A 70,135-nucleotide genomic window follows, 5' to 3' on the forward strand; every position below is an offset into this window, starting at 1 on the left:
TTATCTTCTTCTCTTTCCCTACACACCCAGCATCCCACTGCTTTTTCTGTTCTTCAGACGTACCGAACTCAGTCCTGCTCTAGGGTCTCTGCATTAACTGCACCCTCTACCTGGATGATCTTCTCTGTAGAACTTTACCTGGCTGGTCTATTGGTATCACCAATGAGACAAGGCTTAAATGTTACTTTGGAGAAGTCTTCCCTAACCACCCAGTTTAAAGCAGCCAACCAGTTGCTCCCTCTGTGTAATGCCCATTACAATGTAATATGGATGGGTTGATTGACTGATTGATTGGCTGGCTCCCTACACCAGAAAGTAGGCTGTGGGAAAGCAGAGACTCTATCTGCTGGTTCCAGTTCATTCTCCTCCCCTTCAGCCTGTTCCTCCGAGGTGTGAGCCTTTCAAATCTACCGCCTTTCCCCTCTCCTCATTGCTGACATCTCCCATCCTCAAGACTCCCTTTCATTCACTGATGGCTTCAGCCCCTGCCTCAGTCTTCCTCTCCTTCCAGCTCTGCCATCCCTCTCAGTGATGCTTACCTAGGTGATCTAGCCACCAGCCTGGCCTCCTAGCTCTTGGAGCTCCTCATCTTCAGTGAACTTTTCTCTCACCCTGCCTGAGCCATCCACTCCCACAGTCACACTATGGACCTGGTCATTACCAGAAATTCTTCTTCCTTTAAATTATGAACATGTCTTACCAAGACCTCACCACAGGCTCCTATTCTTCAAGTACAGTGGCTCAGCACTGCCCCTCCCCAAAAAACAGGTGTTAATCAAGACTCCAAACCACTGGACCCATCATCTTATATTTGTGCATATGAGTCTTGTTCTCTTATTTACTTATCAACTTTAGATTCCATGGTTTATTATGGTTATTATTTTATAATCTCCCTAAACTACCGTGTCCCTCTACCTCCATCATACGTTCTGAGAAAATCCACTAGTCTGGTTAAACCCCAATGTATTATCACAAACCTCAGATTGACACAGAAAACAGCCCAGCAATTCTCAAGTAAGCTCATTTACTCTTCATAGTTTTTCCACCACCATGACCCCTCAGACTTTTCCTCTGATAACCTCGTCTCTCACTTCATAGGAAAACACAAGTCATCAAAGGAGAATCCCCCCACCAATTCCCATGACATCTGGCATCTTCCTCCTTCCTGTCCCAAACAATAAAATAGCTCAGCTTTGCTCAATGGCTGGTTCATCCGTGTGTGGTCTGGATCCCCTTTACTGTCGTCGTAGCAAGGACCTTGTTACTTTTGTTATCACCTCTCTCTCTTGTCATTAGTTTCTTCCTCTGTTGGTTCATTCCAGCAACATAAAAACGTACTTTATTTTGTTGTTGTTGAAACGTAAAAACATACTTTAATATCTCCCGACATAAAAGTGAGTAAAGCTCACCCTGTGACATCATGTCCTCATTGGTAACCATCCCATTTCTCTGTTCCCCTTTGCTACAAGGTGTATTAGCTCTGTCTTTTTTCTGTATTCTGATGCTTTTTTTATTCTGGAGCCTTGACAACCCTGGAGGGACTGCCTCTCCCGAGATTAGCCACTTTCCAGAGAGAGCAGATAACTTGCCCATAAGTGCACTTTTCAAATACAGGCCAACCAATCCAGTGCCTACACCGCAGCCACCTCCTTTATCAAACTCTCACACTCCAGGCCGTCATTCCTCACCCTAACCACCCCAGGGCCAGGTACCAAACAACCAGTGGCAGCCCCTATGCCCTGTTGAAATTACTCAAATCAGCCCATCCTAAGCCTGCCACCCTGCCTCGCCCATTCCTCCCCCTGGAGACCACAATAAAGGCTCCTACCCACAGTCTCCCCCAAGCCCCAGCTCCTGACCACCCTGGTGCTTCCCCATGTGGCCTGTTATGGCATGGGATGTCTCCCTTCCTGGCACTGTAACAAACTGTTTTTTTAATGGCAGTTGTCTCTTGATCTGCTGGCCTGTCCTATATTTTAAAACACCAGGCTTCCAAAAGTGTTGTCTGCAGTGTCTCTAACTGCTCACTTCCCATGCCTCACCTTACTCCAGCCTGGTGTCTATTCCATCATCCCACTGACGCTGCTCTTACCGAGGTTACCAATAACCTCCTCGTCCAGTGATGCCAAATAGGTGTTTTCTGACTAATCATTCATTCTTTCAGTAAGTTTTTAATAAGTCCCTCTTTTGTGATAGGCACTCGGGCCCCAACAGTGAACAGGACAGACAGGGCCTAACCCCCAAGGAGCTTACACACTACTGAGGCAGACACACGATGAGCAAGTGTATCAGAGTGTTAAGGGCACTTAACAGGCGACACTCCTGCTGCCTTCAGATTGGCAACCCAGACAGGACGAACAGGAGCTGTGTGCCTCTCCTTCTCAAGAGGGCCGGTTCCAGGTACACCCTCCCAAGGAGCAGCCTGGTCGGCCCTAGCACCATGCACCAGGCCTCTGCAGCCTGGGGAGGCTCCAGTGCAGAGTGGCTGCCTTGCAAGGAGAGACTGTAAAGGCTCCGGCACATCCTCTCCTCGCTGTGTGGGTTCAGAAAGGGTGTGCTTCCCCTCAGAGCCAAATGAAACAAGGGCTCCAGGACAACCCGTCCCAGCAGGAAAGCGCGTCATCTCGTCATCTCTCTCGTTGGAATGGCCAGTGGCTGAGCCGCAGAGCCTGTGACTCAACCTAGGGCCTAAGGGGGGCCCTGAGGGACTGCCCAGCGCCCCTGACCCCTGACTTTTGAGCCTGTATGCCACCCCGCACCCAGCCGTGTTTCTAAAGGAGGGAACCTGGCAAGACCAACTTCCTCAGAAAGGTTAAATGGTTTGCCCGCGTTCATCAGTTACTAAATGGGGAGCCGACATTGTAAATGCAGATGGTTTAGGGGCTGGGGCTGAGGCATCAAGGAGAAGGGCACGGTTTCTCAAGAGCAGAGTGATCCGGAGCTGAGATCTCAGGGTCCACTGTCCCCGGCTGGTGAAGAAACCAAAGCATCTTGAAATCCTTCCTTGACAACATGTTTGTAGACAAGGGTCTGAGGTCCCTGACCATAGAGGAAAAGGATTCAGTGGAAATAAGGGAAAGGGCCCCAAAAGGGGAGGCTGGGGACACAAAAGGAGCTTTGGCTGGTTTACAGATCTGACCCGGCCACACCCTGTACCATGCCATCCACAAGGTGACAAAGGGTCCCTTCCTGCACCAGGCCCAGCCCGGTCTGTCCCGCAACCTAAAAGCAAAGGGTCTGGATCCCTGAAATCAGCGTTCTTGAGGTTTATAAAGTCCATGAAGCTTCCTTGGCACATGGTCTCTCCCACCTTTTTTTGTCACTGTAATTTACCTGAATTCCCATTAATAGGTGTATTGACGTTGCTCAGTAGGGCTCCAGAGTCTCATTCCCCTACATGATCTCACTGGGGGACACAGATACCCTGGGACTGGTTTGTGTTAACTGAAAGTTAGCCTAAAGGAAAAAGTACTGGACCAGGACTCAAGACTGAGGCCTCTTCTTGCTTTCTAGGCAACTTCTTGCTGCCTTAAAGCCTTTGTGGAACAAAGAGGAGTATGGAAGGAGGAAAGGAAAGGAGGGAGGGAGGGAAGGAGGGAGGGAAGAACGGAGGGATGGTATAGGCAGTGGTGGGGGGGGAGAGGAAAGAAGGGACATTGGTTGGTTGGCTCTAATGGGTCTCACTGCCCACTCCTGTCTCTAAAAAAAGAGAGACCACCACCTGTTTTACTTAATCCATAAGGTCACCATAAGCACCAAATGAAATACATGTAAAAGAATGTTCTAAAGTGTGGAGCACTGGGTTAGCATGAAGTTAGGGACAATTTAAAAATAGATTAAAGGCCCTTAAGTAACACAGTTTAACACAGAGGAGGGCCTCCTGACCTAAACTATTTATTTCTCCTCACTACTTAATTTTTTTAAAACTTAGCTTTGCCACAGAGCTGACAGATCTAAACAAAAAGGTTCATTTCTGTCCATATTCTCAGCCATCCAGGGGTCTGCCCCGGCTCACAGCCTGGTGCAGAGGAGTTTGAAGCGTTGGCACTTTTGTGTGAAAATGGGAGACTACAAAACACTTTAAGTATCTACTTTCAAAAATTAAGACCAGAGTATATGAAATACCAAAAAGATTTTCATTAAGGCTCAAAAAGAAAAAGGACCGAGGAAACAGACACTAGGAGAATTGTGACAGTTCATTGAGGCAGAGAAAGCCAGATAAGACACTAGGAGGCGCTCTCCCGGCACAGCAGTCCTGGGGCGCACAGCTTTTAGGGCATTTATATGGAGACTTTTTACCACGGCAGGTGTTTTTAAATTTGTAGATGGACCTGTTTTTTTTGTTTTTTTTTTTTTTTTTTTTGGCTGGTGGGTTGGCTGTTTTTTTCTTCACTTGGAACCATGAGCATAAATAGAAGTATCATATTTTGGTATTTGCCCTCCACCTAAAGACCAGATGAAACTAAAAATAAGCATAGTAGGAGCTGATAGATTACCAGAGTATTGCCGAGACAGAACATAGGAAGAGAGGCTGTTAAGGAAGAGGAGGGGTGCCGGTGTGGTAGGGGAAGGTGAGCTGATCTCGCAGTCGGTCCCGCAGATCCACCCAGGGCCGACAGCCTCTCCGAGTCGGAGGAGGCGCTGCACCGCTGACTTGTACGTGAATGTTGCCGCAGGCCCGTTAGAGCTGGGACCCGCTCAGACAGGTGGAGTCAGGCCCCAAGACTGTCTTCATCACACAACTGAAGTGTCAGCTGTCTTCTCCCTGTTCTTAAAGATGTCAGGCATTGTGAAGTCTGCAAGTTAAAAACTCTATGAGTGGTCCGTTCAGCTTTTGCTCAGGGGCTGACTTCTGTCCTTGAGGGCCCCCCGCCAGCACTGATTCAAACTGCGCCCACGCCTCCTCCTCACTCCACCTGCCCCTCATCCTGCCCTAGTTTCTTCCCAAAGCTAGTATCACCTTATTCTACAACATGTGATTTTCTTACTGCGATAATTGCTTGCTGTCTGTCTCCCTACCACTAGAATGTAGGCCTAGAAGGGTAGAAGCCTTGCCTACTTGTTCATGATGGATCCCGAGTGAATTGTACAGTGACCCACACATGATCTACCCTCAGTGCACGTCTGCTCAGTGAATGAAGAGTATTTCCTTCACCTCCAGCCTCAAATCCTTTCACAATCACGTTGAGCCATGAGTTTAAAATCTGGGGTCGATTAAGGAGACCAAAAGCCAGAGGTGAGATTAGATGTCATCAGAAAGTACCTCCTAGGTATAAATAAAAGTTAGAAAACGAACTTTTTTAGCAAATGTTTATTTATATCAAAATACAAAACATTTCTGAAGCAGAGTAATGTTACATGAGAAGCAGTTAAATCCTAAACTTCTTTAATTTTAACTTGCAACACTCCCGGCATTCCTTCACTGGCTACACGTCTTGTCTCCCATTGTGCCCTTTCTTTTCCCTTTGCTTGTTTGCCCATGTCTGTGTTTGCTTGTTTTGCTCTTTAACTCACTATATGAACATGCAGTGTTACTGGCGATGCATTGGTTAGTATCCAGCAAGCCTGGAAATGCCAGCGAGGGGAGCCCGGCACAGTGACCTGAGCCGAGGCTAGCCACAGGTCCTCTCCTGAGTCTGGGGTGTCACTCAGCTTTCAACTGGCAAGAGCCTAAGGCCAAAGGTCACTGTCTGTGGTAGGCAGGGCAGGCTTTATTGCTTAGGCCACAGAGCAGGCGTGGCCAAGGGGCACCTCTGGCCGGGTCTTCCTTGTGGATTGGGAAGAAGGGGTTGGGCAGCCTGAAGGGGTGGCAGCTGGAACAGGCCCAGGACCAGGACGGGAGGTCAGGGGACCCTGCAGGAGGAACCCCTTCTCCAAGAAAGCAAGCTGGAGCTGGGAAGGAGAAAGGTTCCTGCCCGTCCTGTGATTTGGTGGTTGGAGGTGCCTGCCTCTTGGACGGACCCGTTAAAAATGCTTAGACTTTGGAGATTTTGAAGAAAAAGCACCTGGTTGAGAGTGTAGCTATTTCCATAAACCTCCATTCCCCGACAGAGAGGAAAGGGAAGGAGACAGGAAACGGGGGAGGACACCCTACCCCTCTCATTACAACCAGCCCACTCCCAGAGCCAGCCTGGGTCTCCCCTTCAGGCCCCCGGTTGGTGCATTCACTTTGGCATTGTGCACCTGTAGCACACCTACACACATATGCACACACACACCCCAGCCCCCCCACATGCACACACATACACACACACATACAAATGCCTGGTGTCTTTCCAGAGTCTACTCAGGAAGCAGAATGGTGTCCCATCTTCACCATCATCCTCCGCTCCAAGGGGTCTCCTTGGCCCACAGGTCCCCAAGACCTGGCCCCAGGCTTGGCACACACTGGCATTCCCAGGCTTTGAGAAGAGGGTGACAGAACAGGGCACTCACCAGAGACAGGTTGTACAGAGTGTAGAATATGTTCATATAAGGCTTTGGTACAGCACCGATTAAATGTTCTTATCGTTTGATTTCTAAGTTGTCTCTTAGAAGAAAAAAAAAGCTTACTGAAAAAATAGTGTTTTTATTTACTTTTGAGTTACATACCTGAAGTTCAAAAAGTAAGCCTCTAGTTGCCATTCAGATTCACACTCAAAGGTGTTCTGTGTGCATCTGTACAATTTGTTGGTTTGTCTTTAATGGTTAACCAAAGTCAGCCAACCAATACCATGAAGTCAGCTGCCCATGATAACTGACTTTTTCCACTGCATACATACAGAAAAGAGAGAGAGAGTGAGAACACAAAAGCCACCCCTATGTCTCCCACCCCAAACCCCTAGGGGAAAAATCAAATAGAGGACAAAATACAGCAAGATTTAAGGAACCAGTTGGACGAAGGAGGTTCAGCCCAGCTGGCCTCTTCAAGAACAGCACCATAAAGCACCCTAGCGCAGTTACGTTGTAGTACTAAACATTCAAGAAATGGAAACGAGGTTTGAAGGATCTTCACGAGAAGACCTGGCATGGATGGGGGCAACCCCCAAAGAAAGCTGAAGAAGGAAAAAGCGTTTGCTATGAGAGCAGGAACTCCCATGACCAAACCGAGAGTCATACCCAGATTCCTCAGAAAAGAACTAATGCAAGAGGCCCCAGGCAGACAGAGGCGCAGGGCTGTTGGGGTGTGGTGAGGTGGCCGCGGGACCCCTCCCCGCCCCCCTCCGTGTCTACAAGCCACTGGGTGAAATGAGGAAAAGAAATCCACACACGTTTCCAGGTGCGCAATGGAAGTATCATACCCAGGGTGATAGAGTCTCTCCTGGTGAAAGAGAAAAAGCTGGAGACAAGAGGAACCGGGCATCACTGACATGAAGCCAACAGAGTCCCTTCGGATCAGCGGCTGTGAAAAGGAGGAGCAACTGGTGAGCGCACACCCACCTGCGCCCCTACCTCTGGCCCCGCAGATGACGGTTCGGAAATGAAATCTGAACGAGGCATTAAGACCTCTGGAGACTGATGTATACGACTTGGCAAGGGGGGCTTTAAACTGCTATTCTTCCCTAAACCAGCCATTCTGTCTAAAGTCCCAGCAATCAAGACCCCTGCACACAGCGACCCCTCCCAGGCCCTGGGCATGGCGGCACAGAAGAGACCCCTACGTGCCAACACCGGGGCCAGACCCTCAGGGACAGGGAATGTGCCGTGTGGGTTCTCCTGTTCTCCCACCTTCTGCCTTGACGTTGCCCAAAGTGGGTCAGCATGAATACCTACAGCAAAGAGGAGCGGAAGGGCCAGAGGGCAATGGGCAAACCCCGCTTCCCCAAGCTACTACTCAATGACCGAGGAGAAAGGATACGGCCCACGCTGATCCCTGGGTGAGCAACGCCCAGTGCATCTGTCTACTGCAAACCCTGTTCCATAGAGCAGACAGAGGTGCAAAACTAAAACAACTCTGTAGATGCCCCCACCACCTACCAACAGGGAGAAGCACCAACATTCAGTATCCCTTCCACCACACGGGGACCGAGGAGTACGGCACGAGCACGTGGGCCGGCGCGCGGCTCCAGCCCCCAAAGACCTAACCAGAGCACCCATCCCACCCGCCTGTCTTAGCAACTGAGAGGTTCAAAGACAGAAAACTTTGCTTACTCCACATATAATCAAATCTCAATCCGTTTTGCCCCACCTGCTTTTGTGAAAGGCTGGTTCTTCAGAGAAACTGGAGATCTCGGCTGGGCTATCTATCCTTTCCCCGCCAATGTCTACCGTTTCACCATCTTTCTGAGGCTCAGGGCCAGGATCACAGACCAGGTAGAGATAAACATCACATCCCTTCCAAGCTCTGAAATCTCAAGGTAGGGCCATGTCCCTTGTCTTCACTTTTCTTCCCATAAATGAAGACTCCAATTGGAGGTAGAGGGATGGGATGGGAATGCACAGGTCAGTGACTCCTTGATGCTAAGGACCACATCTAGGCTTTCATATGGAAAGAAGCAAGAGTTTGAGAGTAACCCCAGACGCAGTGGGGTACTAACCCTCTGAGGGGCCTGTGATGCCGAGGTGATTTGTTTCGCTGGTTGCATGGTACCAGAAGTGGGACAGGGTCTGTGGAGAAAGAGAGGATCGCTCTAAGAGCTAAAAAAAAAAAAACAGTAATGGAAAGCCCTCTTGGTGTGGAGTTTTTGGCAGGTTGGAAAAGGGTGCAAGCCGGGAAGGGACATAGAATGTGCTGCTTTTCCTCTTGTTCAACCTCCCTGAAAAATCTTACAAGAAACATCTGGCCATATCCTCCTTTGGCCTCCTGAGAAGACTGCAGGAAAGATTAGTTACCTGCCAAGGATGGACACACAGCCAGTGGGACCCAGTATTGGAGCTCCCCTGGTATTGCATGGACAGAGCCCATTTTCCTTCAGTATCCTTGGGAAATGAGAATGTCTTGAGCAGGAATGCAAGGGACTAAGGACAGTGCCTGAGTGAATGCCAGGGCCCCTTAAGTCTACAGTATGGTGGGAGAAGGGTCAGGAGTCAAACTCAAGCTCCACCCCTACCTACTCTTCCCATTAATATCCCAAATGTAAAAAAATGCCCTTCCCATGGCTGAGGTATCTGAATTCCTCTAATGACCAGACTCCATAAGACAAAAGCCCTTGGCTAGCATGACACTCTAGTTGGGGAGGAGGGGTTAGTATTGCATTTTTTTAGTTGACCAGCAGGGTGTGGGCAGAGAGACTGCCTCCACAGGTCTCTCCTGGCTGTCTGCACCATTTGGCCCTGCACCAGCTTCAAACACATCACTCTGAGCTCTTGGCAAGTCGACAAAAAAGCTAGCACCCAGAGACGACTGCTGAGGCTGCAGGGTACGTGGTCCTTGCAGCATATTTGAGGTCTTGAGTTCTCAGCGAGGTATTCTTCAGGGCACACAAAGTTTCTTGCTCAAGTGCCACTGAGTGCCTACTCCCCAGAATCTCCAGTTCTGGGTCAGACTCTACTGATACATTGTTCAGTTCCGGAAGTCCCAGGCCAGGTGCCAGAAGGAGGGTCCAGCGGCCCCATCCTCCCCATTATGCCCCAGGTTCTCCTCCCACTTCTCCTCCTCCACTCAGTGTCCCAGGATTGGACCATTCTGTTTCCAATGCCACCTATTTTCCAATTAAAATAATAACTGGAAAAAGCATCTATGATGTATTTATACCAGACACTACACCCACACTGGTTCCAAGAACCTGCAGCAAGAATGACCAGGGTGTTCTTCTCCAAGACCAAGCCCATGCCAAAGGCCTCACAGAACTCTCCTGAGATGCCTGCAGGGGTGCTTGCGTCAAAGTGCTGCAAACACCTGCAGGGGTGCTGCGTCAAAGTGCTGCAAACCAGGATAGGTACTGCTGTCAGCCCCCAGGTAACCTCGATGAGGGTACCACCCCCAGCAATATGGGGATGGACTCAGAGCCTTCCCCTCTCCACACTCACTATATTATGCACCTGTGCCAAAGCTTTCAAGCCGCAGTGTCTCCTCCCAGTAACAAGAGACGCTGTGGATCCTGGCTCTCCAGGACTATCAGATCCAGTAGCTTCCCACAACCCTCGGCTCACTTGTCCTCTCTGCGGGAGCACTGTTTGTTTTTTTATTTTTTTAACTTTTACATACACATTTCCATCAGAAAGACCCAAGCAAGTCTGAACAGAGAGTGTCTCAAAAGACGAGGCATGGAGGATGGACGGTGAAGGGGGGGCACCAAGGCATGAGCTAGAATCCCAGGTCACCCCAGGTGGTCCTGCCCACACAACTCTAAGCACAAGTACAAAAATAAAGCCAACTATGACTGCATATAGATATATAGACAAGCTAGATAGACAGACTTTATATAGGCTTTCTGTCCATTTATATATGTGTGCCGAGGGCATGAATCCCCGATCCTCTCGCCCGGCTTTAGTCTCTTGCCCTCCCATTTCCCACTCCCCAGATGTCCCTACCTGAAGCCTCCCAATCATGACTGTTGCATTCTATCCCTTCACCCGCCCCCCCTTACATAAGCTCCCCTCTCTCCTTAAAATAGAACAAATTATATATATTTATGTAATTTTATATACAATCTCCATAAAAAATACACTAGAGGTGGTATATTACTCATTTCACCCTCCTACCGAAGTAGGAGCTGCCTCGCAAAGAAAGAATCAACCAAAAAGAGGATGTCCTAGGCCTGAGGCTACTCAGGCCAATTAGTGTGTCCCTACAAATCTCTTCTACATATATACACACTCAAATACATACCACAAGCACACCACACATACACACCACACCACAAACATACCATACACACCACACAACACACCACATACTACATGCATAGGTACACACACACCACACCACACACACACACCACACCACACACACACACACACACACACACACACACACACCATGCAAACGTCACATACCACATGCATGCGTGCGGGGACTCTCTCTCTCTCTCTCTCTCTCTCTCTCTCTCGCTCTCTCTCTCGCTCGCTCTCTCTCTCTCTCTCTCTCTCTCTCTCTCTCACTTCCTGAGCCCAGGAAAGGAACATGGACAAGACAGCTGGCTGGGGCTAGAGACCAGGGAGATAGCCTGGTGACTGCAGAGAGACAGGTGAGACAATCCCACCTCTCTGCCCCAGCCTGGACACTGTCTGCTCACAACAGACCCGTCTTGGTTCGCAGTAGGCAATAGAAATATTCGTTGAGACTGACTGACAATTTCCCTTCCAAAGACTGCAAGATGGCCATCAGGAGGTCTACTCCCCACACCAGAAACAAGGTCTCTTAGATGCCATAAGCCAAAAAGGACCAAAAAGCCCCTAAGCCCTCATCAACCAATAGGAGGAAAGTCGGCATTTGCCCCTTCCTTCTACGTATGTTGCACATCATCAAAAGCATGCTCGCAGTGTTTGTAAGGCTGAAAATGCAAATTCCCCCTCCCCAGCCCAAACCTTCTCCCCTCTCAGATTCCCTTCCCCACCCAACCACTTCCCCATCATAAACCATGCATAAGGTCAGGATCCCTGGAGCCGTGAAGTGGGATAGGAAGGAAAAGGAAGTAACTGGTGTGTATATGGGGCGGAAGGGAGAGTGTGGCCTGGGTCCTACAGTAAAGACGGGGAATCCAGTGCCAGGGAGGGGAGGGATTGGTAGAGCATATTTCTTCAAGCTCCAAAAGAAGAGGCCCAGCAGCCATTCATGTCACCATCAAGTGGGATGGGAAAGACAGATGGCAAAGGACCAGGGACAGGAACTGAGGACTTGTACCACTTCTCCCTAACCCCCCAGTCCAGCTCTCCCAGCCAGTGATCTGAAGCTAATGACTGTTTCATCAGCCTTCTTCGGAAACCCTAACTACCACTGCTGACCCACCACGGAGGAGACTGTCCAAGTGATTTTATTAATGGCTGCTGTTCTACCAGAGTATTTAGCAGTCAAGATGCACCAGCTCTTCTAGAACGTATGGGCAGCCAGCAGTGATGTTTGCACTTATGCCTCACTTTTCCTCATCCTACACAGAAACCCTTGGGGTGTGGGAATGTCTTTGGATAAGAGTCAACCTACTGATTTATTCTTCTAGCTTAAAATGGGTCATAGAAACACTTCTACCCGCTCAGTAACCCAACAAACAAAATATTATACTTGCTCATGAAAAACTTATTTGAAAGCACAGACAGGGGGCCCAGAAATAAAGCACTGGACCAGTGTGGATTCACTGCCAGTCAGAGGGGGTGGTAATGGACACCCCTAACCAAACATCGAGTTGCTAAAGCGCTGAAGTCCAATCTGGGCATTGATCCTTGGTTTATCAACTTTTTAAATTCTGCCTCTTGATGTGAAAGGAGGCAGGTTTGGAGACATCAAAGAGGACAGAGGAATGGCTGGTCTGATTTCAGGGTGAACCCTTTCACCCTCCTACGTCCACCAGACTGGTAGCTTTCATCTCACAAAAGAAGAGAGGTGAGGACGAAAGCTGTAGGAACACAGCCACTGTGTAGCTCTGTGATCTGCAGCAGTCTTGCCCCCTCAGGAGGAAAGGTGTAACCCAGCCTCAGTCTCTCCTCTCCACCCCCAGCGACACTGTCTCAGGACCAGTTTCAGATCATGGAAGAGGCCAGCTGCCCTTCTCCTTATGAGAACAGACGCAAATCCCTAAGAACAGTTCTTCCTTCTCCACTAACACAGAGCTGCTCGTGGCACAGGGACCTCAAGACAAGTCTCCCAGCTTTGGGCCTGAGGAGTCCCCACAAACTGACATCACAGAGAATACATCCATGCTTGGTTTGGGCACTCAGCGTCATAGGCTGACTCTAGAGGGAGCAAGGATGTCCAGCCAAGAAGCAAGACCCCTTCGGGATCCAAGACTCACCCCCAGGCTTCTTTCAATGACTGCATCGCCCCCCGCAAAGGTCTTCACTGCCTCCACCCCACCCCAGAGCAGCCTCTCCTCTTTCTCTTCCTGGGGCCACGCCCAACCTGTACACGGCACCCTGAATAGTAACTAAGTTACCATGTGCCCAGAGAGAAAGGTAAACTTGATGTCCCTGGCTTTGGTCTTACTGTCACATCCATCCCCGCCTCCCACTCCGGGGCCGACCTGGCTGTCTACTCCCCTTCTGGCCTTACAGACACGCGGCAGAAAGCCGACCTCCTCTCCACACTCCAGCTTTCTAACGCCCTTCCCAAAACACTCCTGGGTCCTCTCCTCAAGGCAACAATGCAGACCCACGGGACTCCAAGCCTCCAGCCTCCCTTTATTTTGAAGATAGAAAGGTAGAACTGAGCCATGGATGCCCGCTTCCCAGAGGGGCTGGGGGATGAACTCAGGGGAGCCCCCAGGAACTCTACCTTCCTGCTGTTCCCCAACAATCCCTGTGATGCCCCCGCCGAAAGCTCTGTCACGCGCAAGCAAAGCAAGCCTCGGATTAACCATGAACTTTTCTTTCCCTATGTTTCTCTACATAGTAATAAAATGTACTTTATGTACAGTTCCTTCCCCCAGCCCACCCCAATCCACCAAAAGGCTTTTTCTAACAAAATTGGAAGAAACAGCTCCAGCTATGCACACCTTGGCCCCGAATTCTAATCCTGGCGAGTGACAAAGTCGCCCTGATGCTCTGTGAAGTCTGTTTCCTCCCTGAAGCTATCTTGTCAGCCTTTAAAAAAAAAAACAAACCCTAGTCAGGAAATTTCACCTGTTAATCCTACCAGGTTTCCTCTGCATGAAAAGGGCAAAGGAAAACAGGTGAAATCAGTTTAACCCCAAATATTTTAGATCTCAAATCAAAAATACAGTATTGAAAAATATTAATAATGACTCCAGTCCACCCCTGCTTGAGACACCCCCCTGCACACGACCATGGGACATGGGCTCCTCCTCAAAGGGGGCGCAGACCCTGCCCGCCCTGTGGGATGAAGCATCCTTCCCCTGGAGAAAGCGGAGTCTCAGAAGGCCTCTCAGACCCGTGTCTCTGAGGAAAGCTGAGGGAGACAGGCTGGGAGCTCACAGACAAAGTTGACCACCGCGTGCTGGGCGGGGCCCACACTCAACCCCAGCTGGTCAGCCAGCGAATCAAGAAACAGGAAACCCACTTTCCTTATTAAACAGCTTATGGCATCACTTTACCCTTTCCCCGGGCTCCGAGTCACCTAACCTGAAACAGCTGCAGTCTCCAGGCAAGATGCAGGACGAAGGGGCAGGTTACTTCTATGCAAGGCTACCAGATCATCCAGGGGGCAGTTTGGAAGACACCTGATCTCCCATGGACTGGAGCGTGAAAGTCAGAGGAAGCTTCAGAGTCGTCACTGCAGTTGTTCAAGGGCAGAGCGCAAAGGACATCTGGTCCTTAGAAATGGCTGCACCCCACCATGCAGACATTCACGAGCACACCCTCTCGCACATGCTCACACTCAGCACTTCAGTGTGTGCCTGTGACATCCCTGTCTCCATCTCGTGGACAGAGGGAACTGTATTCTGCCAGTTTCCATTGCAATCCTTACAGGAAGTACTGAACCAGCTCCCCAAGGTGCAGGAAGGCTGCCAGTCTCCATGCACACTGTCACAAGAAGGAAGCCCTCTTGGGAGGAGAAATGAGTCCGAAGCTGTTGAGAGATAGGTCGGCCTTATGTCCTTCCCCAGCTTTGGGGACACCCAGCCCAGCTGCCACCCAGTGGCCAGCAAAAAGCACAGCTCCAACCATTTGGTCTTATCTGCTGAGGTACAGGGCACAGCCAGAGAAAGGAAGGAAGAAGTCAGCACCTTTGTCACCACTGGGGGTGGCTCACGGGCGGGGCCCTGTATGCCACCGTAAGGCAGCAGAGCCTTCCCCCATCTCCTCTTCTGTTGTAACCTCGGGGTCTACAGTCCCAGCACGGGGCTCAGAAAGGGTGGCCTAGTTCACCCTGAAGACACACAGCCCTGACGTCCCACGTACAGTCCAGCAGGATCTGCTCTGCTCGAGAAACAGCCACCATGAGAGTGCGCACAAAGGCCACAACCGACCCCAGGGCCCAGAGGAGGTGCCCATGTGTCCCCTGTCGGGCACGGTGGCAGAGGTAGTGCTGCCTCAGGAAGGAAGCAGAGTCGCTACTTCGCTGGAGCTGCCGCCCGGAGGGTGGCTTGGACTTGGACTTGGTGCCCAGCGAAGTGCACTGGCCAGATGGCGCAGGTTCCACCCGGGGGCTGGGCAGTGGACACGGCGAGGCTACAAGTGCTGCCCCTCCCACTCCTTTCTCCACGATGTGTTGCGTTTGGAAAGAAACTGTGGTTTTTGTGACTCCTGAGGCAGAGCCTCAAGGGTGGAATTGGTCCCCACTCGCTGGGCAAGAGAAGGAAGCACGGGGCGGGTCTGCGTGGCGGCAGATTCACCCCTAGGATGGAAGCCCCCCGGGATGTGCAGCTGCCTGCTCTCGGGCCGCCTCGCCTGGGCCGCCTCGCTGAGAGCCACAGAAGTCTCCAGTGCTTTGACTGGGCCAACATCCAAGCAGGCATCTGGGGACAAGGGATGTCCCCAAACCCACCAAGACAGCAGCACCAAGAAGGAAGTACTTGGCGGAACCTGACAGCCCCCTCGATTCTCGGGTGGCCGGAAGAGCAGGCTCCTGCACGAGAGGAGGAGAAGGACGCCAGACGCACCCCAGCCACGCTGAGGCCTTCTGCCCTGTCAAGGGCAGCGCCGTTACCTTACTGGAAGAGAGAGATACATCTGTAGTCGCTGTAAGACGACCTCGCAGAAGCTTCTGGGTGCTAAGAGTCTGAGTTAGGACAAGAATTCGGCAGGGAAAGGATGGAGCCTGGCTCCTGCCTCCCACCCCTTCCAGCTTCACTCCCAGGCCTCAGCCAGTTCATAAACAGACCTGGGGGAATAGGGGCCTGAGCACCCCAGAACCCAGAATCTGAGGCCCCCCAGCTTTATCTGATCCCATCCTGTGGGAGCTCAGGTCTGCGGCGGGCTGCATGTGGGAAGCATGGAGAGGAGCGCGGGCGGGCTCCCCACACGTGGCAATTAATCAATCTGGGGAATTAGCTCCCACAAAAGGAAAGGAGGAATCCAATCAGGGCTTTGGAACAGCGCTCCAGAGGGTGCGGAGCCAGGCTGGGATATAAATAGAGCCACGGCGCCTGGTGCTCGGCACAGATGGCTCCAGAGTGGGAGGCCCTCGGCCACAGGGCTCCAAGCCCGGCTGGACCAACGGGCTGACGATGAGCTTGAGTCTGAGCACAGGGCCACCTCCCGGCCCCACTGCTAAGCAGCTTCTACTTCTGAGCCAAACCATGAAACGAAGAGAGATGCCTGTCTGGCCGTTCACCAGCCACCCTTCTTCACCCAGAACCAAGAAATAAAGGCTATGTTTAGTTCTGTGGTAACTCACTGCTGAACCCCCCAAAGCAGGCAGCAGGAACCATGGCAAGCCCCTACTTCCACTCTGAATGGGAGAAGGTCAAGACAAACGGGGAATTCAGCTGAGAAGGCATGAATCCCACTTCAGAAGGACTCATTCCCGAGATAGAGACACCAGGGCCCCCGCGAGCCCCTCACAAAGCCCACATGCCAGCTGCCCTCTCCCTCCTCCTTCCATTGACCACAGAAGTAAACAGCATTTGCTTCCACGTACATATATATACATAAAGAAACCCACAAACTACACACATACGCATTTGCATCTATATCTATATATATGTAGAATCTGGAAGATGGCAGGAAGTCCAGCCCTCTTTCAGGACTTGAGAAACTGAACAGAAGCAGACAGCAGTGAGAGCCATTGCTTCCTCTTTTGCACTCCAGAGATATTTGAGGAGGTGGGAAAAATCCATCCAGTGAAGAGGGGAAGGCGGGGGAGGAGGCATAGCTCTCCCTGTCCCCAGTTCACTTCCCGAGCTCTACACACAGCCACGGCGGCCAGTCTGCCCTCAGCCCTCTCTGCTGGACACGAGGCCAGCAGGCCAGGATGCAGAGGAGACACCCGCTCAGGCCAAAGGGAGAACAAGCAGAGCCAGGGTCTGAGCAGCCCTGGAAACTAACGACCAGGCCACCCCTCCACTGGCAGGAGAGGACAAAGCCCCGCACACCCATCGCCCGTGCCCACCCTTGCCCCTCGGCCAGCATCCTCGCCCAGGGGACGCTTAAGTTGTGGCATCACAGCAAAGTGGCGTGGCCAGGATCATCGTGCTCCACGCTGCTGAGAATTGCCGTCTGGTCTTCCGGAAGCTGGCGGTGGCACAAGTCTGAGAGTCGGGCAAAGGGGTCGGGCCGGGAATGTCTCTTCTTCCTCCGGAGGCAGACAGCTTCGTCGGGCCACAGGACCTGAGAGTTTGGAAGGTTCTGAGCCTGGGAGGCAGAACCATCTGAGGAGGAGCAGGTGCACACACACAGGAAAAGAGAAGACAGTGGTGAAAGGGAGAAGGCAGCCTCACACACCCAGCCGTCCTCTGCAGGGCACGGTGCCCGGCCTCTAGGGTCACACGCCGGAATCACCCAAGTGCAGAGTGTGCAGCAGAGGAACCACTAAGGGCCAGTGCCCGGGGCCACCCCAAGTGCTGTCCTAGTGAGAGCCAGGAAGCAGGACAGCTGTGGCTGTACTTCCTGCAGATTCACAGATCTAGTCAAGCAACATCTCTTTTTCATCTTGTATTTAATATTGAATATATTCAATACCTTTTATCTAATATTTCTATTTATCGATATTAAAGAAATATTCATACGTCTCTTTTAGTGCCTCCTGGGTACCAGGCATCATTCTAGGTACTGGGGTTGGGACTCAGCACACTTTCCCCCCCGCCACCGCCTCCCCCAGGCAGTGATGGACGTCACACAGATTTTATCCATACGCATTAGAGTCAGGTCTGGCCCACCCTGGACTGCCAGGGCCATCCCTCTGCCTTATGGTCCTTCTGGGGACACAGAGGTAAAGCCCTTGCATTCTAGAAGATTATACTTCAATGTGGCAATGGTGAGGAAGAGACAAACTATAAAGACTTAAAAACTACAGATATAAAACCGTCAGATACTGCAAGTGCTACCAAGGAAGATAAAATAGGATCACTAGATGGCAAATGAATGAGGCACTGTTTCTACTCTGAAGGAGTAACCCCGAGGCGAGTCTTGAATTATGAACCTTCCACAGACCTGGGGGAGAAGTGTTCCCACGGTGTGAAAGCCCCAGGCTGAGAGCAAACGTGACCTGCTGACCGAAGGAAGGACATCACGGTAACTCAGAGCGAGCAGAGTCGGTGAGGCAGGAAGGGTGGGCAGAAGTCTGTTCTGATTGCAGGGGGAAGGGAAGCTTCTGGAGGGTTTTAATCAGAAGCGTGTGTGTACCTGTGCATGCGTGTATGTGTGTGCACACTCCCGGGACTTTCTAAAAATCACTGTGGTCGCTGTGTGCTGAATACACTGCAGGAGCCAGGACGGAGGCAGGAGGGCCAGAGAGGAGGCCGCTGCTCTGGGCAAGGTGAGAGATGGGAATGACTCGTAATTTAGCTTTAGCATTTGAGACAGAAAAAAGTGGTCAGATTCAGGATGTGTTTTAAAAGTTAAGTCAACAGACCTTACCAGATGGACTGGATGTAAGACGTGAAAGGAAGAGGGTCAAGGATGAAGTACCCTGAGCAACTGGGCAGGTAGGAGTGCCTTTTATGAAACTGGGAAAGAACCGAGAAGCACATCTGGATAATCAGTAACTCTATTTTGAACACGGTAAAGGCTTACAGGACATCCAGCTGCATGTGGAGCAGGCACCTGGAAATATGAGACTTGAGCTCATGGACAAGATCTGGGCTAAATACGGGGGGCATTTGCGAGTTGTGGACATATGACAGGAAACGGGACCACTGCAAGCAGAACAACAGAGAATTTAGGCATCTCGTGGGACTTTTTTGCAAAAAAAAAAGGATAATAGATAAATGATAGGTAGGTAGGTAGGTATGTAGATGGGTCTTAACCTGAAATGGGCTTAAATGGGTTGAAAATTCAGCTTTGGGCTCTAATTTCTCTCCCAAAACCTAAAAAATTCATTTCTTTCTCTCCACCTCAGTATTCCAACCTATAAACTAACAGGATAATAGTACCACCTGAAGGCTAAGAGAGAACTAAGTGCTCACTGCCTCCCAAAGATTCAAGGGCCTCTGTGTGTCACTCTTCCATAACCCAGCCTCTGCAGAAAGCTGCACTCTGGTAGATAAGGAAGACTGGCAAGGAAGCTGGGCAGTGGTCTTCCTGGACGGCCTGTCACAGCACGTCCAAAACCACTGGTAAAAAGAGAGCATGTGATAAATATTTTCTAAGTCTGAAAAACGGCTGAATTATTTTTGCACTATATTAGAAGCTACCTATCGCTGCTGGATAAACATCACACATTTCAGTAGTGGTGTCCTTTTCATGAAATACGGCAATTTCACTCTATCTCATGGAGAAAAGTCTGGCCAGCCCGCAGAGGCTGAGTCCATGCCACAGTGACCCCTTAACACTGAGTAGGACCCCAAAATTTCATGTCCAACCAGAGGCCTGAAATGATAAAGAGGAAATATTTAAGGAGATAGGGATATGTCCAAGGCATATGACAGAATGAGAAAGAAAAGTACTATTTATGTTGTTAAAAAATACAGGGGACTTCCCTGGTGGCGCAGTAGTTGAGAATCCGGCTGCCAATGCAGGGGACATGGGTTCGATCCCTGGTCCGGGAAGATCCCACATGCCGCGGAGCAACTAAGCCTGTTCACCACAACTACTGAGCCTGCGCTCTAGAGCCTGGGAGCCACAACTACTAAGCCTGTGCACCACAACTACTGAAGCCCGCACGCCTAGAGCCTGTGCTCCACAACGAAAAGCCACCACGATGAGAAGCCCGCGCACCGCAATGAAGAGTAGCCCCCGCTCGCCGCAACTAGAGAAAGCCCGCGCACAGCAACAAAGACCCAACGCAGCCAAAAAAAAAAAAAAAAAAAAAAATACACTGAAACAATGCCATGTTTTCTAAAGGTGTATGCACAGAAGGGTTCTGAACACACATACCCCCAAGAAGGATGGTTCCCAGGTTGGATGAAACAGAACTGGGAGGATGATCTGAGACTTTTAACCTTACTTTTCTCATTTTTTGATATGAAAATTCTATTTGTGTATTCCTTGACAATTAGTATTAAAGAGAAGCAAAGAACGAGATAAGCTGGAGGAGTCGATTGTGCAGAGAACCCAGGGCTGGGATCCTGAGCCAGACAAGCCCGTAGTGGCGGGTCAGGGTGGGAAGAGAGGAGCAGGGTGCTTCTCGACATTTACCGGATCGTTTCTTTGACTTCGAGGAGCCCTTGGATGACTTTTTGGGCTTCTTTATCCGTTGGTATTTCAGAGCCTCCAGCCTCTCAGGTACAGCAGCATTCCCAGGAGCAGGTGGATGTGTCCTGGAAGGGACAATTGGAGAGGCACAGGTCAGCTCCCAGACGAGAGAGCTTTGGAAGAGGAGCTGGAAGAAAGCCAAGTAGCTGACCCAGAGGAGACAGAGCACAGCTCTACGGAGTCCCAGGTGCCCATGACCAGCTCCTTGACACCTGCCTTCCTGCTGCTCCTGGAAGAGAGAACCCCAATGGAGAGCTCCAGCAGTGGGAGGCCTGCTGCAGGTGGACACCAATCTGTAGAGCCATCAGATGGCCTAGGAAAGGGAGAGACAGGCTTTAATGGCGAACCCATCACACGGCACTCAAGCTGGGGCAAGGAAGTCGGAGAAGGAAGCAGCTGGGATGTCTGAAGTTTGTGGATCATCACAGTCAAGACCTTGAAATGAAAAGTAAAGGGGCAGATTAAAGGACCAGAAGAACAACCCCACCCCACTGACTGTCCTCCTCCGGGAAAGACAGGGCCGGGCCAGATGGGAACCCAATGCCCAGTGAAATCATCTCCTCCATCGCCAAGATTCAGGCAGAACCCCGGCAGCCAATAGCAACTAACAGTTGTTGTCCACCAACATTTCAGCAGCAGACTGGGCTCAGGCTTCATCAGTCATGTGAGAGAACAGAAGAGGATGGAAGTGGATTGTGACGGTGAGTGTCCAAATCAGGCAGGCTTGCAAAGCCCTTGATATCCGCAGCAGGTATCCAGTGGATCCATATTTTAAGATTCGACAGAAAAACCAAGGTTATGGGAGAGGAGACCACCTACGTCAGCGTCTCTTTCTGCCCCGGTTGTCGAGTGGGTGTAGCCGTTTGCCTAACAGAGCAACTGCATGGTTAGGACAAAGGCAACAACTTAACTGGAGCCTGTGCTGCCCAGGTGACAAAGGGGCCCAAAGAGAGCTGAGAGGATGGACTGTCTGTGACAGTCTGCGCTTACTGGAGAGAACTGTTCAAGGATCATAAAAGAAGAAAATCTAGAAGACATGGATCAATGCCATTTCTTCTCAAAGTAAGCCAAACTTGGACCCTGAGGAGTAAGGGGGGGAAGAGGGAGACAGGTCGCTCTTTCTTTCCCTCCAGTGCTGGCATTAGCACACCATCAGGGAAGCAGGGACACTCCAGGACCCTGGTGGATGGGGGCGAGTCACACCTCCCTCTTCCACCTCCCTCACAATCAGTGGTGGGTAAATGCTGACAAGAAGAAGTAGACAGCCAAACCTGTGAGGGGAAAAAAAGCCCCCAGTGGTGAGCAAGCAATCTAAGGTTTAAAAAAAAAAAGGGGTGGGAAGACTACAGCCGCATCTCCCCAACATCAGATATCTCTGCAGGGATGAGAAAGAAAAGCATACAGACTAACTGTAGGTAAGCCTCTGGTTCCTGGGGTTTCTTGCGCTAACTGATAGTGAAGCAACCTACATCTTCTTTGATGGATGCCATCATTCCAGCATCCTTTAGTAGATACAGCATGGAGAAGCTCCTCCCAAGTTCAGGTCAGAGACATTAATTTTCAACAGCCCCCTAAGAGCACAGAACTAAGAACCCAGCTACATGCACACAGTCTCAGAGAGAAGGAGTCCAGCTCACCACTGGAGGTCGGGTCTTCACCCCGAAGACCTGCCTGCCAACTCCCCCTTCCTTCCTCTTTCACAAACCCCACAGCCTACCCATGGAGACCCTGCACAGCAGCAATAGGAAGGAAACTTGGGGGGCAGACAAAGGTTGGAGATGGCCAGGGCACGAGGGAGCATGACTTCCCAGAGCTGATGCAACGTCCTCACCCCCCGCTCATCCTGGACTAAGGCTTCTTCGTGCTGCCTAAAAGGAAAAAGACATGAATCCACAGCTCAGTTCATCTGCCTCCTGGTCCTGGCCAGAGTCTTCCAAAAGGCCATACAGATGAATGGTGTACAGTCTGAGGAGGTGCATGGCAAGCAAGTGGACCCAGGGTCCAGTAAGCAAACAGCGCAATTCAGGGTGACCCTCTGGGCATGAGAGAAATGGGTACAGGGTGCCCCTGAAAACTCCTAGGGATGCTCCAAGCCAGCTGAAACTTCCAGGGACAACATTATTATTACAAGCAACATATCACTACTATTACCGCTTTTATCATACAGCATTTACTTACCACTTACCACGCCAGGCACTGATCTATGTTCCCTGCAATAATTTTCTTTAACCCTTACAACATCCCTAAGAGGCAAATACTGTATTGACCCCACTTTTCAGATGGAGAAACTGAAGTTAGTTTAGAGAGGTTAGGCAGTCTATCTTATAATCCAGTTATCATGGGGTAAGAGCCAGGACTCTCAACATCAGATAAACTGCGTGTCCAGCTTCTTCCTAAGGGAAGCAGGTGCAGAAGCTGCATGGAAGGAAAACACTGCTTTTGCGTGCACCTGAGCAATCAGCCTGCCCTGAACGCGCTCGCTGCCACGGTCACTGACATCCTCTGCTTCAGCGGCAGAGCCAGAGATGGCAGACCAGGGAGGGGGAAGGCTGGCTGAAGTGATGCCCTCAGGCAATGATTCCCGAGCAGCAACAATCCACTGAGTGGGGGAAGCCAATTTTCCCCTGTGAAGCAGCCAAGCTCCAGCTCTTCCAAGGCACCTGCTGTCCACCTGTTTTCGCGTTTGGCTTGGTGCTCAGGCTCAGATGCACGACAGGAGAAGGCTCCCCAAGGCACTGGAACACTCTCCCGGTACAGGAGGCAAAAAATAAAAGCAAGGGTCTGGAAGGACGGGAGGTACAGGGGAGGGGGCAAAATGGGTCTTTATATTCAGCTAATTATGTAGAAAAGTCAAGTGAAATGTGTCCCAGCAGACATCAAACCACCTCCCTTCTCTGGGAAGGGGGAAAGGGGGGCCATGTCCCCTATCAACACCAAGCCCCCCAGGGGACTTTCAGGTAATGGACTTTTGATGCCGATGACGTTCAGACAGTAGGAGGCTGGGTGAAGCAGCTGCATCCCATCCCTGGAACAAGGGCAGCAGGTAGTCCAGGGCTGGTCAGTGGGGTGCCCTCCAGGGAGGCGAGGCCGGAGTTCTCTTTCCAGTCAGCCCCAGTTCTTCCAGAACACGCAAGAATTCAGCAAACTTGGACCCCATCCCCCAGAAAGTACGAGCATTACTGGAAGGTGAAGGCCTGAAATTAAAGCCCAGGGGCTTCTCCGGACCGTGTTCCCCATGAACCCCAGTTCTCTGTCCCACAGGTGTTTCTTTGTGGTTCACACCTACCAAAGACAGCCTGAAACTGACCTTAACACTCTCTTTTTCTCTCTCTCACCTGTTATCAAATCCATACAAAATCCAAATCACAACCAGATAGCCCCAGAGGCCTTAGTGCATATCTCTATGCTCACCCAGAGCAGGGGAAGAAAGACACAGCCAGGTTCAAAAAGGCAAACCACAGGGCAGGACAGTCGAAATCCTCCGGACTTTTCCTGCCCTCCTGCCCCAAGAGCTGGCCGTTACCCCGGCGGCTGCCGTGCCCGGTGACAGGCAGAGCAGTGATGAAGGAGCACTTCCTTCCTCTCCTGAGCGGACACTCTGCCGTCTGACTACAGGACTGGGGTGGAGACCGAGGACACCCACTCACATCCACGGTGTAGCCAGGACATGGGTGAACCCACCGTCTGCCACAGCACAGCCAGCCAGGAGTCCGGAGATCAGTGCCCACCACTGCGCCCACAGACAGCCCCCCTCTGGTGGGGCAAGTGTGTGGCCTCCGAACTCGGCAGAGGCTTTTACCAACGGGACCTCCTTCCCACGGTTCACCCAGTACAAGGGGCCCCAGCACGCTCCCAACCCACCTGCCTCGTGGAGGCCAAGGTCAGTATGAACCGGAAAGGGGATCAGAGGGGAGGCAAGAACAGGGCCGCTACTGGTGTCAGACAGGGAACGGAGAGCCCCATCCACAAAGGGACAGGTCCGAGAAGGGAGCTGGGAGGAGGAGGAAAGGGGAGAGGAGGCGGGGCGGGGCGGGAGCAGAACAGGGGAGAGCAAAGGAAGTGGGAACAGAGCAAGGACACACGTGGACGAGACGAGTCACACCACCTCCAACGAGACCCAGCGGGGACACATGCAAAGGCAGTGTGAGGGTGGCGCCCGAGAAGGAGCCTGGCTCCTGCAAGGGCCCAGCAGCCTCCACCCAGAGCTCTCGGCAGGCAGCACGGTGAGGGCCTGACTCCGCAAGGCTGGAGAGCTGGCCGGGCCAGGCGGAAACCACCCTGCATCGCGCCCCTGGTTTCCTGGTTTACCACAGCAGTGAGAGGGCACCCAGCCCCCAGGTCTGGCAGGTGGGGACACCGGGGAGGGGGTCACGAACCAGAACGGGGCCCAGGCCCAGGCACTTTCCCGGAGTGGAGTGAGAGCTGGGCCTGGAGTCATCACTCCTCTGGGGGCAGCAGGGGGGTCACAACTGGGGGCAGGGAGGAGAGCAGGAAGGTGGAGGGCGGTCCCATCACTGTCACCCCATTGGCCGCTCCTAACTACACTGTCCCTGGTCTCCCCGAGCTCATGGCTGCGGCGTGGCACCCGGCCAGCCTCACACAATCCCGCGACCTCTGGCTGCAGACACTCTCGTGGCACGGCCGTCCTTTTTACGGGAGGCCATCCTTACGCCCAGAGGAGACCGAAGGTCCTGAGTCAGGACCGTTAGCCCTCCTGCCGTCTCCAGGTGGGGAAGGGATGCAGAGACTTCAACCCAGGAAGCCAGAAGCGCCCAGAGGAGGCTCCCTCTCCCATCTGAGTGCCTGGTGCCTGCGTTTGCTTGTTGCCACAAGCACGGGACTGGCGTCCACGGCAAAAGGAAGATCTTGTCAGCGGCCGTGAGACTGAGCAGGCCTCAGGGGACCACAAAAACCTCTCAGAGAGACTTGGCACCCCTCTGCTGTCAAGCTCCCGAGACCTCCACCTGGAAGGAGTCGCCCACATGGAGAGCAGAGCTGCCTTCTGCCCGGGGGCCTGTCCTCTCCTCCGGCGGAGCTCCTCCAAGACCCCTTCCCGGAGCTGTGGCCCAGGGACATCAGGAGTGGCTACTGCAGGGGCCTTGAGAGCAACGTGAGCCCGCAGGCGAGGTCCACGCCTCGGTCCTGTGACAGCCAACAGGCTGCAGAGCGGGCTCAGGAGTGGTGACCTGCCCCTGCCCTCAGAGGACCACAGGTGGCCTGGCCCTGAGAAAGACCCGGCTGGTGAGGAAAGGAGCAGGGCCGTAGCCCAGCCGCGTGCTCCTGGGAGGACCGAGCATTGGCAGGATCCCGAGAGGACAGTGAGGGAGCGGCCACCCCAGGGGGAGATCTGCACCCGGGGGGCTGAGGGAGGAAGGGGGTCTCTACGCCTGCTACTGGGGAAACCGGGCAGAAAGGGGCCGGTGCTCCGAGACACCACGTGCCCGGCCAGGTTTCCAAGGTGCAGAGGTGCAAAGCGCTCGTAGGCATTCTAGGCCCCTGAGGGTGCATGCAGGGCCCCAAGGGCTTCTGTGGGAAGCTCTGGGCAGCAGGATGGCGAGGTGTCTGAGTGCAAAAACTGCAGGGAGGCTCTGGGAGGGGCTCAGAAGCTGCAGCGAGGCAGTGCGAGCGAGGCCCGGCAGCTGTGGCAGCAGCAGGGCGTGGGGACCCAGAAGCCACGGGCCATCGGGGCGGAGGCTGCCGCCCCACAGAGGGGTGAGGGCTGTGGTCTGGATTCCCCTATGGAGGAAGCGCTGGCCCTGCGGAAGCCCGTCCGCTGGTCCGCCCCCTGCCCACCCACCCAGCCGGAGCTCCCTTACCTATTGAGCTGAAGAGAGGCTTGTCTCGACAACACTGCCCAGATAGCTGAGATCAATCAGAAACAAAGCGGTTATCAACATGGGTGCCGGGAACCACCCACGCACACCCAGAGGGAAGGGGAGGAGCACAGGGACCAGAGAACCGACAAGCGAGGCCAGAGAATGGGGTGAGCAGTAAGGAGAGAGACAGAGACCCAGACGGCACAATGGGACGAAGCAGATGAGGGCTGCACAAAGCACAGACGACAGGGCACAGCCCCCCGCATCTCCTGCACAGACAGCACGCAGCTCTCCTCCACCTCCCGAGCTGCTCCCCACCTGAGCCGGGGTGGGAGGTGAGGCTTGTGCTTCCAGGTACCAGAGTGGGGGGGAGGGAAGGGGGCAAGGGAAGGGCGCTGGGCTCCCTCCTCTCGACCTCCTCCCGTCTGCCTACCACCAGGCCAGCCTCCTCTGGACTCTGCTCCCCTGCACAGGCGGCCACATCAAAAAGAGACCAAAGGACGGAACCGGGGCAGGGGTCAGGAGGGATGGGGGACTACGGACGGTGCAGACTCTTCCCAGCAAGTCGGGCCAACCCAAAGAGGATGGAGAAGGAAGAGAGACGGACAGAAGGACGGACTTGGGGAGGAAGTAGTGGGAGGAGGAGGGAGGAGAGCAGAAGAAAGACCAGAGAGAAAGAACACGGGCAGGCGTCCAGGCTGACTGGTACCTGGCACACCAGCTGCTACAGTTTACAGTGGGCTCCCCCAGGCCGGCTGATCGCAGGGGCTTGTCTGTCTGTCTGTCTGTCTGCAGCTCCCTGCGAGGCACACAGGTTGGGGTGGGGCGTGTGGCTCGGGCACACGGTTCAGAGGCCTGAGGTTTTGCTCCCAGCCTCCAGGACGCAGCCTCCAGGGAGGCTGGGGGGCCAGATGGGGGCGGGAGGCGGCACTCACTAGGCTGCTAAGGGCAGGAGGGTGGGGACAGGAGCCTGGTGGTCCAGGGAAGTCAGGCCCCAGGGTCCTGCTTTCGAGGAGGAGAGGCCGAGGAAGAAAAGGAGGCTGGATACAAGGTCTCCGGGCCAACCCTGGAACCGCCCAAAGCCAGGCTCATGGGGACGTGGTGGGCTCTCCACTCCAGAAGGCCCCGGAGGACCACTCATGGGGACACACCACACATCCCCTGGCCACGTCCTCTCCCCCGGCCCCCGGATGGCCTCCTGAGAGCTCTGGGCTGGATGAGGAAGACCCCTCATGCCCCTGGCAGGGTACCTGGGCAGGTAAGCCACACCCCCCCCCAGTGACCACTCCCTGCCGCTGCCAAGACCAGCGCTCCTCTCCCGAAGGGATGCTGCAGCGTGTCCCGACAAGCCCTGTCAGTCGGTGGATGGAAGGGCGAGGGCAGGGGAGGAAAGGGGAGGAAGATGACCAGGCGGCGGTGGGCAGGAGAGACGGCTCACACTCACCCTGCGGTAGGTAATGGTGGCGGGGGCGGCTCCGGTCTGAGCAGCTCCTCCCCCACCCTCCGAGGGGAAGGCGTCTGTCCAAACACATCCAAGTGGTCCACAGGCCCTGCGGGGCCCGGCGGAGGGGAGGGGTAGCCCGTGGCCAGAGTGGTGAAGCCCACGGTGGGCCGGTAGCTGGGGCTGCCGCTGCGGCTGCTCTGGGACGGGGAGCCCGTGGACGGCGTGGACTTGCGCGAGAAGCTGACGGCAGCCAGCGGCTGCAGGGCGGTCTCCGACACCTCGGCCGGCTGCAGGAGGCTGGGGCGCGGCCGGGCCCGCGCGGCGAGCTCGGGGGAGCTGGTGCGCGAGCCGAGGGGGCTCTGGGTCAGAGGCGAGAGCCGGGAGGGCTGTAGCACCACTTGATGTAAACTGGGCTCGGCGCGCCTGGCCTGCCGGGGGCTGGGCCGGGGCCGGGGCTGAGGCTCATACCACGGGGTGTCCAGGCCCAGCGCGCTGGGGCCGCCGTGCGCCCCCGGCTCGGCCGGCTCGGGGTAAGGCAACACGGGTATGCCCATGCCTTGGCTGGTGTGTCTCAGCTGCCCTTGGCTCACCAGAGGTTGCACAGGCCTGTCCTGCCACTTGGCGGCGGGGGGCACTGGGGCAGGGCCTCTGCTCGGCGCCTTGCCAGCCCAGCCCTTGGGCGCCTCCAAAGACAGGATGCCCGGGTAGGCTGCGGGCACCGGCAGGGAGGCGGGCGGCAGTCCTCGGGGGAGGCCGGCTGCAGGCTGCAGACTCTCAGCCACATCACACGGGTGCAGCTGGTGGGGGAACACCACGGCCGGGGTCTCCAGTCCCCCAAAGGGGAACTCCGGCCGGCCCCAGGGCTCTGGGGAGCGCCCGCCGGTGGGCGTCTGAGTCAAGGGCAGCGTGCTGTTGGAAGCGTTCTCTCCGTTCTCCTCGGGGATGGCGGGGTGGCCGAAAGGCCCCTCGGTGTGCAGAGGTGGCGAGGACATGACAGAGCTCAGGGGGCTGCCCACCTCCGGCATGTAGAAGGGCGGCGGCTCCACCTCCCCAGGGCTGCTGCTGCTGAGGTACCCGTAATACTGGCCGTGGTGGAAGGGCCGGGGAGCGGGTGGCCTGGCTTGGCCAGTGGCCTGGAGCCGGCCCTCCAGGCCGCCAGGGCCCTCCAGGCTGCGGGGCTGGAACCGAGGGCTGTATGCTGGTGGTGGCAGGTAAGACTCCTGGCTGGATGACAGAGGGGTCAGCTGGGACTTGAGGGCGGCCACAGACGCGGGCACCAGCGGGTCTTCATTCTCCTCGTCCGACTGGCGGAACTCAGGGTACATGTCGGTCTCCTCCGCAAAGGGGAAGCCCTCAATGCGCCGAGCCTTCGCAGAGGGTTCCACCTCGGAGGGGTCCATCACAAAGCGGCCGTCGGGGCCCCTGCTGATGAGCTCGATGGGCGTGGTGGCCTCCGCCTCGGCCTCCGCCTTGGCCACGCTGTACTTCTTGCTGCTGATGGCCCTCTTGGTCTTCTTGTACAAGGACAGCTCCTTCTCCCGCACGGGGCTCAGCATCCTCTTGGCCGCCGGCTGGGCCTGGTCGTCGGAGGACTCGGACGGGGCGCGGAGTGTGCGGATGCTCTCGGGGCTGACCTTGCCGGAGGACAAGCTGGGGACAGGGAGAGAGCAGGAGGCGTGAGGAAGCTCAGAGGACACTACTGCTTTCCGTTCTCCCTGCAAAGTACCACACGCGCCTAGGAGGACGCCAGTGAGGAGGAGGAATGCTGGCGGGTGGCGTGTGCCGGCGTGGAATACTCTGGCCGACCCTCAACTCTCGACTGTCCAGGCGTGCGCTGTCCACTTTCCAAATGGACACCTCGTTTCCGCGTTTATTCTGCCTGCTCCTATGTTTGCTACCTCTCTCCAGTCACACCTGCAACTTCACTCCCAGGTTGCTCAAGGAATGCAAGCTCATTTTAAGAGTAACTTAAACAAGGCATATTAAGAAGATACATCTGTTAGGATGGAAAAAAAATCAAAGAAATGAACAGCTCATCTACCATTTTGGGTCATCTACACTACTGCTCCCCCATTAGTGCGGACAACTTAAAATTACCGTGCAGATCAATTAAGGGAAAACAGCTTAGAAACGCTGTCATGGGGCGGAGCGAGCCCTCCACCCTCCACCCCAGATGGCCGTACCCTGTCTCTCTGGGGCTAGACCACTTACGGAGACTCCAGGCTCTTCCTGCAGTGCGTGATGGAGAGTGGAGGGTCTGGAGGGAGAAAGAGGGGAGCCCGCTGAGGCCTGACGCCACACAGCCCTCCCCAGCTGTCAGCAGGGCCCAGACCAAAGCCCCGCAGGGAAGCAGCACCCTAGCACCTGGCACGTCTGGGTCCAGGATCACGTGCCCCCACCGGGTCTTGCCTCCACCCTCGTTTCGGTCCCAGCCGACTCTCCCACCATCAGAGCAGGTCCCATCGGCAGCTCTGCCCACGAGGTCCCAGTTTCCCTGTTTTCAAGGCGACACCTACCTTTCTTGCGCTTGAGCTTCCGCTTGCGCTGCCTGTTGACAAAGCAGGCGGCCAGGGTGCTGAACAGGATGGCCGCAGCCAGGAAGCATATGGTGGCCACGATTCCAGCCAGTACCGGCCGAGCCAGGCCATCTTCGGTCAGGTCCGGCTGCGGGAAGATGTCTGGGGGGATAGGGGGAGAGCACGGGTTAGACCCTCCCTCCCTAGGGCCCCAGGTGGTTCCCCACCTGTGTAGGACAGACATCACTAAGGCTCCGCCCTAAAAATGAAGAGGTGGCGTGGCGGGAAGACGGAGAAGAGGGCGTTTACAGAGCCAAGGAATCGCTACCTTGCTTGTGGAGAGGAAACACCATCTGTTATCTCTTCCCTGTGGGACGCCAGCTCTGTGATGGTCTGCGCTGGCCCAGCACCTTACCAGCCACCCTCACCTACCAGCACGCTCTACACGGAACCCGTGACTAGCTGACTGGACACTGCAGGGGCCTAAGCGTCACGCGGGCATCGTGACTCCCACCAACCTCTCTATAGGACCAGGGCCCAGAGGGTGAAACTCTGCAGCAGCAGCAGCAGCAGGGCTGTTGCTGCAGAACGCAGGTGCCCCTTTCTAACCATCACGGTGCAGGCGGGCAACTTCTGCAGGGGGTCAGCGTGTCCTGGGCACCACAGGCACGTGCTGGCACGGATCGGGGCATCAAACAACGTCCTTGTTCTACAGGCAGAAGTGAGCCTCACTTGGTGCCCAGGTCCGCAGAGCTCAGAGTGACAGCCGAGACTGGACCAGTCCACTGCGTTACGTGTCACCTGACAGTTGTGTTAATAAGTGCTGCTCTACAGGCTCATCAAAGGGGAAGCCTATGTATCTTGATACATTTGGCCAGAATCCATTGCCATGTCGAGGACAGCGAGGGATTAAAACAATCCAGATCGTGCCGACTGGTTGAGTAGAAAGAGGGCTCAGCCTCTGGAAGTGGGAGGCTTCGAGACAGGGAACGCCGAGGGAGCTGCATCCTTGTTTACCACGGGAACCTCCCGACTGCCGGGAACGAGACATAAAGCCACCGAATGCAGAACAGTTCGTGAGAGGCACCCCCAAACCCTCAAGTCCTCTCTTCTAGCTTGGCTGCAGCTCTCTTCCCTGGAGGGAAGCCAAGACAGAAGTACGCTCGTCTCTGCTGCTACAGCAGGCACCTCCGTGTAGAGCAAAACAGCCCCACAGTGCCTAGTACACGCGACAGAAGTCACAGCCGCTCCCCACCGGCTTTCTCGCCCGCCCACCCCCTGCCCTCCCCGCTGCCCCCATATCTCCACCAGGCCCGAGCACGAGCTTCTCGGCCCAGCTCTTGCCCACTGCCTCCGAAGGTCTCTGCGAGCGCTGCCCGAGGACATGAGCCACTGCTGGATCACTAAGCAAAAACCTCTTCCCAGACCAAGGGAACCACTTCTGGGAGAGGGGCCTGCTACATGTGAGGGAGTGGAGCTGGAGAAAGATGTATAGACATGGGACCAGAGCCAAGAGAAAGAAAGATAAATGGAGAAAATGCTGGGGAGTTGGCTTTATTTAGCCTGAAAATATCTACGGAGAGGAAGGAATGGAGGAAAACAACACCAAACAGCAATTTTCCAAATGAAACACCCTAATTATGAAGCCATCTTAACGAGAGGCGTCAGTAAGTACTGCTGACCTGTTTCTGTCTCTTTGCTCCAATTCACCCCCCACCCCCAAGAGGATGACACCAGAGGAACAGAAATGTTATAGCAAAAGGGCTTAAGTCCTTTTCAACTATTCTAACAAGAACCTTAACTAGATTTCTCTCTGTGGTTACCTTATAGAAACGGTCATGAACGCAGCTCTTTACACGGAGAAATCCTACCCACCTGGCAGGCTTCAGCCGGCGCTTTCGCTCTACTTCCAGCTCAACCTCTTCCCATAAGAGCTGTTCCACAGACGCCGCCCCTCCCCCAAGTACCTGTGCTGGAGACGCCGGCGATGTTGCTGGGCTCGCTGATCAGATCCTGCATGACAGCCAGGACCCGGAACTCGTACCACGTGTCCTACAGCCCCAGGGAGGACACCCCGTCGTCAGCCAAGCGACCTGGACCTGCGACAGCCGCCCATCCTCCCCCCACCCCAGCTCTGCGACTCGGGAGTATCTGCCGACTTCCGTGGGATGAATACTCCCACCGTGGCCGATTTCAAGCTACCAACGTGAGGTCACTGAAAGCAGAGTTGGGCAGAGATGCCACATGGGCTCTCAGGAGTGCAGGGAAGGGAGAGGGAACATAGGTGGGACGGGGGGCCCCTGAGAAATACGCTGCTGCCTCTCCAACTAGAGAGACCTCCCGGGTTAAGGGGAGTCAGCTGGAAAAAAGCACCGTCTTCTCCAGGGGCTCGGAATTGTTAACGAAGGGACCCTACTCTGGGCAAGTGGAAGACAACCCTTCTGGGAAGCCTCTGCCCACGTCAGACTCCCGCAGGGAGCTGGGCCCCCAGCCCACCCTGGCTCGTGTCGGCACCTGGAGACCCCTCAAGCGAGAACGGCACTCCTGGCGGCCACAGGGCAGGCCCTGAACCTGCCGACCTCAGCTGCAGTGATCTGAGGATCCCAAACCTGGCAGGAGACCCGCGAGCACAGGGGTGCAGGTGTGGGACGGTACGCAGCGGCCCACACACACCTGAGCTGGGTCACTCAAAGCTTCCAGTGATTCTAGGAAGAGTCACGTCACTTCCGGAATTGAGAAAAGCAGCAGGGAAAACGCTAGGCACCTCACCTGGGACAGGTCCCTAGCAAAGAAGTCCCCATCAGTGCCAGGTATGGCGTCATCCAGCGTCTCCCAGCGCTCTCCAACGCGGAACTCCAGGATGTAGCGGTCGATGGGGAAGCTGTGGTTGGCAGGTGGGAGCCAGGACAGGAGCACACCCTGCTGGGTCCGGTTGGCTGTGAGGCACCTCGGTGGGGTAACCAGCACCAGGGGTTCTGGAGTTGTGACAGGGAATGCTGCGGGGGAGGGAGAGGTGATGGCGGGGTTGCCGAGGCCGCTGCAACCCCTCTACCCACACGTCCCTGTGGGGGCAGTGACCCCAGGGCGATGAGGGCCACATCCCCAGGGTGCAGGCATCAATTCAGGACACGTGTCCCATGAAGAGCCCTCGTGACCCAAGGGAAGGGGGCAGGGTGGGTGGGCCCGAGCCTCCTGACTCCATTTCCAGAGCACTTCTGACGACACACACAAGGGCATCAGGTCCCGTGAAAGGAAAAGAGTCAGGAACTTCAGGGAAGAAGGCAATGTAATTATCTTTTGAATAAGACAGTATCTTTGAAAAGATACTATAGGGACTTCCCTGGTGGTCCAGTGGTTAAGACTTCGCTTTCCAATGCAGGGCGTGTGGGTCCGATCCCTGGTCAGGAAGCTAAGATCCCACATACCTCAGGGCCAAAAAACCAAAACATAAAAAACATAAGTGGGCTTCCCCGGTGGCGCAGTGGTTGGGAGTCCGCCTGCCGATGCAGGGGACGCGGGTTCGTTCCCCGGTCCGGGAAGATCCCACATGCCGCGGAGCAGCTGGGCCCGTGAGCCATGGCCGCTGAGCCTGCGCGTCCGGAGCCTGTGCTCCGCGATGGGAGAGGCCACAGCAGTGAGAGGCCCGCGTACCGCAAAAAAAAAAAACAGAAGCAATAGTGTAACAAATTCAACAAAGACTTTAAAAATGGTCCACATCAAATATATCTTAAAAAAGAAAAAAAGATACTACAAAACGTATCTTTCATTCTCTTCCAAGGAAGAAGGAACATCTTCCCTCAGCACTGCTCACTCCATCCGTTCCCCTCTGGCCCAGGTGGAAAAACAGGCCCCAGGGCACAGGGCTTCGGGGGAGGGGGGGTGAGCCTCGGCAACAAAGAACGTGGGACAAGGCTGGCGTGGGGCCGCCTGGTCACAGCCAACCTCTCTGGCCGCAGACAGGGGCCAAATGCAACAGCAGGCGGGCAGGGTGAGCCGCTGGGTCAGGGAGGAAGAGGTGGCCCTACGCCTGCCACCAGACAAGGCCGGGGGCCAGAGGAAGGGAGCAGCGGGAGTGCAAAAGGAGGAGGAAGGACCCCCACCACCCCGGGAGGCCACAGAAAGATGCAAACACGGGGCCGGTAAGGAACGATGGAACGGAAGCTCTTCCATCCATCTGAGGACACGTCAGTGCAGCCCACAGCGCTCAGACGGGGCACGAGGCACCCTGGCCCGGACAAACCCCGTGGGACGGTAGGATAGACCCTTACTGGGAGGTCAGTGTTGGTTGTATAAGGCACTTAGCAAGGCGCCCGCATACAATGGGCAGGAAATGTCTGCTCTCCATCCCAGCCCCTCCAGGAGCATCCCGGCCCGGCCTCACCTAAAGTGTTCACAGTGACCACCTCACTGAAGGCGCTGGTGCCCAGCTTGTTCTGGGCCAGGACACTGAACTGGTATGCTGTCTCGGGCTCCAGGGCATCCACCAGCAGCCAGCTGGGTCCCGGAGGCACAGGCAGGGACAGCCAGTCGTGGGGCCCAAACCGTGCCCGCTTCATCCTGCCCGAGAGAGAGAGGGTCGGGGACGAGGGCGCGGGGTGGGTTACACTGGAGACTTGAGAGGGCACGCAGGTGCTGGAGTTGGGGGCGCTGCCCCAGCCTCCCCAGCTTAGAGGTCAGGAGCAGGTCACAACCCCCCAGCTGTGGCTGTGCCGGTCCCCATGAAGCCAGGTCCCCAGCCACTACTGGCGCCTATTCTCTGAAAAGGGACCCTTGGCGTTACTGATGCTCGAGATACTGGTCAAATTACCAATTGCATTCTGGGAGAGTCTCACCCTGGTCAGAGCCCTAAGAGTGGCGCAGCCCTGGGAGTGAGGACGCTGGGAACAAGGCAGGTACCAAAGTGGGAAAGTGGGGATGAGCAGGACCAGGGGGAGGCCGGGTGCCCTTGGCCACCCGGCCTCCCGGGGACAGCCAAAGTGGGACCTGCGTGACCCCGAGGGCACAATCTGTCCGAGTGGGCTTGAGTCACTGAGGAGGAGCTGGGCGCAGGACAGAAATAATCAGTGCTTCCCCACAGTGGGGACCAGGACCCACCCCTACGGCTTCTGGGTTAGAGGTCACCAAGGAGGGCCGCGCTGTGGCTACGGAACACTGGAACCAAGGGGAGGGTCGACCCTTGCTCTGCAGCCCACTTGACTCCCTGCAAGCCATGAAGCCGGCGCCCAGGCGCAGCGCCCGGCGCCACCACGGGGAGGACACATCGTCCCGTGGGATTGGCCGCGCAGTCCCTCAGCAGCCTGAGGACCCCCGTGGAGGCCAGGCCCCTGCAGGCTAAGGGCTCACGGCTCACAGCTCAAGCCTCTGCCCGGGAATCGGAGCCGAGGCAGCCGAAAGCACAGCAGAGAGAAACCAGCGCTGGAAGGAGGCCTCCCCAGCCCCGTGACCGCCCTTCCCCCGCCGGCACCACAGCAGGCAGCAGAGTGACAAAGCGAAGCAGAGCCGCAGGCAGCGAGGGAACAGTCCACGCCCAGACCTTCAGCTCGGGCCTCCCCAAAGGCGGCCACACGCCCTGCCCTGGCCACGCAGCCGCCTGGCAGCGTCCCGCCTGCCCTGGGGAACAGGTGGGCATGGGAGGGGGCTCCGCTTCAACTCCGAGCCCCCCAAGCTCACCACCTAGGTCCAGTGGGCATCCAGAGCTCAGAACACCTAGGTAATCAGAGGCTGGGGAGCAGGCCAGGTCCTTCTGACTCCCTGCTGCTGAGAAGTATAGGAGGGCTCTCCCTGAATCTCCAGGCGCCCCCGACCCAACCTGGTGAGCCTGGCTGGGGCTACAAACCCAGATGAGACAGGTCTAGAAAGGAGGAGGTGAGGGCTCACCCTCCCGACTCGAGGATGTCACCCATGATGCAGGTGGCCAGTGCGTGGCTCAGGAGAGGGATGTGGGGAGAGAAAATCCTGAGGGGAGGGGTGGACCTCGGCCGAGGCCTCTCTTCCCAGCTTTTCTACACCTCCTGTCCTCAGCCTGCTTCATGCATTATTAAGATGTCTGTCTGCCCCGAGGTTTGGGAAAGATCTCAAATCTCTGCACTTCGCTAAGTGAACGTATAACCACGTACAAAGACGACAGACACACGGTCCTAGAGAGAAAATGCACATGTGCAGAAAAGGCCAGGAAGGTGAGCGCCACTTCACACTGGGTTTCTGGAACCACTGGTGCAGGGTCAGAATAAAAGATCTATGCTTGTGGCTGGCTGGCTTACGATGCCCTTGAACATCCGGACTCTCTTCCAGGCTCCAGAGAACAGAGCAAGCTGGAGGAGCGAGCCAAGGACAGGGAGGGGCCGCGAGATCAGCTGGGGACGTGCAGCACAGGGTGACGGACCATCCAGGCCCCAGCCCCGCCGTCATCCCAGACACCCCACCCCCCTGGAGCCTGGTCACCGGGCAACACACCCCACCATCCGGAGGGAGGTAGGGCAGGTGGAGAGCCACACCCTTCTCATAACCTGCCCCCTGACCCCAGGGACTGATGAGGGGTGGGGGTGGGGGGATAAGCAGAGAGCAAGGCGTGCGGGGGTGACTCACAGAGGTCCGTACCAAACAGAGAATGTCTGCTCAAATCCTCCATCGTAGCCTGGCTCCCAAGACACGTTGGCAGTTGTCATGGAGACCTGGACCCGGACACTGCCCGGGGCATGGGGGCTGGTGCCTGCAGGCCAAGCGGACACCTCAGGCGGGAGGAACTGAGCCCGCGGAGCCGGGCTGGCTGTGACCTCGTGCACCTGGCAAAAGCGGTGCCCCGGGGGAGACGTGGGGACAAGGACGCTCCGAGGAGCTGCGCCCAGCCCTGCTGGGTCACGGGGCTGGAGGAGGAAAACCGGGCCGCGGGCAGGCTCGTCCTTCCAGCAGGAGATGCGTGAGCATCAGGAATAAGGGCCGGAGGGAAACCAGCCCCTGGTCATCAGCCCCGAGCAGGCCCGCGCGCGTCTGGAGAGCATCAAGTGCAGCCGACGGCCACAGGTGAAGCCCAAAGGCCCCCGTCGCAGACGGCTCTCTAGCCTGAGACCCAAACACCAACGTGAGAGCCGCCCACCAGCCCGGCACGGCAGTCAACACCTCCGGCAGGAGCTCGAGCCCTGGGCCTACCACTCAGTGCAGTGACGCCAGGCAGGGCGTCCCCCCAGACCAGCCTCGGTCTCGATGAGAGAGCGTGGGGGGAACACCAGCTCCCACCTCACACACGTGTGTGACGAGGCGCCCCTAGGTGCTGAGCCTAAAGCTGGTGGTAAATGCTCAAAAAGCACTGGCTGTTGTCACGAATGTGGCTGTCTGTGCCCAGAGGGGCAGGGAAAACATGCAGGCAGAGGAAGCGGCCACACGTGCCCGGAGCCCCAGGTCAGGGGACACCTGTGCCAGGCCCAGCCCGGACCTGGGGGCAGACAGCCCCGCACCCAGAGCCCGGCCCGCCTTCCCACGCCCCATACCGACGACAGTCAGGTGGGTGCTGGCAGTGATGCTGGTGACCACGTTGGTGGCGCTGCACTCCCACTGCCCGTGGTCCTCCTTACTCAGGGCGCGGAACTGCAGGCTCCCGCCGGGCAGGGCGCTGTGCTTGCTTCTGCTGGGCTTCCCTACCTTGGCCAAACACGGGGGCGGGGAGGAGGGCGGGAGGAGGGGCAGGGAAGAAGAGAAGCCACCAACACTCAGGGGTCCAGGAAGGACAGGGGCGGCCCCGGGCCCCAGCCCGCAGCCCTCCCTGCCCGCCCCCACCCCCCGCGCCAGGAGTCACCGTCGCTACTCGGCCCCCGCCCCGTCGGAACAGCGCCGTTCCCAGGCCGTGCCCCTACCGCGCTCCCCGGGAGCCCCAGAGCCCAGAGGTACCTTCCTCCACGTGATGACAGGGAAGGGGTCCCCGGCGGCGGCGCAGGGGATGACCAGCTCCCGGCCGGCCTCTTGCCTGTACTCCCAGCCTGGTAGCACCGTAAAGTACGGGGGGTCCTAGGAGAGCACGGCGAGGCCGTGACGTCGGGCATTTCAGGCGCCCAGTGCCCGCACGGAGGCGGCCCGCAGCCCCGGCCTCACCTTCAGGACGAGCCTCGCAGGGGAGGACTGGCCCATGGTCCCCAGGGTGTTGTAAGGCACACAGGTGTAAGTGCCAAGAGCCTCCTCTGTGGCCTCCTCGATTCGGATGGAGCCGTCCTCCATCAGGGTCCAGCCCAGGTTCTGCTGGGGCACAGACAGCGCAGGGGAGCTGGCGTCAGGAGCCGGCGCTCGGCCCAGGCCCCTCAGCTGGACCTGAGCTGCTCCTCCGTGTGCAGGCTGGAGTGGGGGGGGGCGTCTCGCAATGCGAGAACAGCCAGGCCCTGCTGGACTCGGCCCACGGGAAACAGCTCTTTGCTCTCCCCAAATCCTGGGGGGAGGGGCGGGGCCCTGGCAGGAACCAGATCCCCAGAGGTAGCACCTCAGGGCCGGGGGCCTCCCGCGACCGGCACACGGCCCTCCGGCACCTTCTCAACCTGCAGGGGGCGGCCGTCCTTGTTCCACTTGACCACGGTGGCCGGTGGCTCTGCGTCCACAGGGCAGCGGATGTAGCCATGAATTCCCACAGGCACATAGATCACGGGGGGCATGTTGAGGACGCGGGCTGGGTCTGCAGGGCCGCGGGTGTGGGGAGGGAAGCAGAGGTGAGAAGGCAGGCGGGGGGGGGTGAGCCACCCCGCAGCCCAGGGCCCCCCACTCGGCGCAGTGCCAGGTGTCGGCCCAGCGGGGTCCACGAGACGGCAAAGCCCACTCCCCGGGCTGACCGCCCAGAGGCCACAGCAACCGTCCTGTCTGTGCAGCCCTGCATCCTTAAGAACACCCGTCAGAATGCACGGAGGCACCGCTGCTCCTGCCGGCCTGCAGCTCCCCCCACACACCTCCGCCCGGAGACGCAACAGCCGCTGGGACGCATAAGATAGCAGCATCCCTCCCGAGTGTCTGCGGGACCCCAAGCCCTTCCTCGCCCCACGTCCTCTGTGGACGGCGACCAGGGGCGGAACCACAAAGCTGCTTTTCTGCCCTGCCTCGGTTTCCCATCTGTGCAGGTGGGGTGCAGAGTCAGCCACGGAGCCGCTGGAAGTTTCTCGGGACAGCAGGAGCAGCAGCTCTGTGACGTGGGTGAGCCGCCCGCCCCCCCCCCCCCAGGCTCCCAGGCTCCCACGAGGGCCAAGGAGGAGAAGGACCCAGAACTGCCCGGGAGGCGGTGAGGATGAATGGGCGGCTCTGTTAGCGTCTGGAGCCCTTCAGAGAAGAGCATTGCATAAATACCAGGCCGAAGTATATATTTAGACATGGCTTCCTACTTTCGTATGGTAGATTTTTTTTTTTTCTCCTCCAAGGTTTTCAAAGGGTTTATGAATGAGAAATACTCTGAACACTGCTTTTTAGCAGAAATAAAGATCCTTGTCTCACCCACCTGAAAATCTCACCCAACAGGTTCTCTTTGAAGGCAGGAAAGAGGTAAAAAACGACAAGTGGGAGTGGGTGATGGTGCCAGAGGGAGACAGAGAAACGCTTCCCTCAGCAGACACGGCCACAGCCTGGAGGACGGAAGCCTTGGTCCTGGTGGATCATCGTCCTTTGGAGACCACCCCTGCCGGCCCTCTCCCTCCGCCACTGCCCCCTCCATGCCCGGGTGACACAGGCAGAGAGGTTCTGCTCCGCAAGGAGCCTGCCCCGCCCTTGGCACCTTCACAGCCTGGGCACACAGTAAGTAACTTGTCAGAGCTTTTTCTCTCCTGGGTGGGACAGGCCTGGGGTTCTGAGTCACACAGCTTTCCTTAGGCCTCACAGCTCTTAAGAACTCGGGACGCATAAGACAGCAGCTGAAAGTCGTCCTCGGCTGTGGACAGCGGAGAGGAGGCCTCTGCCCGCACCAGCAGCATCACCACGTGAGGGTGTGAGGTCGGGACTCGGGGGGCCCACTGCCAGGCCCATGCTCAGCCCGCCTCCCAGGGTCACCAGCTGTTCTAATGTCCTCAGCTCAGATGCCACCTCTGGGCCACGCCTCTCCAGATGGTCATACTCTCGCCCGCCCCTCCGTGTTGTGGGAGGGAGTGGTTCTTGCACACGAGCCCTTGTGTGATGGATAGGCTGTCACCTACCACGTCAAGAGGGGCCTTTATTGTCAAAGTGACAGAGCCATCCTCCAATCAGGAGGAAGAGACTAGCCCTCGGCACTCATCCTCTCCCCCACTCGAGACCAGCAAGCTGAATGACGCTGCACAAAAGCCCTCGGTCGTTCCGGCCCAAGAGCAGCCCCTTCCCCTGGGTCTCAGGCAGCCCTGGAAGGCGCGGCAGGGAAGCCACCAGGGGCCCGCTGCTGGGGAAGCGGATTCGTCACCCCAGAGAGGATCTGTCCCCCTTGCCCACCCAGCAGGGGAGCAGAGAGCGGCAGGAGAGCTGCCCCACTGGGTCTGAGCCACATGGCCCTCAGATACTAAGAAAAAAACACCTCATTCAAGGTGCGGACAGAGGAGCTGGCCAGCGCCGGCACGAGGACGGCGTCCAGAAGGCCTGCCTGTCCCTGAGCCCAACCGGGGCGAGGCTGACGGAATGGATTAGTGGACACGGGCGGCCGTGCGGCCCGGAAAAGAGCCTGGCGGGGGCTCGATTCACCTCCGCTGGCCAGCCCGGGTCAGGCCTCCTCCCGCGCTGTCCCGTCCCCGCCTCGGCCCCTCCTCCGCCCACACTGCCTCCACGCAGCTCTCCAGCCCCCCATGTGGCCAGCGTGGCCTGAGCCTGCCCCACTCACACTGCACGGTCAGGTACGCCGAGGCCGAGGGCGAGCGTCCCAGGCTGTTGCTGGGGACGCAGGTATACTTCCCCGCGTCCTCAGGCTTCACCCGGAAGATAATCAGGGTCCCGTCGATCAGGATCCGCACCCTCAGCTTCAGATCACTGCAGGGACACAGAACACAGGACACAATGGCGGGGGGGGCTGGGGGCGGGGGGCAGGCGTCTTCCATTCAACACTGGGACGACATGCCAGCGAGTCCTCCGCACGGCTGAGGAGGGGGCCAGGCGCCGTCTGCACACACACTGGCCTCAGCATGAGGGACACATGGACCGGATGCCCCCAACCCCTGCCAGCTCCCAGAGCCCAAGGGCAGCCCCTGCTCGGAAGCTTCACCCCGAGGGGGCCTGGCTGGGCCCCAAGGGAAGGGCGGGCACTCACTTCTGGAAGTAGACATTCTCGTCCTGCCAGTACCAGGTGTAGGTAAGGTTGCCGGGATAGGCCTCTGCCCGGCAGGTGAGCAGAGCATCCTGGGATATGTTGACAGTGATGTTCTCAGGAGGGGAGACGATGAAGGGAGGTCCTGGGGGGACAGGAACAAGCATGACTTCTCCCGGCGGGGGGGTTGGGGGGGGACCACAGCGCTGGGCTCCCAGGAGGCTCCGACCCTCAGGAAGGGGCACCCCAAGCCCTGGGAGGGACAGCGGGGAAGGCACTGGTCCAGGAGCTGGCAACGCAGCCAAGCAGTTGTCATGGAGACGCATCCAGCTGCTGCCTGTGCTCAGGTTCTTCCTCTCCCTGCAAGTCCCAGGGATGCAAGGGGTCCAGAGGTGTGGCCGTGTGCTCCCAGCCTGCTGTAGACGCCCGCCCCACGCACAGCCCCGCTGTAAACCTGGCTTCCGAACAGCCAGTTAACCCCTACACAGGCACGCACACACGCGCACCCGCACACGTGGACACTCACATACACACACGCACACGGCCCTCCCTGCCCCTCCTTCTCTGCAGTGGAGCCCAGGGCAGCACATGTGCAGCAAGGAGAAAGGAACCGCCTAGCCTCTGGAGGAGTAAGAGGCTTCCGGCTGACCAGATAAGGGTGGCGGGCGGGTTGGGGCAGGGGAGGAGAGGGGTGGAGCTCCAGCAGCCCCGGCAGTGCGAGCCTTCCAGACAGTCCCGAGTCGCAGAAGCAGCGCACAGCCGCCACCTGACCCCTCGAGCAGGACGGAGGCTGCCCCCTCTGGGGGCTTCGAGGCCCCAGGCAAGGCAGACCGGCATCTCAGGTGCGGACCCCACAGACGCCAGCCCCACCAAATGCCCTCCGTGTTATTTAACCCTCTGGGGTTGGACGGAATTCCTATCTTTATTTACTGATGCCATCGTCAGAGGGTGGAGGCCTGAGAGAGGGCTCCTCCCCCGGGGAAGGAGGAGGCCCAGCGGGATGCCCTCCGGACATTCAGAGAAAGCAGAAACCCACTCGGCATGGTGCCTCCCGCCACCTCACGGGAGGGCCGCCGCAGGCCACCCAGGAGCCCCACGATATGGAGAGGAGCTCCCACCACCCCCAGCTGAGCCACTCACACCCTGGAAAGAACCCCCCAAGCTCAGTGGGGCCGGAACTCCCTGCCAGAGGCCCAGGGCATAGAGGCCAGATCGCTCTCACCTTGGACGAGCAGGTGGGTGGTGTGGATGGCCTCCCCCTGGATGCTGTACGCGCGACAGGTGTAGGCACCTCTGTCCTCCCGACTGACCGAAGTCACCGTCAGGCTGCCGTCACTCACCTGTGGCCGGGGAGAGTCGGGCTCGGCTCCCAGCCCTGGGCCCGCCAACCCCATCCCAGGTGGAAGTGGCCTGGGGCCCATGCACCCGGGGACACGGAAGCAGGCTTCTCCCTCCGAGGACACGGGTGCCAGCCGCTCCGCCTGCCGCCTCCAGCCCCACCTGCGCCTCCGCAAGTGTGAACTGTCACGGGGACGGAGGCGCAGGGCAAGGACAAGTGGGTGCAGCGGCCGCGGCAGACCCACACTCACCTGGTACTTGCCGCCGGCACCTAGCAGCATCCCCTCCTTCAGCCAGGTGACGATGGGCTTCGGGTTCCCAAAGGCTGTGCAGGTCATGGTGATGCTGCTGCCCTCCTTGGCCTCGATGTACTGGGGGGGGGTTTCTGTAAAGGTGGGAGGAGCTGCAAGAGACCCAAGGCGCGGGGTGGGGTCAGCCAGCGGCCCTGCACACAGCGAGGGCCCTGCGCTGGGCCACCCCACGAGGCCGGCGCCCTCCAGGAGGTCGGAGGTGACACAGGTGGCAGGCCCTGCCTTGTGCGGGGGGACCTGGAACTCAGCATGGCTGGATCCCATGTCTAAACTTCCCCATTGCACACACCCAACTCCCAATAAAGGACTGTTTGTCCAGCACCCACAGGGAGGCCCCCATGCTCAGCACCAGGGATGCGGCAATAAATGAGGCACCCGTCACCCCACGATCGTCCAGACGCCCCTCCTCCTGTAACCCCAGCCCAAGCAGGCCCACGGTTCTGGGACATTTGCCGTCTGAGCCCTGTCAGGCCTAGCACGGATCTCAAGCCAGGTGACAAAGACTCGCCCAGGCTCTGCAGCGACGATCCCCCACCAGGCAGACGGCCCGGTCCACGGGCTCCTCGCTCCTGAATTCTCTAAGACTCTGCCAGACTGTCCCCCAGCACCTGCCTCGGAGTTCTGACTAAAATCCCAGCCGGTACGAATAACGCACTGTCTCACCTGGCTGAGCTGCCTATAGAAGCCACCTGATCAACCCCAACCCCCTGGACGATCATGCGGGGTCTTCTGGAGTGGGGGGCACTGCTGACACCAGCCTAGGGTCCACAGCACCGGGCTCAAGGCTCCAAGTTCAAATCCAGCTGCCACTCGCTCTGTAAGCCTGGTCTCAGCCGCTCTGGGCTCTACCTAAACCCCACCCTCAAGACCAGTGGCGGGAATTAGCGCGGTAAAGTCCGTGAAAGGAGCTGGTAAGACGTACACGTGTGAAATGGCGGTCATTCTGTCGTCACTGTCATCGCTGTCGGCCGCCCAGGGCTCCTGAGGCCCCGACGGGAAGCCGTGAGAGGGGTCTCCTCGGAGGCTGCCCTGCCCCAGGCCCAGGACACGCCGGGGGTCACGGCCACCCACCACCTGCCACCAGCCTCACCTCCCGTTGCACACCCCTCAACTCTGCTCCGACACATCAGCCCTCCCGTCTTCCTACACGTGCCAAGGACTTCCGTTCCTGGGGGCTCTGCGTCGGCCACCCCCCCTCCTGGGCTAGACCCACATCTCACCCTTGCGGCGCCTGCTCGCCTTTGCTAAAATGCCACCTCTGCCTCACCTGGTCAGCCGGGCTAGGAAGGCACCTGCTGCATTCCTGTCTCCTCAAGACTGTTTAAAGCACTTACGACCAAGTCTCCTGAGAGCAGAGATTTCCAAGAATCCCACTATGTGCCCAGCTTTTAGCGCAGTTCCTGGCACGTAGTAGAGTCTCGACAAACATTGGTTGAACAGACGGATGAATGCAGTGAAGGAGCCGCACACCTGCACACATGCGCACACACACACACACAGCAGAGCAACACAAATGCAAACACAAAACCGAAGACAAGACCATGGCGAGACGGCTTTCTTCGACGATCTCCCCACCCCTCCGCTGAGCGTGGCCGCACAGGGGGCACAGGAGTGAGGACTGGGTGACCAGAAAGCAGGCTTCATCACTCACGACACATCCTTGAGAAAGTCCATCCTCACCCAACGTCTAATACACCAAAAGTGATGGTAAAACTCATTCCAAGTCCTTGCAGAGGGAACCTGGCATCCGAACCCCAGGCCCCTCCTGGCCTGGCCGTGCGCTAACCCCAGCAGAGCCCTCCCGCCACGCCTGCCCTTGAACTCCAGCTCACACAGCCATGGCCTCTGTTACCTCTGCGTCACACTTAAAGAAAAGATAATATGATAAATTACATCCTGAAGTGACAAATTAATTACTAATTACATAATTACTTTACTGTTTAGGTGCTAATCAGGAAAGCACTTGGAGCAATTTCGAGTTTTCCGGATTATTTACTGGATCAGGTGTGAGCTTACCAGCTGCATTTCTAGGCTTAATTCTTCTCTACAAATGCCCTAAAATTAATCGTGCACGTTAGAAATAGGCTGGCCTCTCCTCCAAGCAATTCGTCGACCTAAAGCAAGGTTTCACTCTGGCTTTCCAGGTATTTTATATGCAATAAAGAAACAACTGGGCTTGTTTCCTCCCAACTGGTCTTCGAGAAAACACAGAAGGAGAATAAGACAACCTGTGATTCTAATTTTTCACTTTCCAAAGGTGATCCCAGTCAGAAATGCCTGACATTAAATATTCTAGTTTGGAAGCAACGGAATGTTGGTGCTCCAAACTCTTTCCTTCGATAATGGAAGTATTTACACGGGAAGGAACCTCAGGATGCAGGAGGAAGAAAGGGTGAGATCGCTCACGGTGGGAGGTGCCTGTGGTGTCCACCCTTGGAGAGGGAGGCCCCTGGTGAGGGGAAGCATCCGATGATGAGCCCCGGTGCTAAAGCCTGACCCTTCCGTTGCCTAAGTGCGCCGGCTCTCCTTCCTCTGGGCCTCCAGGCATGCTGTTCCCTCTGCCCTGGAACACCCTTCCCACCTCCTGCCCCCGCACCTGGCAGACTCCTCCTCCCCGAAGGGTCTCTGCCCAGGGTTCACTGCCTCAGAGAAGCCCTCCATCCCTCACGCTCCCAAAGCCCATACTGCAATCCTCTCTGGACCTGACTGCCTCGTGACGTGTCCTTCAGAGCTGGGTCTGGGTCACACCCACTGCGTTTCCCCACAGCCGGTCAAGTGGATGTTCAGAAATGTGTGTTGAATGGGTGATTGTGGGTGTATTCCCAAGGGCTCTCCGACCACCACAGGCCACCTCTCCCAACCTGAGGCGCCTCCTGTGCTACCCGACTTCATCTTTTTCTCCCCTAAGGAGGAGGATAACCAGCATTCTGCACACGATGACCCTGCGCAGCCAACCTTCCAGGCGCGGTGCCAGATGTCTTCACCCACAGCGTTTCCCTTAACCTTCACAACAGCCCTACAAACAGGCTTTGTTCTTGGAAACACAAAAGGGAAGCTCAGAGAAATGATATAGGTGCCAGGGATCAGACAGCTAACGCGGTGGATCCGTGAAATAAGCTGAGTCTCATCGGGCCGCGTTCCATGCCGGTCCATCCGAGCAATGAGGAATTCCCAGCCACGAACTCCGCATGGTGCAGACGGAGCCTGAGCTCTAACAGGACACACGACTCTAACAGGAGGAAGCTCTACGTCCCGGCTCGCAGTGTCTGCGCATGCCTGCTTCTCTGCTCGCTGGACCGGACCCAGCAGTGATGTGAGGGGAGGAGGTGAGGCTGCAGGAGGCGTCGGCCCGCCTCGGGAAAGGGCAGAAGCAAGCAAGCAGTGTGGGGCTCTTGGCTCGGTGCTCATCAGTGACGCTGTCAGCAGCAGGTTTACCTTCCTAATTATGTTCTGCTTGGGCTAATATTAAGCCGTTTTCATTCTGGGCACACACAACAGCTGGCATCGAAAAGGGATGACTCAAAAACTCGCGGGTGGTGGGGACAGCCCAACCAAGATTCAAAATAAGCCTCCAATCGGTCTCTGGGGACTGACCAGCAGATGCGCCTGCATCCAGGGGCTCAGGCAGCCTGGACCACTGACCCAGGGCCACCGTCCCTAAGTTCGCTTTCCAGAGACCAGGGCTCTGGCTAAAATACTCTGTTCTTCCAGGGCCCTGGATGGGTTTTCAAGGCGGAAGGAGCACAGCCTGACCCGACACCACAAGGCAGGGACCCTCGAGGCTCAGAGAAACTTGCAACCCAGGCAAGTGCCCATTGCTCTCTCCAGACCGTGGCACCCAGGGTCACAGGCATCACACCCAGAAAGACGCAAGCAGTGGGGGGCGTGTCCAAAGCACACCTGTTGACACCTCAATAACCAGTGCAGCGTCTGCAACACGCGGTGGCTGAACACGTCGGCTCATAAACTGAAGCAAGAGTAACTGTATGGTCAGAAAAACAAATCAAAGGGCTTTCCTGGTGGCGCAGTGGTTGAAAGTCCGCCTGCCGATGCAGGGTACACGGGTTCCTGCCCCGGTCCGGGAAGATCCCACATGCCGCGGGGCACGTGAGCCATGGCCGCTGAGCCTGCGCCTCCGGAGCCTGTGCTCCGCAGCGGGAGAGGCCACAACAGTGAGAGGCCTGCGTACCACAAAAAAAAAAAAAAAAAAAATCAAAGCAAAAACCCTGCTCCCCTCCACCATGGGGACCACTTCTTCCACTTTCTGCCGGTTCCGGCGCCCCCTGGCTCCTCCGGAATGTCCCCTCCCAAGCGAGGGCTCCCAAGGGCACAGGGGACCCTCGGTCCAGGGAAACCCCGGCCCCTGGGAAGCACGGCACAGCACGAGGGCGGTAAGTACCCGCGGGCATCAGAAGGTACTCTCCGGACCGGGACCAGCAGGATCCCCGCCGGCCCTGGGTGCGCTCTGCTGCTGCGGATCACCCAGCGTGGAGACTGGCGCCCAACGGTTACTGAGGCGAACGGTATAAAGGAAGAGGCTGTAACGGGGAGATGCCCGGAGAGAGCCTTCCTGCGGCTGCTCCCAAGTCCGCCCCGCAGATCCTCAACCCTACCAGTTTCGGGTGCCGGTTTCCACCTCCCTGCGCTGGGCTCTGACGACCCCGCCCGCGGCAAACGCCTTGGTGCCGGGAGCTGCCAGGCCTCTGTGCCCATGGCCCCCAGGGGCTCCAGGACGAGCGAGGGGTCCTGGGGCCCCCAGCCCGGGAGCGCCGGAAGGAGGCGCACACGCACGCACACACGCACACGCACGCACGCACGCTCACTGTGCTTGCGTGCACAGTCACGCAAGCACGCACCACGCACGTCTGCCCGCTCACTCGCACGCACGCACACACTCTCATGCCTGCACACAGGCACGCACCACGCACAGGCCCACGCACGCGCACGCACGCACCGTGGATGGTGAGGTGCACCCAGCTGCCGTTGTGGAAGGTGTCGTACTGCTGGTCCAGCAGGAGCACCTTGCACTCGTACCAGCCCTGGTCCTCGGCGCGCACCTGCTCCAGCCGCAGGGATGCCTTGTCGTGGAGGCTCGCGCGGCCTGTGGAGAGGGGACAAAGTGGGTCAGGGGCGCGCAGAGCACCCTTGTGACCCCAGCCCGCCGCCGGGCAGGCCCAGAGCAGGGCGGCCCCGAGAGCCCCAGCCTCGCTGCCCGCCAGCGGCACCGAGAAAGCCTCAGTTCCCTGCAACTTCCCATTCTCTTGGAGCCAAGGAAAGGCAGAAGGGATACGGAGCTGGCGGGAAGGGGGCCAGAGAGCCCAGAAGAAGAGGAGCGGGACCCCGCCCCAGCAGGTCCCCGTGGCTGCCACGCCCAGCACCCTGTCTGCCCAGCACTCCTGTGGTGGGCAGAGAAGAGGCCGCTGGGGACAGGGTGCCGGCGTCCCCTCCTAGTCCTGTCGCGGAGGCCAGAGAGCAGAGCGTTCATCCAGCCAGAGCCCAGGTTCCGAGCGTGGCCGCAGGGCCTGTAGCCCAAGAATGAGGAGTGACTGGCAGGCGAGCAAAGACCCGAGCCGCCCTCCCTAACTCCATTCCCTTCCCCAGAGCAGCCCTCGGGGTCCCCCCTCCGCTCACTCTCCACTCAGGCCCACTCCTCGCCCCAGTGTCACGACCTCCTGTGCTTTCCTCCTTGTCTCCTCGGTAGTGGCAATCTGCCTACAAACCAGACAGTCAAAACCAACCAGGGCCGAAGAGACACAGACACAGGAGGAGGAAGAGGGAGAGAGAAAAATAGAAGCTGAGAAAAATGCAATGCAGACCTCAGAAATCAGAGGTAAAGATAAAAGCTGTGTCCCACCAGTTTCCTCTCTTCCTTTAGACCCCAACACACGCGCATGCGTACACACACTCAGACATGCATGCACACACACAAGCCCACGTGCAACCCTCGCACAGGCACACACGCCCCTCACTCACACCGCCCCACGCCCTCCTCCCTGGCAGGCAGGCCCTGACAGTGACTCAGTGAGGCCACCACTGGCAGGAGTAATTGCAGAGCAAGACAGCACTGGGGCCAGGAGGAGGGAGAAGGGAGGCCGGAGGACGAGGCACCTAGTGGAGCAGGCGCCCAGACACTTCCCCACACTCAGGACTGGATGAGGCCCCAACTTCAGAGCCAGAGGGAGGGAGTGGGCAAAGCCAGACAGAGCAAACCCGGCGGCCACCATGGCTCTGACGCAGCTGCTCCTGCCGAGCCAGCCGCCCTCCCGCCGGCCTCCTCTCCCACACATCAGGCTCCTGGGCTCCCTTCTCCTCCTCTGGCCTTGGCCCCTGCGGCCCAGCGGGGCTGTGCAGGAAGCTCTGTGTCTGCCCCACCTCCGTGTCCCTCTCCTCACGCCACTTAATTAAAACCTACCAGAGTGCAAAGGATGGGAGGACAGAGACAGCGACTGGAAAACAGATAAGAGGCCCGTCGGAAAAGACAAGAGGCCACGAGACACAGGCAGGAGGGACGGTGCGGGGGCCCTGGAGCCAGGCGGGAAGGCCTTACCTGCATACTCAGGGTCCACATGGGGCGGGTAGTAGCCAAACTTGATGAAGATGGGGATGGGCACCCCGAACTTGAACCACTCGACGACATAGGGCGGGGGCTGCCCCGTCACCGGGTGGACCACGTCGCATCGCAGGACCACGCTCTCGCCGGCCCTCGCGGTCACGAACTCGGGCTCCTCTCGCAGGCCGTGGGCACCTATCGGGACAGCCACACGGGGACACAGGGAAGGAGGTGAAAGGAGATCCTGCCCGGCCCCCCCAGAGGCCACCCCTGCCCTGCCAACCCCAAAGAGCGGAGCCCGACCGCGCCCTCCCCCATGACACCCCCGCCAGCTCTGAGGAGCGTGGCCACTGAGAAGGTGGAGGGGCCTCGGCCCCTCTGTGGACACCGTGGCCCGGGCGCTGCAGCGGGTGAACATGGGACGTCTTCCTGCACCAGGATGATTCCCAATGGAGCCTGGCAGGGGCTGCAGAGGCAGCCGCCCTCCCACGCCCCGCCCCCAGCTCAGCCTGATGTTCACAGCGCGAAGCAAGAGTGCTCCATGCAGGAGCGGGGAATCCCTAACAGGCTGCGCAGAGTGCTCGTGGCATCAGCAGACGGAAAACCCCGGGGGCCGGAGCTGGCCTTTCTGCCCCTCCTCCCTCGGTCCGCCGCGCGTGCCGCAGAGGAGGGAGCGGGAGGGGCCTCCAGCCCGCCAGTTTCCACGCCCCAAGCCTATCAGGCTGCGAAGCCCCAGACATCACCATTAATACCGCAGGAGACTAGGGACGCAGGAGGGGGGCCCTGGGGCTGCTAACCTCAGCCAGCTAAGGGGAACATCCCCACCTCCGGCAGAGGACGAGGCGCACGGCTGGATAGGGCTTGGCCACCCTCCCGAAAGGGACTGGAAGGGACGGGAGATGAGCCGGGAGAGGCTCCCCGGCAGCCCCACCCCCAGTCCAGCCGCAGAGAGAAGCGGTTAACCCAGGCTCCGCCCCGAGGCCTGCAACCCCACCTCCAGCCCAAAGGCACCTTGTCCAGCTCCCTTCCAAAGTGAAAGAGGCCCCTCCCGCTGCCTTCCCTCCAGTACCCACACTAACCCCCAGACCCCAGCCCTTCCACCCCGCCCCTCCCCTCCAGTCCCGGCTGGACCCCTCCAGGCAGCACCAGGGACAGCGGCTGCTCCGCGGAGGCTCCCAGCCCGGGACGCCCAGGAGAGCAGCCCCCGTCCTCCGCGCGCCTCTGGGCCTGATTCTGACCACCCCTGGGGGCTCCGGCCCCGCACCTCTCGTCCGTCTCTCCTTCGTGTCTCTGTGTCTTTCTGACTCTCTGTTCGGCTCCGGATCCTCCTCCAACGTCTGTCTCGCTGTGTCTCTGTCATTTCTCTCTAGCTCCCCGCTGCATGGGTGATTCTGTCTACCTGCCTGTCTCTCCCCACCTCCCCGTTTATATGTCTCTTATCAGCGCGTGTGTGTGTTGGGGGAACGTGTGGGGTTCCGTTCGCCTGTGCCGGGGAAGGGGTTTTGCTTTTCCACTGCCCGGTCTCCGTGGTGAGCTCTGCCTCCACCTCTCTGGGTCTGTGTCTCTGTCTGTCTCTCCTTTTCTCCCTCCCGCTCCAGCTCCCTCTCCTCCTGCAAATTGCGGAAGAAGGAGGAGGCAACCCTTCCAGAAGCTGATTGGCTACCGGTGACATCACTGTTTTCTAGAGAAAGAGCTAAGATCACAGAGTATTTTTGGAGCAGAGCAGACTGTTGCCCTCACCTGCCTGAGGCCCCAGCCGGTTTTCCAACCCTCCCAGCCCTGCTTTAGGCTAAGTTTGAATTCCAGCCCCTCAGGGAAAGCACAGCAGGCACCCCCACCACACCCCAGGGGCACCAGGTGGGGACAGAGCCCGCGCAGCACCCGGGCACAGAGGCTGCTCCTGGACCCTGCAGGGATGGGCAAGGAGCAGGCCACCTGAGCAAGCAGGGAAAGCAGCGCGTGTGAGCGCGTGTGTGCGCGTGTGTACGTGTGTGCATGCACGTGTGAGTGTGTAGGCTTTGGAGGAGAAGAAAGGCAATACAGGAACCAGGGTAAGAGGAGGGGGCTCCTCCCGGGGGCCATCACCTGGGGGGCAGAGGCCTCCACAGAAGGGGCTCCTTCCCAGGCTCTGGCCCCAGCGCCTGGGGCAGGGGGCAGGGTCGCTTGCCCCCCTCTCACAGCGAAGGCTCTGGAGGCTCTGGCGGGGTGAGGGTCTGCACCTGGGCTGCCTCATTCTCACTGCATAGCAGCGAGGCAGCCTCTTCCACACCGGCCCCCGCCAGCCTGGACTCAGGGCTACGCACCCACCCCACCAAGGCCCACTCGGGCCTCAGCCCCGCCTCCACGGTTCTTCCCGAGGACCCTTCCACCAGCGGCCGGCAGCTGGGAGAGGACACGGTGAGGCCAGCAGTCCAGAGACGGGAGCAAAGCCAAAAGAGACCCGCTTCCCAGGAAGAAGGCCGGGGCGGGGCGTGATGGGGGGAGGCCCTGCCCCAGCTCCCACGCTCAGACCAGCCCTCCTGGCTTTCTGAGTCCTAAAATATTTATCAGCTTCCCTCATCTCCTCAACACACACCCACACCCACACACACACCCACACACACATACACACACACACAGCGTGTGCTCTCACTCCATCACCCACGAGCACTTCCCCCTCAGCCTGAGCCTTTCTGAGCCAAGCATGTCTAATAAAACACTTTCTCCAGAAAAGCTCACTGCAAAAAAAAAGTAAACATTCCTGGCAGCAGAGACCGAAGAGGGGCTTGACGGAGGAGAGAGATGACCTCAACCCTAGGAGGACACGACCCAAGTCGAAGAGTGAAAGAGAGTCCAGGGGCAAGAATGGAGACAGATGGTAGGGTGCGAACAGACAGAGACAGAGAGAGACAAACAGACAGAGAGATCTCAGAGGCACACAGGACTCAGCCTGGGACACAGAGACACAGGCCTTCAGAGGACCCAGAGCCAGGAGGGGGCAGAAGGGAGCCCGTCAGTCCAGGAGCAGCAGGCTGCTCACGGTGGCTGGCTCAGAAGGCAGCAGGAAGGAGGGGGCAGGGGAAGACAGGGATGGGTGGTGACCTGAGTGGGAGGGCTGCAGCGGGGGGAGGCCCCAGACCCCTCCCCAGCACAGAAGCCTGCAGCAGCAGAGGGACAAGGCCGGGAGCCTCAAAGGGACGCTGGCATCTGCAGGGTGAGCACCGCAGGGGTGGGAGGTGTCCTGGATGCCACACACCCCTTTCAGAGAAGGCAGGACACAGCTGTACCCGGAGGAGCAGAGCAAATTTGCATCTTGAGGACACACCCTGGTGGGCAGAGAGGGCAAAGGAGGACGCGGTGCCCCTGCGGTCTGGCTGACCTTTCCGAAAGCCCACTGGGGACAAACCTCCTGCTCTCTGGGCCAGGTGGTGCCCGGCGGGTAGCCGGGTCCAGGGCTGCCACTGGATCCCCCGTGAGCACAGGACCACGGGGCATCCAGGGCCTGACGCCCCCACCCCCCAAGCTGGGGCTCTTCCACAGGCGGGGCTGGGGGAGGAGAGGTGCCAGGACCGGAAGGTCTGGCGGGAGAGCCGGCCACCAGGCAAACCCGGCTTCCTCTAGGCCGCTCCTACACACCAGGCCCGTGCTGGGTCGCAGCGCTGGCTGACAGGCGTACTACCATCTCCATTTCACAGGTGAGCAGGCTGGGGGCCCCCTGGCTGGCTCAGCCGCCCGCCGGGCAGCAGGTCGGAGCAGGTTCCAGCTGCCGTGTCTCCCCTTGGCCGGGCCACAGGCCCAGGGACCAAGGACGAAGGCCCCTCCCACGCCGACCCAAGAAGCAGCCCCCTCCCCTCCGCTGAGTCAGGCCAGCCCCTCCACACCGCACACTCTGGACAGGTTCTCACAGCCAGAGCTCTGCAGCCCTGGACCCAAGCAGGACGGCGGGGTGCGCCTGGGTCAGAAGACAGCTGCTGGCACTGGGCTGAGCCCCCTCCACCTGGGACCCCGGAGCTCGGGCTGGGTGTGGCGGCGGCGCCAGCCTCCTCCTCTGTGAGTACTAGTCCTCAGGGAGCCTCCCCTCCCCCGCCCACCCCACCCCCCCAACCCCATCCCCCTCCCCCTCGGGCACCAGGCTCCCAAACCACAGGCCTGTTGTCTAATAATACCAGCGCCAGCCACCACCTCCATCTGCCAGCCTAAAAATAATCCCTGCTGAGTCCAAAAAAGGCACAGCCCCCAACAGTCCCCCAGTCCCTCCTCCCTGACACACCAGGGGGTTCCAGGAGATTCCAGGGAGCTTGTGATCGGGCTCCCCCGGAACAGCACCCACCCCCTACCCGGGGGGCGGAGAGCCAGAGGCTTGCACGAGGAAAGCTGAGGACAGACATACCACCCAAAGCCAAGTGTGATGCGGAGGAACGGCCGTGTCCACGTCAGGCCGCACCCTGGTTGTCCTTCCCAGGAGGCAGGTGGGCCGGAGGGCACCGGGACAGCCTGCCTCCGGCCAGGACCTCCACCCCCGCCTGGGCAGATCCTCCTTCTGCGGTCTCCCCAGTGCTGACCTCACGGCCCTTCGGCCCCCACTCCCCATCAAACTCTCAGGGCCCAAGTCAAAGGTCGGTTGAGCCCAGCCTGGCCCTGGCTGGGAACCTTTCCATTTTCTCTCGAGGCCCTGGGGGAGCGGCAGGATCTGCAGGCCCCCTCCTCCGTGGGCGCCTCTCCACCCTGACCCTCCTGGCCCAGGCAGCCCGAGAGGCAGCAACGACGCTATTAGCAGCCTTAATTTGCTCTGGGCTAGATTGTATTTCCAAGAGCCTTTCCCCAGGAGCCACTGGCAGGAAGCAGTCAGCAATCCAACCTCCGCTCTGCTCCTGCAGCGGCTCCTCCATGGACAGACCCAGCGACACCCACCCTGCCCGCCTGCCGGGCGGGTACAGGCCTGGTCCAAGTGCCCGTGAGCCGGGAGAGCCCTCGGGTAAGGCGCCAGGTGGTCACGAGTAAGCGGGGGATCGAAGCCCGTGTCTGCTCGTAGTGAAGCGTCAGCACTCCCTACTCAGAAGCCAGAAAACAGGACAGCGGCTGCCTTCATATAGTGTGTGCAAGTTACCTGCCACAGCTGGCGGCCGGGCCTGGACCAGGAGGGAGCTCAGGGGCGGGGCGGGGTAGAGGGTCGGGCAGAGAGCAGCACCCAGTCCCCTCCCTTCCAGGAGGACAGGCAGGCTGGCTGAGACCTCGCTCACAGCCTGGCCCACGAGGAACTGCTCTCCAAAACCTTCATGGAGCCCCCGACTCTGCTCACCAGTCTTCTGCTTATTCACGCAAGAGAGAACAGAAAAGCAGGAAGATTCCTAAGAAAAATAGGTCAGCTGCCTCGGGCAGGCTGGGCTCTCCCCTATGGGCAGGGCCAGGCTACAAGCTGCCTCTGCGCCCGGCTCCCCAGGGACCCAGCCCCTTCTCCACTCAAGAGTCTGGGCTACTGGGCAGCCGAGACCAGAGCCCACCTTACAAGACAGACCCGTCTTCTGCATCCCTGGGGCTCTGCCCGTGTGTGTCCCCACTGAGGCTTTCTCTCGGGGAGTTCAGGCATCCTTCGACCAGCCCCTGGGCTGAGCCTCCAACTTTGGGGGCTTCTGCGCTGCCCAGACTCAGGTGTGGAGCAGGGGGCAGGGAAAGTCAGGCGTCTGCTCCAAGTCTAGCCTTACTGCCACCCACGGCCACCAACACTCAGATGGGAGTGATGCCCCACCTCGTTCCTAGAGACTCTGGGTCGCCTGTCTGCTGCATTCACGTGCACATGCAAACACACAGCTGCACACACTGCGTGCACACACGCACACACACACACACGCGCGCGCGTGTGTGCAGTCACCTCCAGCAGCTTGCACCAGTGACAGCTCTTTCCACAATTCAGATCCACTCTCACACAAGCTGCTTTACCCATCCTCGGGCGCAGACAGGAGACAGCTGCTCCCCGAGACCCGAGCCCAGCCTGAGGAGGCATGGGACGTGCAGGGGGGCAGGAAGCCTTTCAGAGAGGAGAGAGTTTGTCCCTCTCGGGCCTCACCCCCTCGCGCCCAGGTCTGCCCTCACTCCCTCAGCGCAGCAAGGCTGTGGCAGCCAGACCCGAGGAAGGGAGATCTGAGGGAGGAGAGCACAGGGCCAGGAGCCAGGACAGAGGGCAGCCAAAGCAAGGCTGGAGTTCAGCACCTCCCGGCCAGGCAGCATCTGCTCCTTAGGTAACCAGATCCCAGCTTTCTGTCTCAGAGCCTCAAACCTGAAACCACCAGCCCTGGGACCCGGCAGCTCCAGGTCCAGCACACGCCGATCTTGGGGCCAGCAGCTGAAAGCTGATTCTTCACACACACACCCTGCTCGGCTTCTCCTGAGCGCAGCCTGCCAGACACACCCCTGCCTCTAGCGTGTGTGCTGGTGACGCACACACATGCCACTTGGCCACGTCCCGAGCCAAGTCCTGCTCAGCTGAGAGGTTGCCCGTGGGTCTTGCTAGCAGCCTCCAGGCCTAAACTTCCTCCCTCCCACCTTGGCTGCCAAAGGGAGGGAGGAGGGTCAGGGCCAGGCCAAGAGTACAGGGCACTGGTCCAGCTACCAGCAGGATCTGAGTCAGAACCCACTTTCTTTGGGGACACTAGTCATGCAGGATTTGTAGTCAACAGGAGGAGGCAGCCTTGGCGGTAAAGGCCCGGGTCCTCCCCCCAGGCTTGTTCAGCAAAAGTCTGGGATGCAGACTCCAATAGCCATCTTCCAGGCTCTTCTGCACACCCTCCCCAAGCTCTCCACTGCCCCCCGGACACACGTGACTCATCCCTCCCTCTGTCCCAACCCTTTCGCCCCTCTGCTGGAGCAGCCCTGCTCAGCCAAACCCTAAGGCTGGCACCGCAGAGTCCCTCCCCTCAGGAATCTCCCGGAAGTCACCTCTGCCAGTCGGAGAACAGCTGAGCTCACACAGCAGCATCTGAATGCTGGCAGTGTGCAGGCAGCAGCCTCACAGGCCTGTCTCCTGCCCCCGGAGGCTGTGCGTGACGAGCTGCTTGCCTCCTGGGCTCCCTGCATCCTTCCCACAAGGCTCTGGCCACTGACAAAACTCCAGTTTTACAGATCTTTCAAAGGATTTCCGAGCAGCCCTCCACATCTCCCCGGGCGAGGTCCACCTGGGAAACCAAACTTGGTTCCCGACAGAGGCTGCACCTGAACTTTACCCCAAGGCATTCCCAGCTCCCAATGCCCTGAATGGCTCAAAGGAAAGAAATTGAGAGGGGGGCCTGGAAGCCCCAGACAATGAAACCATCATCATCATCGTTTACTTACTTTCTTACTTACTAAAGAACGCTAATGTTCACAAAAACCCTACAAGCTCAGGTTGTTAACCCCCAATGAGGCAAGTGACAATCAGAGAAGCAAAGCAACGTGTCCAAGGTCACAGGCCAGCAAGTGGCCGAGCCAGACTTGACTCCAGGTTCTGTGACTAGACCTAGGTCCTTCACCACCACACGCAGAGCCCCTTTGGCTAAAAAGACCCCGAAGACCCACAGGGGTGGCAGGCAGGGGTTCATGTCCAGCCACCGCAGACAGAAGGCAAAAGCTTCATAACCAACAACCTTCAATGCTGGGAAGTCCTTCCTTCTGTCTAGCCGCCTTGTGTGCTGCTGTAATAAAGCCCATTTTCCTTTATTCTGTGCTTAAACTTGTAAAAAGTCCATCCGCCTCCCCTGAAGTCTCATCCCCTGAAGTCTCAGGCTTGGAGGCTATTTCAGAGCCTCCCTTTGGAGTTTCTTTTTTATTCAAAGATCCCAGCACATCCTTTTGTGCTTTCAGCCACAGTCCCATAGCAGGAACATACCAAAAACTGGAGGGGAGGAAGCTGCGGGCATCGGAAGACTACAAGGGAATGAGGGGGTGAGGCTGAGGCTGGAGACGGGTTCTCAAGCGCAGTTCGAACGACCTCACACCCCACTCCACAAGCTTCTGCGGTCACTCTGGCCTCAGTTTCCCCACCTGACAAAGGGAGAGTTTTAAAACCATCCAGGTCACACACCATTTAACAAAATCACCCTTCCCTTCGCCCTCCTCTGTATTCACACACTCCCAAACAGCACGGAGACCTATTCCATTCCAGAAACTTTCCCAAATCACTTCCCCTCCCCCTACACAGCCCCAGACACGGTGAGGAGAGGACCCTCCTGCGCGAGCGCGGCCGGACGCGGGGTATCCCGCTGCGGGTCCTCCTGCTGCCGCCCACTCCCGGCGGTTCTCCCCGGAAGCCATCCCTCCCAGCCCTAGGAACCTGTCCGCAGCCGGGTCGTGTCTGCGCGCTGAGCACCGTGAGCTCAGAGACCCGGCACTTTCAGGCTCCGCTCCTACTGCCATACAAGGGCCGAGAGCCAGGGTGTCACACAGAGGTGGGCAGGTGGCTCTGCCGTCTCCAGAGCACAAGCCCGCGCGCTCACGTGCGCATCACCCAACGCGCGGGCTTCCCTCTGGCCTCTTCCCAGCTCAGACCGGAAAAACGGAAAGAGGAAAACCTCCCTCCGCCCGGAGACGCGGCAGTGGGGACCCCCTTCCGCCGCCCTCGCCCCCGGCCAGCTGTGCCCGGCTGCGGCGCGCTCCCGGGGAACTTTTGCCCGGCCAGTGTCAGGTGCGGCGGAGCGGGGCGCGGGCAGGGCCAGCCGAAGGCAGCCGCTCCTCACAGCCGGCGAGGAACCCCGCGCAGAACCAACTCTTCTCCTCTCGCGGGGCTCCGTGCGCCCCGCCCTGCGAGGGGACCCGACCTCCAGCTGCCAAGACGTGTGGTCCGGAAAGACGCGAGCCGGAGCCAAGCCCCACAGCGGCTCTCCTGCGGAGCGGTGGCGCTGCGCGGGGTCCAGCGTGCCGCAGCCGCCCGAGGACCCGCAAACTCCCCGGCGGCAGAGTTCAGAAAGCCGCCGCCTCCCCAGCGCACGGGGCGGCGGCTGCGCCCGAGAAGGGCACCGGGCGCGGCACCCGCTGTGAAGCCCTGGGGCCAAGGGTGGCGAAGTGGACCGAAGCCCGAGGCGTCCTCTCCCGAGCGCCGGCAGCCCGGGCTCAGGCCCTTCCCGCCGGCCGCGGCCTCGGCCCCCGCCCTCCCCGCGGTGCTCGGAGCGCGCCCGCCGGGAGGGCGCGGGCTCGGCAGGAGGACGGGGCCGAGAGCGCCGGGAGGCGCAGCGGAGGGACACTGCACTTCAACTCACCTTGAGCCGCAAGACCTCGGGCGCTGATCACACTTGCTATCAAAGTGGCCACATACCAAATCATAGTACTACCGCGCGCCAGCCAGGAGCCTCATCCTATCGCAAAGTGCCCCGCGCCGCCTACGCCCCGTGCCGGTGCTCCCGCGGCTCCTGCGGCTCTTGCAGACCGGGCGGCCCGCTCCCCATCCCTCCGCGGCTCCGCTCGGCTCGGCGCGTAGCCTCCCGCCCGGCGCAGCGGCACCTGCACTAGAGCCCGAGCGGAGCGCAGCCAGCGCAGAGGAGAAGCCCGGCCGCACCGCCCCAGGCCCGCCCCCGCAGTCCGCCCATTGGGCTCGGCTCGCAAACCCGGAGCCCGATTGGCTGGGACGCCTGCCCGTCGCGGCGAGGGGGGCGAGCCCATTCAAGGTGCGTTGACGTGTGGCCAGCCCAGAGCCGCAGAATCATGCGCATTGCCGGGGAGAAGGCGCTACCGCGTCTCCGCTTGGTTCTGCTCCCTGCTCCCGCTGCCTGGCAAGTTTCTGGGGGAGGGAATGTGGCTGCCGGGCCGGCTAACGGGACCCTGGAGTCTCGGGTACCCTGCAGGTCTGAGGGGTCGGCGCCCCCGCCCACCTAGTGAACCCAGCATCCGGTTTCCATCCAGCAAAAAGGCGTCCCGGGAGGACGGTGCTGATTCAGTGATGGGGAAACCCGGGAACGGCAGCCTGGGGAAGCTGGGAACGTCCTTCTCCGGATATCTTTTCAAAGGGGTCACGCGCTACCGCCACCAACCCCCTCCCTTCCACACACGGCCACTCTTTTCTCCCCAACGCACCCCCTCCCACCCAAACGTGAGATTACATTAAGCTCCATCCAGCCCGAAGGCAGGGGGATGACTAAAATGACCTCTAAAAGTCGCTAAGATTTGGGGTGATTCATTGGCTCAGCTGCGGGAGAGTCACGGGCCCCGTCGGGAACACACGTGTGCACACTGCCACCCCCAGTGCGGGTCATAGTTGCTCATCACCACGAAATCTCGACTTTGAGCAGTGAAAGTGTTTGTTCTTCTCCTAAAAAGGCTGTCTCCTCAAGCACAAGGTTCCTCCCCCCTCCCCACCCTCCTGGGAGCCTGGCCCCATCAGCAGCATGAAGCCAAATGGATTTGGGGAGCAATGTAGGGGTCTGGGATGGAGGGACCCAGGGAAAGTGGATTTCTTATTCCTTCAGTAGAGGACAGGGAGGAAACTGGAAGGTGTTCATGTTTCCCAATCTCATCCCCTCCCCCAGTGCAGTTGTATTTGCAGAAGAAATAAACGAGTGTCATGGAAACATCTACTACAAACAATCCCCTCACACGGGCGTTCTGAGGCTGAAGTGAAGATGCCTGTTCTTTCAAGGAGTGAGAGCAGTGGTGAGAGGGGCACAGCTCCCCAGGATGGGCTGCTGCCACAGAGGGGAGACAGAGGGGCAGCAAAGGGGAGCTCACTGGCTCTAGGACATGGAGCTCAAAGAAAAACAAACAAAAACAAAACAAGAGGGAAACTTGCTTCTAAGAAAACACACACACACACACACACACACACACACACACACACGCACACACAGACCATGCATCAAAAGTGGCCTGAATACTGGGGAAACAGCCTTCCCTGGAAGGTGAACCCTCTTAGCTCACTGCCAGCCAGGAGATGGAAAGCTGGGACCCCCTCCCCAGCAGAGCAGCAAACACACTCGTAAAGTTTAGCATTTGGATATAACCTGGAGAACCAGAATCCTGCCCTGCCCAACTTCTCCAGTCATGAGACATAACTCTGGTGATGCAGGGACAGTTCTCCCTGAGCCATCACTTTAGGGTCTCTTTCTCTGCCAAGATGCCTTTCTTGGGGATGTGAAATGAGTTGGAAGCTCTGGTCCCCCACTGAAGGGCTGATTCCCAGCCAGCGTGTCCAGGAGCTAGAGCTCTGCCCTCAACGTATACACGTGACCAGGGTCCTAGGGCTATGAGCCTTAAGGGATCCCTTTGCAGAACTAACGATAACAGGATTCTCTTTCTAAAGCCCCTAAGCAGCTAGCTCGCCTAAAGAGAAATGCTGGGTCCCCCAGGGCCACCCCAGTCCCTAGCCCTTTATAGGCATAAACACGGCAGAGGATTGGGAAACATTCTTCTAGGGGCCTGAAGGGTAAGGAAAGGGGTGGAGCCACTCTCACCATCATCTTGACTGTATTTGCTTGGTCATTGATTTTGTCCTACTCAGCATGGTAGTTTCTGCTAGGGAACTAAAACTGTCTGTCAGATTGAAAGGAAAAAAATAACATAAAGAGCTTAAGAGTGTGAGTTTGGCTGGGAAGGGTTTCAAAAGATCTGAAAAGGGGACTAAATTTCTTCTGGATAAATCTACCAGAAATGCAGCAGAACAGGGGAGAGAAGGCAGAGAGAAAAGGGAGGAAAGTTGAGATTCAAAGGGAAAAGTTAGTGTCATCCTCAGACATGTCTCAGTTTGGTTTCATATCAACTCAAAAGAGATGTACAACGTCAGGTCCCAGTGAGGAACGAGACAATTAAGTCTTTCCCTCTTGGCACGTGGCTAATCTCGGGACCCAAGAAGGATGGGACACGTCCAGTAACGGACTCAAGGTGAACATGGACCCCAGCATCCAAGACGGACATGAGGGAAGGATGTAAGCCACTCCTGAGAGCAGCTCCTGGGTGTAGCTGGTTAGTCACCAGTGTCTCTAATAATGCAGGTGTGTACATCAGGTAAGGGAGTAGATGTCAGCCCTCCTACATTTTGGAAATACAAAATGCTAGTCTTATCAGTTCCTCCATGTAAAACCATCTAGTTACCTACCCACACATCCCCCTGGAGCCCTGAAGGACAGGTATCTGCGGAAGCTTCAAATCTAGAAGAGGAGGGGGTACTCACTCCCTCCTCACATCCACTGAGCACGTAGGACTCAAAACCAGTTGTTCACTCACTGTCATCCCCCCTTCCTCAGTGGTCCCAGACCTCTTTGTAGAATCTAGGTGAGGACAGCCGTCAGAACAGTTGCTTGTGAGGAAGAGAGGCATCTCCAGGTCCAAGTAATTTACCCCAATGAGCACCAGAAAGGGTGTTTAGTGTTTCTATAGTCAGGAACTGTATCGGTTATCTTGCCATATTAAAAAAAAAAAAAGCCATCCCAAAATGTAGCGACTTAAAGCAACAAGAGTCACTTATTTGCTCACAAATCTGCAATTTGGGCAGGGCATGGTGGGGACAGCTCTTCTCTGCTTCGTACAACATCTGACCAACCGGGGGAGGGGAGCTGAGCGCTGCAGGCGGCTCACTCACGCGGTCAGCAAGTGATGCTGGCTGGCAGCCAAGGCTGCAGGCAAAGAACTGCAGTTATTCTCCAGGTGGGCTTCTCCGCGGGATGCTTGGGCTTCCTTACAGCATGGTGGCCGGGTTCCAAGAGCCGGCATCCCAGTAGAACCAGGCAGAAGATAGACTTCCCTTTATGTCCTAGCCCTGGAAGACGCATAGCACCACTTCCAGCAGAGTCAAAACCCTGCCCCGATTCCAAGGCAGAGAATGTAGATCCCTACCTCTTGATAGGAGCAGTGTCCACATCCCAAAGCTCGTGGGATGGGAGGTCGTGCTGCAGCCACTGGGGAAATGATGCAATTTGCCAGGAAAACAGTCTCCAAAATTCAGCCAAAAATGAACTCTAGAGGAAATCCCTAGAAAGAAAGCATTTGTAGACAGACAGCATCTAGATCTTAGAATTTTCTTGCTTGAATTCAAGCTGCCACCACCAGTCCCAGGCACACAGGGATGTGAGCGTGACCAATTACGGAAGCCTAGCCCATTTATGAAGCAACTTCTTTCACCTTGTTTTCTCTCAATATGCCAGAGACCAGTCAGCATGTTTAAAAGAACTTGGAAGGAGAGAAGAAAATAAACAAAGGAAATTGGATTTCCGAAGTATAAATATCTCATCTTAAGATCTGATGCAGGAGAAGTGGGGAAAATCTTTGCAGGATTCTAAACCTTCTTATCATAAGAATTTTCCATCTCAGCTCAAAATGCTCACAGATCTTTGCAGGCACCTGCAGCCTCTGGCCATACGTTGTTTTTCTGGACCTGAATAGCTATTCTAACAGTCCACTTTGTCCTCTCCAAAAATAAATTCCTGGAGACTTTTCTTTTTAAAACTCAAACTTCATTATGATTCTAATTTCCCAGAATATCCAGTATTCTCCTGCTCAGTTACAGTTTCCCTGGAGGCCACATCTTGGTGAGATGGAGGTGGTGACTGGCCCAGAGACAGATCCAGGCCTTCCTGGCTTAAGACACCTGTTCCCACCACATAGGATCATTTTATGAGGTCTCATCCAGATGGGTCCCCAAACACGGGAGGGGGTCTACCAGGACGCCACCTGTTACAGAGCGTGATGCTGCAGAACCGTGCGTACGGTGGGATATAGCAGGTGGGTGCCAGTTCTTGGAATTTTAGCCAAACTGTATTCATTTCTTGTCTGGCTGAAAAGAGATCAAGTTTTTGCCCCAGGAAGAAAGTAGAGCCATAATTTAGGACGATTTTATCTGAAAACCAGATGATAACCCTCTCAGCCTCACCAGCCACGCTCCTCTTCCTTCACGGCCTTCCAGGCCAGCTCTGAACAGTCTCAAAGAAGACATGTTTCATGTTTTTGCGGCTTAATGTAAGAATGCAGGAAAGAGGTTCTCCGCTTTGCATCAGATCTGTCCTACAGAGCTTAGGAGCCCTGATGACAGCCCTCCCTGTGAAGTACCCACAGGAATACGCGGCCGTCGCTCTTCAGAAACCCCTCACCATGCCAAAGGCTGCGTCACAGAAAATGATTGACAGGACTCCACCTGAGTCTGCCCTTGCCTGCCCGGAACTAAAGGCCCAGCAGTGAGGCACTGGAGCAGGTGGAAAGCTGTGGCCCTCACTTACACGCTCTGGCTTCCTGGTGTCTAAAGGGGCCATCCAGCTCTGGCCCTAACAAGCTGGGGGTCTGGGTCATTCTTTTGTCTGAGCCATACTCTCCCCATCCATAGAGGGGACAGGAGAAGGTAATGGGGATGAGGGTCTGCAGGAGAGGAATCTGAAAGGACGTATGTGCTATTTCTCTGTCTCCGGTTCTGTGCCCCTGCTGCATTACATCGGAGAAAAGCTGGGCCCGGCCTCATCCCAAGACCGTTGACCAACCAGAGATTCTAGTATAGTGTGGAAGCTTCTGCAGAGGCACATGGAGCCATGGATTGGAGCTCCTGGCATCACTGAAATTGGCAAAAGATTGATGTCAGCGGAGGATCAGGAATTTATGGGGAATCCGCCAAAGAACAAGTCATGCCACCACGCAGGAAATGGAGAGATCAAGGAGCAGGGCTCAAGGCGCAGCAGAAGAAGGAATTCTCCAACTGACAGGCAGCCTCGGAACCACCTTGCAGTCAGCACTGTGCCAGGCACCGAGGAGGAGGACAGAAGAGTGACAAGCCAGCAGCCCTGTCCCCCGGGAGCTTAGCAGCCATTTGGAAGGATCAGGCTGGGCCCTTGAGCAACACTTATTACTCTGTCAGCGGGGGCCTGGGGAGAGACTGTGGTCCAGGCTCGAACCTCCAGAAGGTGGAGACGGGTGAGAGCTGAGTGGAGGGTGTGAGGAATGAGCTAAACCTTCAGGGAGGGAGCAGAGGAGGCAGGATGGGGAACAGGGGCTGCTGCCAGGGTACCTGTTGGTCTGGGAGCCCCGAGGGCAGAGTTGGCCTGCCTCACTCTCTGCTCTCCGTACCCTGGTGCCTGCCGGGCGGCGGTGCTCATTGGGCGTGCGTGGGGATGGACCTACAGGCGGGGTGGTACGGTGACACGGGGACAGCAGAGACTGCACTGGAGGACTGAGGAACCGGTGGGCCAGGAAAGGCTGAAGAGAAGCATCTCTATCGGCTCAAGTAAAACCAAGGGGCCAAGGGCGGTGGGGGAGCGGGGGGAACGAGGGGCCCAGGCAGAGAAAGGGGAGGGGCTGCGCTTCTTTGGACCCACAGATGGACGGGCGGGGGTGGGGCGCAGCCACAGCTGGAGGGCTCGAGCGGGTCTATTTCTGGTACACATTCCACCCCCAGCCCTCTCTTTCTCGGGCCCCTCCACACTTGGTTCTCAGCCCCCACACAAAAGGGCCTTGTGCGGGAGTGCTAGGACATGCCCAGGGCATCTTTATTCCATGCCCCCCTCCCCCAGAGCCTTGGCATGAGCATCGCTCTACCAGGTGCAGGAAACAGGAGGGGGGGCTGGGGACCAGACAGGAGCCAGAGGTCGGGTGCAGATGCAGCCCCGCCCTCCCGTCCCCAGGCTCCTCTGCACCCAGCGGCTCCACCCTCACCCCCCACCCCTTTGCCCCTGCCCCCTCCTTCTTTCACTGCCCCCTCTATCACGAGCCCTCACTGCCCAATTTTCTCTCCTTCTCTTCCTCTCTGTTCCTCCCCTCGTTGGGTTTCAGAGTCGTATGGGGGAGCCTGGAGACAGAACCGGATTTATTCTTGGAAAAAGCATCCATTGCAGAGGGTACCACAGCAACAAGTTGCCATGGTGCTTGGACACAAGGTAAATATGGTGTAAAGAACCAGTTGCTGGACCCAGAGTCAGGAGACCTGAGCCCCCTCCCTGCCTTGTCTCACCAACAGTGCATCCTTAAGAAAGTTGTGCGACTTCCCTAAGCCTCGCTGGGAATTCCAGAAACGTCCAACCATGTAATCAGCAGCTGGCACTCACAAATGTGCACTGAGCACCTACTGTGAGCCAAACACCCCGCGAGGTGCAGGATGAGCAAAAGGCAGACACATCCTCGTTGTCACAGAACTTACAGCTAACAGCCGATAGGGATGTTCAGAAGAATACAGAGAGCTAACGGTCAGCGCAGTGGCCAGTCCATAGCTGGAGGAGGAGGTGTACCAGGAGCCCCTGTGGGACGCAGCTGCTTCGGCGCCGGTTAAAATTAGAAGGTGGTGCTGAACCTCTAACCTTGCTGGCAGCCCAGTGTCTGTTTCTAGGTGGTTAGAAACTAGGAAACAATGTGACAGAGTGAAGATTTATCTGCACAGGAGAGGATTGCCGACCCAACCCGGGAAGAACCAGCTACAGGGAGATTCTGGCGTGTGTTCTGAGAAGGGTGTGTTCCCTGGGGTAGGGTGGGAGAAAGACGTAAACAGTGATGAGCGCCATTTTGGAAAGGAGGAGAATTCTTCCAGAGCCCCAACTTCTGAGGGCTTCGAAGCTAAGCTCCCTCCCCCCTCCCTTTCTAGGAAACCCACTTGGAAAAGCCCATGGCCTTGCGGGGCGGGGAGTCATGGCTGCCAGGGAAGCCCAGGGCAGGAGGGTTTGTGGGAGAGGCCAGTTGAGGCGCTGAGAAGATCCCATGGGGGACCCAGACAATAAGCCCATAGAAGGAGGGCTGTGCAGAGAGAGGGCGGGGAGGGGGGCAGGCTGTCATGACGGCTGCTCTCCTGGCAGCCTCCCAAGGTTAATTGAGGGGCACCAAGACGACCCTGCTCCATTCCAACAGGAGGGGGGCTGGTTTGAAAAGAGCATTTGCTGTGGGAGAAAGAGTCTTTCTCTGCCCGGGGCTGCTGTCCTTTGTGGAGGTTCTTTGAGGCATGAGCCCTGCAGAAAGGCGCGGGGCACGGGGCCGGGTGGATGGTCTGCCGTCTCAGCAGCAACGGTCCTCCCTGGTGGACAAGAAGGGGGTCCATGGCTGGTTCCGCTGCTTTCAGGCCCCTGAGAGGCTGTTCTCTCTATGCAGAATTCCAGCGTCTGACCGTCCCCCATGAACGACGGGTATTTACAGGGGGGCAGAAAGGGAGAGAAGGGAAGAAGCAGCTGGAAACCGGGCAGCACGTTTAGAGGGTGGGGTCAGGGGTTCACAGCCCAGGAAAATATGTGGACCCGTCCCAGGTCCCTGCCTAGGTTGAAGCCTTTGGCATGATAACGCCAAGGCTTTACCACGTGGCGTGTTTGTACCACTGGAACCCACCTCTCTCCACAAACACACACAGTGCACACACCTTTGCAGGGACTCACACATGAAAAATCACACACGTGATGCGGGACACGCCTGTGCCCACCTCCATAAGCAGGATCTCTTCTCACAGCCACGCACGTGTCATGTCCACCTCTGTACACGCCTGCGGAGTGCACATCCTCCCGAGGTCTCACACGGCAGGTGGGTGCCTCAGCCTTCCGACCCCGAGCGTCCCACATGCACGGACCTCCTGCCTTCCCAGCCAGGAGGCCCAGCATGGCATCCGGTCCTCTTGCCTAAGTCAGGCCCCAAGGAGCCTTGTCCAGTGACGTCCACCTTCGTCAGACTCGCCCTGAGCCCCGCGTCCAGGCGGCTCTGGGCTTCGCCCCAATTCTTGTCTCCGGGGGCCCAGCTCCCCACCCCGACCTGTGCAGACACTGGGGAGAGGCCACCAGCAGGTGGCGCCAGCAGGAGCCGCCTGTAAGCCCGTCTGGAGGAAAAGCGGCCGTGCAGGTGCCGGGCCCCGTGAGTGGATCTGCCACAAGCACCAGGCCAAGGAGCCCCACTGCCGAGGGGCTGGAGGGGAGCACGAGGAACAGGGGCTCCGGAGAAGAGGGGCTGAATGTCAGGACGCGGAGGCGCAGGGCGGCAGCTGAGTGGACGCGCGTGCTCACGTTCTGTGTGCGCGTGCCCTGCACAACTGCTGGGCTGCCTGTGCCCGTGGATGTGGAAGACGCAGGTATGGACAGGCTTGAAGGTGCAGGTGTGTGTGTGCGCGTGTGTGCACCTGCGTGAGCGGCTCGGGGCGGAGGTGGAGATGAAGCCCAGCTCGCGGGGCTCTTCACCACGCCGCACCGCCAGCACCACACGCTGCAGTCGTTCACCCCCGTCCTCACTCTCCACGCCACACACTCCAGGGACACAGGCTCTCACCGCCCACGCGGACAGGTGCTGTGGCACCACGTTCGGACCTGCCGCCCACGCGCTTTCACACATATATGTGGCCCTGCGCAGAACCACGGGGATACGGATAGATGCCTCCAAGACGCTCGCCGGTGCCCAGCACCCGCGTCACGTGTATGCACACTTGCACACTCCGTGCCGTATCCGGGAGCTTTCGGTGCCGCCGCTCCCAGGAGAGATGGCTCTCCCAGCTACACAGCATCCCAATTTCTGAGCAACGAGAGCCCCTGGTCTGAGGATTGTGACAGCAGAGTCAGCACTGCGGACAGCGCCTCCACCTGCCGGGGACCCCTGGGCCATTTTGGAGGGGGGGACTCTGGGTCTCCCTGATCTGCACCCAGAGCAGCACTGGAGTCAGAGACGTTCGAGTCCCAATCCTTGGACTTTGGGGTCTTCTAAACGGGGGCTGTTGTGAGGGTCACATGAGCTGAAGACCACAAGGCCCCCAGCACCATGCCTGGCAGGGTGACGAGGGCAGCAGCCCTGGGTTCCAGCCCATGGCCCTCTAGCCCGGGAGCTGACTAGTCTGTGCAGAGAATACCGATCTGATTGGTAAGAGGGACTGAGAGCTGGTGATCTGCGTTTGAGCTCCAGCCTTGCCAAATTTTAGCTCTGAAACCAGGCCGCTCGCTTACCCCGCTAAGTCTTGAGCTCTCCTTTTATTGACCCGAAGCAGCTAACACTAACCGAGCCTCCTATGCACTGGCCCTGTTCCCAGCACTTTACAAAGAGCAGATCACTGAATCCTCGTGACGCTAGGTGGGACACTCTGTTACATCCCCATTCTGCAGAAGAGGAAATGAAATCCCTTGCCTAAGATCCCACCAGCGGCAGGAGCTGAGGCAGGGCTGGGACCCAGGCAGCTGCCTCCAGAACCCGTGCTCGGAACCGTGATGCTGCACCACCTCCTCCTCGGTGTCCTGTGCACCAGTGACATCATGGGCCTGGCTTGTAGTTTGCAGACAAGGCTTGTCACAAACGTGAGGGCCAGTTGTTATGCCTCCCAGCCTGGCTCGTGCTCCGAGTAACTTCACGGGAGCGAGAACCGGGATGAGTGCCGGAAACAGGACGGGCTCGGTGCCACCGGGGCCTGGCACGTCACTCAGGAGAGAGGGGCTCCACGCCACAGCCGTGAGCATCCTTCACTGGGGCTACACTCTTCTCAGGCCATGATGGCCTGGCACCCGAACGGCTCTGTGAAGCGTTAAGATCATTCTCAAGTCTCCCAGGAAGTTCCTCTCAATTCTAACTGCGGCCTCCCCAGCTCCCTTCCTGTCAGCAGCCACAGCCCTAGTGTAGACCGTGTCACCTGCGGTGGCGTATTTGGGAGTTGCTGTGATGGGACAGCTCCTGCTGTAGCCCAGAGCGTCCTAGGAGGGTCTCATAGCAGAGCCAGGGTGAGCGGGTATCAGGCCCCCCTGCCGCCTCAAAAAGCAGGACGTGGAGACCAGGAACTCTGTTTGCAACTGACTTCGGGGAAAGGAGACCCCTGAACAGTCCTTGAACCCCAACCTGACTCATCCTGGAGAAGATTCTCTGATTCTCAGAAATGAATTGCTCCACAGACGTGGGGAAAAGCCCCATCTTTTTGGAAGCTCCCTGCCCCCCGACCTCACTTGCTCCACATAAGACAGACTAGTCACTGGCCGGGGACGGAGGGGCCCTTAAACCCCTCACACCACACCACCTCCTGCTTTTCCCAACCCTCCTTTCCAGAATCTTCCCCAGCCTGGTCCTTCCTGCCTTCCTCTCCTGGCTGATGACCCATCAGGACAGAGTCCTTTTCTTCTGCCCCTCAAGCTGGCAGCACGAACCCAGCCATTCACTAGGAATGGCTGTGAGCCTGATGCGATTAGCAGAGCCACGAAGGTGCACAAGCCTCCCAGCTGTCTTGTTCTCGCCCCTTTTCCATCTCCTGTCGTGTCCCCCTCGACTCAATCTGGATCCCCCTCCTGCATAAGAAAGACACAGCAGCTCCTCCTCTAAATTCCAAAGAATGAGCTTCTTCAGGAGCACGCGCTGAACTGGGGAGGCTGGGAACCCCGTGAACCCCAGACACCCTGGCTCTAAAGGGTCCTTGTCCCGCCCCCTCTTTATTCATGGTTTGGACCGCCCCCCCCCCAGCACCTTCCCTTCTCTTTCCACCTACCGCAGGCCCACATGGTGCCCATCACTCACATCCTCTCCCGACCGTCCTCGCCCTGAGCTGGAACAAGCTTTTCCAGATGTCCTCCTCTCAGCCCCTAGCGCTGTGCTTCTCCACAAGCGGCTCCGGGTCCACCTGCGTTAGAAGCATCAGTGAAAATCTCAGGTCTGGGCCCAGCCCTCCTGAGAAGCAGGAAAGGCCTGAGGACTCGCCCTGCAGAGCCCCTTGTGGCTCAGGCCCACACGTTGAGGACCTGCTGCCCTAACGTGCGGGAACCAGCCTCCAAAGCCATCCTTACTCACAAGCCTTCACCCC

The 70,135-nt window shown here is 57.7% G+C and overlaps 1 protein-coding gene across 1 annotated transcript; it reads right to left on the reverse strand.

Moving 5' to 3' along the window:
- Positions 1-17,069: 17,069 nt before the first annotated feature.
- On the reverse strand, positions 17,070-58,782 carry IGSF9B (immunoglobulin superfamily member 9B). Its single transcript, XM_060158024.1, has 20 exons — positions 58,719-58,782; positions 49,513-49,710; positions 47,920-48,066; positions 42,906-43,057; positions 42,539-42,656; positions 41,320-41,461; positions 40,897-41,042; positions 38,609-38,751; positions 38,184-38,324; positions 37,983-38,099; positions 37,586-37,736; positions 36,699-36,810; positions 34,483-34,658; positions 32,871-33,097; positions 32,069-32,153; positions 30,102-30,263; positions 29,797-29,842; positions 27,586-29,235; positions 20,269-20,390; positions 17,070-17,342 (listed from the first exon to the last, which is right to left on the reverse strand). The coding sequence occupies exons 1-20, from the start codon at positions 58,780-58,782 to the stop codon at positions 17,134-17,136; spliced, it is 4,308 nt and encodes a 1,435-aa protein (XP_060014007.1). The 3' UTR covers positions 17,070-17,133.
- Between the last annotated feature and the right edge of the window lie 11,353 nt (positions 58,783-70,135).

The sequence above is a fragment of the Lagenorhynchus albirostris genome, chromosome 9 (assembly GCF_949774975.1).
Source record: "Lagenorhynchus albirostris chromosome 9, mLagAlb1.1, whole genome shotgun sequence".
Lineage (NCBI taxonomy): Eukaryota > Metazoa > Chordata > Mammalia > Artiodactyla > Delphinidae > Lagenorhynchus > Lagenorhynchus albirostris.

Excerpts from the sequence above, each read along its gene's own strand:
- IGSF9B (XM_060158024.1), bottom strand. The coding sequence starts at position 58,782 with ATGATTTGGTATGTGGCCACTTTGATAGCAAGTGTGATCAGCGCCCGA. Across the intron at positions 37,737-37,982 it reads CTGTCATCACGTGGAGGAAG|GTAGGGAAGCCCAGCAGAAG; the intron begins GTACCTCTGGGC and ends TGTTTGGCCAAG. Across the intron at positions 20,391-27,585 it reads CCACCATTACCTACCGCAGG|GACACATCCACCTGCTCCTG; the intron begins GTGAGTGTGAGC and ends TGTCCCTTCCAG.